The sequence below is a fragment of the Lathyrus oleraceus genome, chromosome 7 (assembly GCF_024323335.1).
Source record: "Lathyrus oleraceus cultivar Zhongwan6 chromosome 7, CAAS_Psat_ZW6_1.0, whole genome shotgun sequence".
Taxonomy (NCBI): domain Eukaryota; kingdom Viridiplantae; phylum Streptophyta; class Magnoliopsida; order Fabales; family Fabaceae; genus Lathyrus; species Lathyrus oleraceus.
In genome coordinates this window covers 267,863,708-267,935,796 of record NC_066585.1, presented here as the reverse complement: position 1 = coordinate 267,935,796, position 72,089 = coordinate 267,863,708, and the positions used below count along the sequence as shown (strand labels likewise).

The 72,089-nt window shown below is 36.5% G+C and overlaps 3 protein-coding genes and 1 long non-coding RNA gene across 7 annotated transcripts; 2 read left to right on the top strand and 2 right to left on the bottom strand.

Annotated features, from left to right (window-relative positions):
* Positions 1-6,868: 6,868 nt before the first annotated feature.
* Positions 6,869-8,214, bottom strand: LOC127105345 (replication factor C subunit 2). Its single transcript, XM_051042515.1, has 4 exons — positions 8,056-8,214; positions 7,837-7,943; positions 7,650-7,751; positions 6,869-7,536 (listed from the first exon to the last, which is right to left on the bottom strand). Exons 1-4 carry the CDS (start codon positions 8,212-8,214, stop codon positions 7,272-7,274), a joined length of 633 nt encoding a protein of 210 aa, XP_050898472.1. The 3' UTR covers positions 6,869-7,271.
* Positions 8,215-43,475: 35,261 nt separating this feature from the next.
* LOC127106926 (uncharacterized) lies at positions 43,476-44,221 on the top strand. Its single transcript, XR_007795548.1, has 4 exons — positions 43,476-43,570; positions 43,652-43,765; positions 43,911-44,035; positions 44,128-44,221. It is a non-coding gene; the product is annotated as an uncharacterized LOC127106926 (long non-coding RNA).
* A 2,188-nt stretch (positions 44,222-46,409) lies between these two features.
* LOC127101567 (thaumatin-like protein 1b) lies at positions 46,410-48,994 on the top strand. Of its 4 annotated transcripts, XM_051039019.1 has the most exons (5): positions 46,410-46,773; positions 46,870-47,566; positions 48,284-48,387; positions 48,498-48,532; positions 48,617-48,994. In XM_051039019.1, exons 1-4 carry the CDS (start codon positions 46,713-46,715, stop codon positions 48,518-48,520), a joined length of 885 nt encoding a protein of 294 aa, XP_050894976.1. In that variant the 5' UTR covers positions 46,410-46,712; the 3' UTR covers positions 48,521-48,532; positions 48,617-48,994. The 4 variants fall into 4 exon arrangements, 3 of the variants coding, with proteins under 3 accessions (XP_050894976.1, XP_050894975.1, XP_050894974.1); XR_007794662.1 differs by having other exon boundaries at positions 48,284-48,532; XM_051039018.1 differs by having other exon boundaries at positions 48,498-48,994.
* Positions 48,995-55,048: 6,054 nt separating this feature from the next.
* Positions 55,049-59,957, bottom strand: LOC127103359 (uncharacterized). The gene is made up of 2 exons (XM_051040629.1): positions 58,869-59,957; positions 55,049-55,288 (listed from the first exon to the last, which is right to left on the bottom strand). Exons 1-2 carry the CDS (start codon positions 59,955-59,957, stop codon positions 55,049-55,051), a joined length of 1,329 nt encoding a protein of 442 aa, XP_050896586.1.
* Positions 59,958-72,089: the final 12,132 nt, after the last annotated feature.

Sequence of the window (72,089 nt, the reverse complement as noted above, 5' to 3'; positions counted from 1 at the left end):
AAGTGAGTCACTGAAATCAAGTCAAGAGAATTCTCAAGTATGTCAATGGGACTTGTGACTATGGTATGCTATACTCTCATGGCTCTGAGCTTGTCTTATCTGGGTATTGTGATGTTGATTAGGCTGGGAGTGCTGATGATAGAAAAAGCACATCAGGAGGATGTTTCGTTTTGGGAAACAATCTCATATCATGGTTCAGCAAGAAACAGAATTGTGTATCACTGTCCACTGCAGAGGCTGAGTACATAGCCGCTGGAAGCAGTTGTTCCCAACTGGTATGGATGAAACAGATGCTAACTGAGTACAATGTCTCTCAGAATGTCATGACATTTTCTGTGACAATCTCAGTGCCATCAATATTTCAAAGAATCCCATCCAACACAGCAGGACCAAACATATTGACATTGGACATCACTTCATCAGAGATCTGGTGGAAGACAAAGTGATTACCTTGGAACATGTAGCTACTAAACTACAACTTGCTGACATATTCACAAAGGCTTTGGATGCTACTCAGTTTGAACATTTAAGGGGCAAATTGGGAATATGCCTTTCTGAGGATTTATAGCAACCAAGGATGTTTGGAATGTATTGTTTAATATTCCTAACTATTAAACAATTGAAAGTTTGCTCTGATTGGTCAACAGATCATAGCTATTTCACTTGCTGCAAGTGTGTTAGCAAGATGTTAATGGGATATCCTAACCTGAGACAGCCTAGGTACCTGCTGAAGGTCAAGAACATGTTCATGCAGGAGTGGTTCAAGATGTCATACTCAAAGTCATGGCATCTGATATGGGTGTACCTGCTGTGAAGCAAGAGTGTGTGTCTACTTGATCAAAGCTGTGAAGCAGGATCAAGTGGGTGGTGTCTTGATCAAAGCTGTAAAGCAAGATCAAGAGGGGGTATTCTTGATTGAAACTGTGAAGTAAAATCAAGATTGTGTTTCTGACAAGTATGTGTCATTTTATTTTGTTGTGGTCTGTAATTTTAAGTGTTGCTTTGGCAACATTTTTGACAAAAAGGGGGAGTAACACTTGCGCCCCAGTGTGCCCCAGGACAACAGATTTGCTATGTGCTTAAACAGATATTGAAGATCCTCTAATCCAGAGGTTGTGCTGCAGCTTGATGTTCACCATCTATGTGTGTTGCATGTGTGCTGCTGTTTGAGGTTTTTATTTAACTTCTATGTGTGCTAAGTGTGTTGTTGTTCTGAGTGTATTAGCTATGGTATAACTCTGCTAGGATGTGCGTTTTCCGCTGCTGTGAACTCTGTTGTGATGCCAAGTTATTTTAGCCAAAAATTTGCCAAAGGGGGGAGTTTGTAGATGTTTGATTGGCTGCATTTTGTGTTAAAACACTAACTGTACTCTGATGTCTTGACTGATGTCATGACATACCTTGTAGATGTTTGATCGGCATTCTGTGTACTCTGATGTCCTGACTGATGTCATGACATACTTGAGTAGTATGCTGCAGGTTTAGCTAATACAGGATTTACTGAATGTCAACCTGGATGGTATGACATTCATCCCTGACAGCAGATACTGAGGTATAGAATAGCTGGTTGGCTGTTATAACTCAGTATGTATTTCAGTCTGTTTATCAAGGGAATAATAGACCTGGCATAAGGCCTATTGTCTGAATGTCAAATTGGATGTTATGATATTCATCATTGATAGCATATACTGAATAATAGGCAGGTTGGTTTTTCTGCTACAGTTCAGTATGTAGTTCAGTCTGTTTATCAAGGGAATAAAAGACCTGGCATATGGCTCATTGTCTAAATGTCAAACTGGATGTTATGACATTTATCTCTGACAGCCGATACTGAAGTATAGACTGGTTGGTCTTTTACAGTTCAGCATTTAGTACAGTCTGTTTTCAGGAAAATAACAGACCTAGCATATGGCCTATGTTCTGGACGTCAAACTGAATGTTGTGACATTCATTCCTGATAGCATATGCTAAATTGTAGGATGGTTAGTTTTTCTGTTTCAGTATTTTTCTCAGGCTATTTTTCAGGAATCCAACAGCTGAGCTAAAATCCAGGAAACTAACAACTGAGCTACATTTAATGAACCTAACAAATAGCCTATTTGTTAGCACCCTAATATGTGGAAATTAGGTTAACTTGCTTAACCTTAATTTTAGGAAATACAAGTACAAGGCCCAAGTGTTGCATTATAAAAGGATGTCAATCCTACTTTCAGCAACTCAGGGGTTTTAGGCGTAAAGAATTTATTGTTCCATCATACTTCACTGTTGTATTTTATGTGTGTCTTGTATCAGGTGTATCTTGTGAGCCAAGCAATTATCACCTAGATGATTGCATTGGACTAGGGTGTTCATTGAGTTGTAAGTGTTGTGTCACTCTAAGCTTTTAAGCGTGAGTGCTGTGTATCTTGATTAAAGCTGTTAAGCACAATCAAGAGTTGTTTGAAGTATAACTTCGTCATTAACTTTAATCCAATTAAAGGTTGTAATCACTGCGGTGATTGAAGGGAAGTGAGTAGGAACTCTGGTCTTAGTTTAAGATTGAAATTGCATTGGGTAGGTATTAAGTGATAGGATTAAACAGTTGGGTTAAGGTCTGAATTAATACTACTAATAGTGGATTTCCTCCCTGGCTTGGTAGCCCCCAGACGTAGGTGTGTGTGACACCGAACTGGGTAAACAATTCCTTGTGTTATTTACTGCACTTTACTTTTAAGTTCTGCATAATTCTTGTCTGCGCAGAATTGGACGTCGTAACATCCTGTGTGACATCGAAAGTCTGTTAACTAGAATTTCACAAGAGAGAAGGAAAATGAACATCCTATGGAACCCTAGAAGCAATCGTCCAAAGCTCTCGAGACCGGAAGATAAGCTGCACGAAGCCTCTTCACCTCTCTCTCATAGGCTGCCTCCATATCTACCTTCTCTTTGGCGAGTCGATCATACTTCCCCTTCCAAAACCTGGAAGACTGAGGAAGAAGAGAAGTCACCACATCATCAGGCTCGTCGATAACCTGATGCTCAAGAAACTCTATCAATGCATCCTTATCTCTAAGCTGCTGAAGTAGCTCCTCTCGCTCATGGACCCAAGCACGCGAACGGTCTTCATCTCTCAACTCCTCTACTCCTTGGTCAGGGAGGGTTGAAGGCCTAGCCATAACCATAGGTGTAGGTCTCGGGTAGTCATAAGGCATAAGGTACTCAGAAGCTCTCCTCCTAACCCACGAGGTATAGGGTTCCAAAGCAATACAATTCTTCAGACCAAGCTCTTTCCTTCCCTTCCTATGAATCTTGCGCCAAGCGCAGACCATCCTGTCCTTCAAGTTTTGGGGATCTTTACCCTCTTGAAAGAACACACCTTCTAATAGAATGTTATTAGGTTTATCCTTTAAGGGGAACCCAAGCTGACGACGTGCCAAAATAGGGTTGTAGTTAATCCCACCACATGTACCAAGAAGAGGCACATTGGAGAATTCACCACAAGAGTCAATAATCTGCACACCATCATATACACGGTTGTACCAAAAGATATCATCATTAGGGAGAGACATAAGTCTCGTGGACCACCGTAGACATACTTTGTTCTTCTTGAAGGCGACCGTCTGTGACAAGTGTGAAATAAACCACTTGTACAACAGAGGCAAACAACACACAATGGTACCACCACCCTTTGCATTCCTCATATGCAAAGAGAAATAAGTGTCACCCAACAGAGTCGGAACGGGATTAAGAGTAGAGAAAATCCTAATAGCGTTCACATCCACAAACTTGTCGATGTTGGGGAATAACACTAGCCCATAGATGAGAAGTACAAATATGGCCTCAAATGCGTCCTCACTCATGGCCTTCCCATACCGCTACAACAAACAAGACCTTAGACAACGCTTTTTTTAGCCTTAGACAGCGCTTTAAAGCGCTGTCTAAACCTCCGCTGCTAAAGGTTTAGACAGCGCTTTTTTAAATCTTAAAAGCGCTGTCTAAGCCCCCCCCCCCCCCCCTTAGACAGCGCTTTGGCCAAAAGCGCTTTATAAGACCCTCTTATTTTAAATTTTTTAGATATACCTTAGACAGCGCTTTTGAAAAGCGCTGTCTAAGCCCCACCCCCTTAGACAGCGCTTTGGCCAAAAGCGCTTTCTAAGACCCTCCTATTTTAATTTTTTTAGGTATACCTTAGACAGCGCTTTTCAAAAAGCGCTGTCTAAGCCCCCCCCTTAGACAGCGCTTTTGCCTAAAGCGCTTTCTAATCCCCCCTTAGACAGCGCTTTTTACAAAAGCGCTGTCTAAGGTATACGAAATTTTTTGAAGCTTTTGTTTTAATATTACACAAGTTTTTATTATTATTCAAATATAGAAAATTATATAAAAATAATTTTAAATTGCGGTCCACAACGATAAATATAACTCCCGTGTAAAAGATGTTAAGGTCACCGCATAACCGACGCTGTTTCAACCGCAATCTTTATAAATATAAAAGTTGAGAGTATGTTTATTTACCACAAACATGGCAATTTGAGTGGAAGAGCCCAATGCAACACCTAAGGAAATGTCCTGCAATCATGAAATCAGTTTAGCTTCACTAGAATAATTTTTTTTTCTTTCAATTCAACAACTTTATAGCTTGGAAAATATGAATTTAATCATATCTTAGATGAAAGGATTAAGCATAGAATTGATTATAAGTCTGTAAATTCTCACCAGCTTGTTCTTGAAAGCAAAAATGATTGCTCCTGCATGTTCAGCCGCATTGCCAACTATCGGAAGCAAGATTATGCTGAGAAAGCTCACAGATAAACCCCATGAATCTGATGCATCCTGTTAAGAATCGTTTATAAGCTATTTTCATATAACCTATAAGCTGTTATTATAAGCTATTCTGAAGAGTTTATGAAAATAAGTTGAAACATTACTATAAGCTCTATCAAACTGTCTTACAAGTACTTATATCAGTAGATATAATCAATTCAAACAAATCCATAGTACATAAATGCACCACTAACACCCTTCAAAAGCACCAACCTATCCTCCATTACTCCTTGAATCTTCATTTCCTGCCAAATAGAATCTCAAGAGTCAAGGTTCAGAAAGAACCAAATCTTAAATTTTTTAACAAACTTTGAAATTTTCTTACCTGTGGCATGTCGACAGAATACACAACTTCGTCGAAGGTTATCGAATGTGGTTCGAAAGGAAGAACCATTCCTCTTTTCTGTCTGCGGCTAGAGGATTCCCTCGACTGTACCCCCAGTTTAAATCATGCATATTCACACAGCCATTCAAACTCACACGTGTAAGGTGAGTGCAGCAAGAAAGAAGCTCTTCTATGGCCTTCTGACACAAAGTTCCATAAGACAAGTCCAACTCCTGAAGAGCTAGTAAAGCACCCCCCTTGTAAAGAGGTTCAAGTGATGAGTCAGTGAGAAATTTGCATGCCTACAACTTTAATACCTTCAAGAAACAATAATGACAGTCAGAAAAATACAGAATAATTATGAGTCTCATACATCACTCCATAACCTGTGGATCAAGGAATGTGTAAGTAAGTGTCTAACAACATTGCATTTTATTAAACAAAATAATCTTAGAAGTTTTGCAGACTATTCCCCCCACTCTTTTCTGTCCCCTTCTATCTCTCTTTTTCCAATCAGTGTCTGCATCTTCATTGCTTCAGGGGCAGGAAGCAATGGAAAACCAAATATATGGTTCTTTTCAAGTCCAAAAACATAAAATAAAAAATTAAAATTATCAAAAAGTTTAACAGATGGAAAACCATCTATTCCAAGATATGCCATCACCTCCAAATTATAACCAGTACAGTCATGAGTGAACCAATTAACATCATAACCACATTATGCGTTGATAAAACCAAACTACATTTAACAATGGGGAAAATGAACCAAATTCAGGTTCGCAAAGATTAGAAGGGGGAATTTTCATCAGTACAGTTGTGTGTGAACCAATTAACATCATAACCACATTATGTGTTAATAAAATCAAAATTACATTTAACAATGGGGAGGATGAACCAAATTCACGTTCACAAAGATTGGAGGAAAAGTAAAGGACTGAGTTTCCTTGGATAGACATTTTATTTAAGCTCTCATTCAATAAGCTATTTTAGAGTTTTATTGTGTTAAAAACAACTAATGGACATGTCACATTATTTCCAGCTGTATCCAATTCCAAACACTAATACAAGTATTTAAATCCTAAGATAGGCACAAATGAGCTCTTCTAAACAAGTTGTGTGTATGTGGTAATATAATAACTTCCCTATGTTTATTAAACTAAACAACCACTTTCTATATTTTTTTTTGGGTGGTGGGTGGTGGGGGGGAGGAGGTTCTCAATGTACAATTTGTAATATGCTAGACACTCAAATTAAAATATATGATATTTTTACCTTTAGCTGTGAACAAGAGTCAAAAACAGGCTGCAGATTCACCAAGAAAGTGTATGATAAGTCAAGAAGAGCTAAATTTGGGAGCCACTGCAGGGAACAGATTCCATCTAACCCGATCGACGGGCATGACATCAATATTAATGACTCAATTAGTGGACATGCACGGGTGGTAGCAGACAAGCAATCATCAGTGAGTTGACTGTAATTCAAAATAACAAACATCAGTTCATACTCCATACACAAGCAGGATAACCAAGAAATAACAAAGTATCACCTGCAAAAGGAAGCATCAAGAGATGTCAAGAGAGGCCAAAATGGTAAATATCGGCTGCTATTGCAGGTTTTTCCGCAATAACGGCACCGCAAAGTGACCGGTATGGCAGGATTTTGCCTCTCCGTCATGGACCGCCATCAACAACACTGTCTGCCACACGGACAATCCCACTCTCTCCTTTCCTATTCTTCAAGCTTCAACCCACTGCATATTAGGTTTAGGGTTGTTGTGTAACGGTCCATTTGGCCCAGAATTCTCATTTGGGGTTCTAACATATGCACCTTACAAAATTTAGTTACTATTTACACGTGCAAAAATAGATAATAAACTAGACATCACATAATCTAGCTCAAAAGGATGAAAAAGAAGCTGGTCAAATACTACTAAACATTTTGAACTTTTGTATTTACTTTAAAAAGGCAATTCTGAAATGCCTCTTTACAGTAGGTAAACTGTTATAGCTAGCCAGATAAATCTTTGCAAGTAAACAAACCTTTAAAGTATAGTACAGGAGGTCAGACATCCTAAATCCCTCATAAGCCATAAAATCGTCAGAATTCAGGCCATGGAAAAACTTTAGACTGGTATAACATTGGCGATTCATATGCATATATTCCTCAAACAAACAAGAATATTCCGTAATTCAACACAAATAAAAAGTTGAGGTACCTTCTCAGCTTGAACCACAACCATGAGACAACCAAGTATCTCTTGATCAGATAGTCGCGAAAATCTCACAATTGCACACCTACTCTGAATCGGCTCAATAATCTTAGACGATGTATTGCAAGCAAGCGCGAAACGAGTAGAATTAGAATATATCTCCATCGTCCTTCTTAAAGCTTGCTGTGCTCCAGATGTCATACTGATTCGAGTCCAAAAAAAAATGTTACAACAAAACTAAAATCCAATGAAAACAATAATGAATAAAGTAAGAACATTAATTGAATTAAATCACCGCCAAAATATAAAATAGACCTGTCAGCTTCATCGAGTATAACAACTTTGTGTCGGCCTGGAGGAAGTGTTACTTTCTTTTGAGCAAACATCTTGATCTTGTTCCTCACAACATCTATTCCTCTACAGCAGCAAAAAAAAATGTGAATATCTTGGTTAAACACTGTAACATCATTATTTCATGTGCAATAAGGGGAAAATTCGATACCTATCATCTGAAGCATTTAGTTCAAGAACAGCTTCTCTGTAATTGGGACCGAGAAGCTCGTGCGCAAGTGCGAGGATGCTAGTGGTTTTTCCAGTTCCAGGAGGACCCTAAAAAATGACAATAACAAAATTGGGAATTAGGGCACAGTGAAAAACTAAAGAGTGAGAGAAAACGAATGAGTGAGTGTGATGAATTGAAGAGTGGGGATGAGTGGTTTACTGATAAAATGAGGTTGGGCATGTTGCCGTCACGAGCGATGACTTGGAGCCGGGAGACGGCGTCTTCATTGCCGACGATGTCGACGACCTTGCTGGGTTGGTACTTCTCAACCCACGGTACGTCGTAGTTTGCGCTGTTGCTTGAGGATGACGATGCCATGCTGTGATGCTGAATACGAATAGCAAAACCCCGGACAAACCCTATATGACAAACTTGGAGGGAATTTCTAATTTCTAAGGTGGGAAAGTTTTTAGGGATACTCTTCCTAATTTATTTTATTTTTTAATTGAAAGACTTTAAACAGCGCTTTCTCAAAAGAGCTGACTAAGGTCTATATTTAAAAGCGCTTTCCAAAAGCGCTGTCTAAGGGGGGGTCTTAGACAGCGCTTTCTAAAAGCGTTGTCTAAGACCCCCCCTTAGACAGCGCTTTCATTATTTTTTTAGAACATTTTCCGTATTTTATTTTTATTTTAACCTTAGACAGCGCTTTCTTTTAAAAGCGCTGTCTAAGATGCGCTGTTAAAAAACCTTTTTGGCGTAGTGTACAAAGTAGCTTGAGCAATGAGGAAATTAGAAGGGAGACCTTGAATTCCACCTTTGGTAGTCATATGAGCACCCACAATAGATTCATCTATATGCAATAGATCAGCAATCTCTTGAGAAGTAGGGACTCTCTCCAAGCCACTGAATGGCAACTGATCTAGGATAGGTATACCCACAAGATAGGCATACTCCTTAAGCGTAGGCAAAAGCTGGAAATCCGGAAATGTGAAGCAACGGTACAAGGGATCATAGAACTGCACCAATACACTCATCATACCTTCATCCACCTGAGTAGCAAGAATAGACAGAAGCTTCCCATGATGAGCCTTGAACTCCAAGGGATCTAATACATAGGATGTCAAACTCCTTAACTCTTTCAAACCGGGTTGTCTGAAATTGTACTTCTTCGTATTCCTTCTTTGCTTATCCATGTCTGAAAATTTGCAAATAGACCTCTTAAGTTCCTTGAAAATTTTCTCATTGTTGATGATATGGATGTGTATGAATGCATGAACGCATGGATGCAACAATCACACTCAAGGATCAAGCAAATAACACCACACAAAGGTCATGGGATGGATCAAGTCATCCTTAATATCAATCATCCATTTTGGTGGATTATGGTTTACACCTTATCAACACCCAAGTTCCATTATATTAAGGATATACAAGAACGGATCAACCATGAATCAAGGGTTTGTTGCAAGTCACGAGCATGGAGTCTCGGTTAAGAACCACCCAAAGGGAGTGTACTACGGTTAAACCTGACAATCATGTTCTACAAGAGGTTCCCATAGTCATCATCCCATCTTTCGGATATTATCGGATAAACGACTACTCGTATTCCAAAAATATTCTCAAGAGAGACTCTTATGAATGTAGTATCGCGTAACAATCGTATCAAATCTTACACTTGAATGGCCTTCGCACTACGTCCTAAAAATAGGCCAAGATGGGCTTGGTAAACTAAGGTTCTTGGCTTCTAAGGCATATATTGGAAAGAGTAATGCCTAACCACGACTACTCATGTGACATTATTGATCCCAACATAACCTCCACCAAGTGAATGGGCTTTCAAGTCAACTTACTAAGGAATAACTCCACACAAGTCAACAAGACTATGCCATTCTCATATCATAAGTGCACTCGAGTTCGGGTATAGAACTCATCTCACAAGAGACCACCAAGCACACAAGCAATTAATATATTAAGCAATTCATACATTACAAACAATACAGTAATCCCAAATTTGCACAAAAATATGTCACAAATAATATATACAATACAACAAAACTGAAAAGTAGGCAAAAGCCACTAGGAAAATACACTCCCCAGCAGAGTCGCCACTTTTCTTTAGCGGGGTATTTGTTACCTTTAGATTTATTGACTATATCAAGAGTAAATCATACAATTCGAGTCACCACCGCACTTCTATTTATCCAAAGGAAAGATTAGAAAGCGAATAAAAACCGAGAAGTTTTATCAAATCAAAAACTAACAAAAATGTCAGAGATCTGGGTAAGGTGGTTGGTTATGCAATGGGAAGGTTTTAAGCACCTAAAACATTCTTAGTACTCTAAGGGATCCCTTTTCACTATGGTTGTAAGGTAGGTTGGTATTTGTGAAAAATATTTGTGCAAACATGATTGGGGAGATGAGAGAAGAATATACAAATTATTTACAATTTTGTGGTTGAATGGATAAACCCATTGCCTACGTACCATCTTAAAAAAGATTAGGATCAAAACCTCGTAGTTCGGGGTAAAAATCTCAAAGAAGTTGGTGAATTGATTGGACCAAAAGCCTTAAGGTCTTTTGTTATAAAAGGGAGAAAACTCAACCTAAAACCACAAATCCACCATGTGAGGAGAGCTTCAACATGCTAGTGAGGGGTTAACCCTATAATATGCATGGAAGACTTATAGTCCATCACTAAGGATATAGGTGAGTATTATATCAACCTCTAGGATAACTCAAACCTAATAGCTAATGTTTATGAAAAGCTTTGGCAAAAGTGGCCATTGAAACCACAAAAACAGTTGAGTGAGTTATATTTACCAATGAAAAGTATTCACAAAGTATGGTCAAAGTTGACTTAAGGATTCAATTCAAAATAAGTGTTATGAAAAGAAGTTGGAGAATCAAAACATTAATGCTTAGGTTTCTAGTTTTGAAAACAAGGTTAATGTTTGCACAAAAGTTTGGCTTGGGTTAGAGTGGAGGGAAGAAGAAGAATGGCTAAATCCTAAACATACAAATATGAAGGAAGAGAAATAAAACCACAATGGAGTTCCCTTCTTGAGATCATAGTAATGATCCAAGTAGCTCCATCCTTTGGAATTAGCATGCAATAAGCAAATAACTCAAGCAATCAAGCACACAAATCAATCAAGCTCCTAGGAATCTTCCAATGGCTTTTGTATCTCTCACTTTGGATGCTCATGACAATGGTTCTTTTACTTGACTCAAATTTGGGATCCCTAGCACAAGAACACACACATCAAAAAGTTCCACATAACAAATAAAGAATGGACAAGGGGGAGTTTAGAATTTGGTCCTTTCAATGTTCATCTTCAAGCTTTAAGCATTCTAAAGGCATAAGGTCTAGTTGCTCTTTGACATTTTAAGCACTCTAAAGGCATGAGGCCTAGTTGCTCTTCAAACTCCATTAGCTTAGGTAAGGTCCTAAAATCTAAGTCCTTTGTCCATTTGCATTTGGTTTACACAATCAAAACAAAACAAGCACAATAGTATATCCACAATAATGTGCTCAAATGAGCAAAAGGCAAATTGCATTAACATAAACATGAGCTCAAGTGAGCAAAGGACAAAAGCAAATGAAATAATGTACAAGAATATTAAATTGCATTAAAGTAAATTGCAAGAATTAAATGACTTGAATTAAAAGTTAATAGTCAATAGTTAGTGTTAGTGTGCCATAAGGCAATTTAGCGCTATGTTAAGCAATCGTAAGTGGACTAATGTAGTAGTCACACCTATCTGAGGCCGGTCAATAAAACTATAGGCAACAAACACAAGTTATAGACCATGACTAGTAAGCCAAGCTCCTACAACTTGCCATGCCAAAAGTAAAGAAGGATGATCTTGTATTGATTTAAGTTTTTTGCTTAACCAAGAAGCAACATATCCTCAATGCAAAGCCATTCACTTGATCTATGATCAAGATGAATTAGATTTAAATCAAGGAAGGTTAAGCCTCCCATATGTCAAGGCTAACAACCAATCTCTAACTCATTGATCAAAAAGAAAAAAAAGAAAAAGAAGATGAATAAGAATGTACATGAATTGAAATTTAAATGAAATAAGCAAAGTACATTGACCAAAGATAAATGGAATCAAGGTCAAAACAATAGTAAACAGAAGCAAAATGAAACTTAAAAGTCAAGAAACAAATAAAATATTTTTGGTATTTTTGAAAATTAAAATAATACTTGAATTAAAATAAACAATTAAAGGTCAAACTTCAAATCCATTTCAAATCAACTTGGAAAATTCCAAATGGATCATCCTAAGTTCAAGAAGGTCAAACAAAGTTTGACAAAACATTTCAGCATTTTTAGAAACCAGAAACTATTTTTAAACAATTAAAAAAGAATAAAAAATTACCTAATTGAACTAAAATCTCAAATAAATCTCAAATCAATTAATAAATTGATGAGAATATTTTTCATAGATCCATCATCATTCAAAGAGGTTAAGAAAATATTTTTGTATTTTTTTGAATATTGGAAACTATTTAAAATGAATTAAAAATAACCAGAAAAGAGAAAATTCACAAAAAATATCAAATGACAAAATAAAAAATATTTAAAATTATTTTTAGAAACTAGAATTAAAAAGGGAAATAATACAATTGGTCCCATATTTTTTGGATTTAAAATGAGAGAGATATGAATTTTTGAAATAAAATGGAATTAAGAAAATAAAATGAATAAATCAGAAATGCAAAAAAAACAGGCGCGTTAGATCTAATCTCATTAAATGACATGGCATATCCAAGGGTGGAGAGATGCGCGCGCATGAAAGACTCTAGTCAACTGAGCAACACAATGAATTATTAAAAGTCATAAGATCTGAAGGCCACGACTTAAACTAGAAACTCAATCAGACGGCCTGGATTCAATCTGGCAAAGGGACGATGGTGTACACCACCGTCTTCTCCGGCGAACATGCCAGCGCCGGTGGAAGTTGCAGGTCCAAAAATCTTAATGAAAATGAGTGATCCTCATATCATTGGAAAGCTGGGGTGATGTACATCACCCATGTGCCATTGGTTTTCACTCTAGATCCTCATAGGAAGAGAAATCAGATATGGAAAATAATGGTGTTCAATCTGAACTTGATGGATTTACAAAATTAAATGCACAATTCAATTGCCTCTTATGAGAGAACTTCAGAGGAGCCAATAACCACAAGAAATGAGCTATAATCAGTGAGTTTCGAATTGAAAAAGTTTGGATAGCAACCTTTGAAATGTAGGTCTATGAAGCACGATCTCTCCTAATTCTTGATAGCAGCTTGTTCTTGAGATGGAAATAGGGCTAGGCTAAGAAATTAGAGTCCAATAATCAACCAAGGAAGTTGAAAATTGGATCTGAAAAATTGAAATGAAATTTCAAAATTCCTTTTGAGTGAGGTTTGGATTGAGTTCTGCAGCATATAAGGCGCCTTGAGGTTAAGAAATGGTGAAGCTAAACATGTTTATTTATAGTGGAAGCTGATGCAAGGCATGGGAATTTCATGTGCATGTGTGATGAGGGCCTCCATGCATGGGCCTGTGCAGGCGCATGGAGGGCCCAAATCCAATTGATTTGGCATGCTGGAATGTAATTGAGCAGGTTTGGACGTGTACATGTAATTGAATTGGAGTGTGCATGAAGTTTTAACAATGTTTCCAAAAATGCACATGAATCTTCTCCTCTTCGAAAATGCATCTTCCCAAAATGAAACATGGCCTTGTGGGTAATGGTTGGAAAGGTCTTGACATGAGGAACAATTGTTATGTTGAACAAAAATCCATTTGGAGTTGGGAAATCAATGAAAACTGATCATAAAGTTCAAGGTGCAAAACATGTGCATGTGAAATTTGTCAAAATGGACCAACTTCAAGCCCTTTTGTTTCTATGATGAAAACTTCAAATGACAAAACCTTCAACATAAAAGTTATATATATTTTCAAGACAATTAATTTGGACTCAAATTTTGCATCATTTGGATTTTTGATGAGAAAGTTATGGGCACTTGAAGTTGGACTTTTTCACATTTCAATGCCTTTGGTCCAAAGTGACCTATAATGTTTTGCATTATCACATGTGTTTATTTTAGGATTATGAAATTTTTTTCAACCTAACAAATTAAGTAGACATCTTAAACTTTCCAATTCATTTGATCCCACCTCAAAATCATGAAAATGAGTGAGTTAGGTCCTTGGGAAGTTGACCCACAATTAGGGTTTCAGTCAAAATGACCTATAATGTTTTGAAATGGATGATGACCTTAAAAGCTTCAAATCAATTTTTTATGAACATGAACGTTGTTCATATGATTCTTAAGAACATTGTTTCTCTTGGGGTAATCTTCATTTGACAAACACATAAAAAGTTAGGTCTCAGTGGATTTCAAAATAGTTAGATGAATTGATTGATCAACTTCTCAAGTCCAAACTTCACATCTTGATGAATTGATGATTGAGGACACTCAAATAAGCTCAAATATGCATGAAATGATGAATGAAAGAACTTCCCTTAATTGTATTCGATCATGGGTTGAGGTTGCTTCATGAGCAAGGCACAGTTGATACATAGATGAATTAGGGTTTCCTTGGGAAACAATCCTCAAGCCCTTTGGTTTATCTTGGTCAAATTGATAAATTGAGATACTTGGGAGGCATATATGATGAATTGGAGCTTTGTGAACCATTTGCATGCTTGCTTTCAACTTCATCTGGCCATTCTTTGAGCATAGGGGCCTCCTAGGAGCCTTGGATCTAATGATTGCTCAAGCTACAAAACAAAAGATGTTAGTGACATATTTTTGTGCTTTTGGTTAGTAAAAAAAATGAGAAAAGCAATAATATACAATTCAAGCATGCTTGGTGGTCTCAAGCCAACTCACATAAATCCCAACCCTAGGGTTAAGGAACCAAGATGCTATGATCCTTGAGGCAAATGCAATGTGCAATGATATGATGCCATGAGGGATCTTAGGGTCAAAATTAGGGTCTTACAGTTTTTACCCCCGAATTGACTCTAACTTACCTTCGTGAAAACAATTATTTAAAATTCATTTTAGGGTCAATTAAACTCTAAGAAGTTAGAAGATTTTATGAGATTTTTTAAGAGATTTTTTCTTTCATGAAATTGCGAGTTGCATGAAATTGTAAGTTTATGGGGTGTTATATTATGAAAAAATTTATTACCCACTCTTACATTTGGCAAAATATTCCAACTTTATCCTTGTATGACTTTAATTAATTTACTATTTTATTTTTTATTATTCATTCAAGTTTTTCAAAAATTTGAAGGAGTTTACATCCCGCAAATATTTATCGGATAACTATCAAAAATGTCATCCAATAATTTTTTTTTACCAAATAATTTGATTTATGTTATTCAGTTTGTATTTTGTTTTTAGCGGAGAACCAATTGTGTAGTTATCTGGTATGGAATTTTTTTAACTATATTGAATAACTTTGTAGAATGTTATCTGATGTATTACATTTGTGTACCAGAATACGTATTGTTAAGTTATCTGGTGAATCACATTTTGTTAATTGAAAATCTTAAAGGTAAATTATTCGATAGTCATTTTTGTAAATCTTTTAAACTTTTTTTATGTTGCGGCTATGAAAATTTCTTTATAGATGTGCGATAAAAACAAATATGTGTAGATACCTTTGATGCATTTTCAACAACACAAATATTCAATACACGATAAAAGGTGATAAGGTGGATTAAATAGGTTGGAATTAGAAATAAGATAATTATTGTAATCACTCGTTGAGATACCTAAACAGACAAGAGATGGAGAAACAACAAAGTAATATTTGGTCGTGATAAAGCTGGGAAATACAAGGATGTAGATAGTGGAACAAAAAGTGTCACTAAAAAATGTGGTTGTCCATTCAAAATCAGGTCAACACCGTTGAAATATGGGTCTGGATGGAAGTTTGATTTAAAATGTGGACTCCATAACCATGATTTACCTAATAGTTTAGAAGGTCATTCGTTTACTGGTAGGCTAAGCGTAGATAAGCGACAACATTTTGTTTATTTGACAAAACGTCATGTTTCACTCTGAGACATATTATTTTCCTTCCAAGAATGAGATCCAGAGAATGTCACTCAAATCATGCAAATATATAAACATAAAAGCAAGTTACAAAAAGAGATAAGAGGTCATAGAAGTGAGATATAACATTCATTTAAACAGATAGAATACACATGTTATGTTTACTAGAGCAGAAAAAAAGGTGACTCAAAAATTGCGAGAGATATTTTTTGGACCCACCCAAATTCAATGAAGTTGTTGAATATTTTTCCTATTGTGTTAGTTATGGACAACAATTACAAGACAAACAAATATAGACAACCTCTGCTTGAAATAGTTGGCAGGACGTCATATGAGTTAACATTTGATATTGCGTTTGCCTATATGGAATTTGAGCAGAAAGATAAATTTTGTTGGGTGTTGGATAAGCTGAAACAATTGTTTGTCAAGAAATATTTGTGTCTATAATTGATTTTGATTGATAGAGATCTTACTTTGATAAAAGCAATTGAAGTTGTGTTTCCTATGACACTTAATTTGCTTTGTCGATTTCACATTAACAAAAATGTTGGTTCAAAATGCGAGAAATATGTGGTGAATGACATGAAAAAGGAGATAGACACATTATGGAATTGTGGGCTAGTGATGAGGTTAAGTATCAACAACGATTGCAACAACGGTCGCAACAACTTGAGCGTGTATGTGTAGATTGTAGTGAATTTATCTATTATGTAAAAGACACATGGTTGACTCCTCATAAGCTTGGTTTTTTTGGAGTATGGGTTAATCAAGTGATACATTTGGGTAACACCACGACTAATAGGTATGTACCATTAGTATATGTATGTTATATTTTTTTATGTGTTTGTTTGATTTTATTTTATTTTTTTCATTTTAGGGTTGAGTCTGCTCATTGAAAGTTAAAATAGATGTTAGGGAATAATATAGGTGAAATTGTTAATTGTTGGAAGGCTAGGAATAACAACTTGAAGTTACAATTGGAAAACATTAGAGCTTATTTCATAAAAAGTTTTTATGAAGTTGAGCACATGCACACTAGTCCATTTTATAATAGTCTGTGTGGATCAGTATCCAAGGTTGTTTTGAGACGCATTGTTGAAGAGCTATTGAGGGTTGATTATGTGGGAACCAACAATAAAATATGTGGATGTACTCTTATAACATCTTATGGGTTTCCTTGTGTGTATAAGTTAGGAAGATACACACTTTGTGTTATACCAATACCAATAGATAGTGTTCATGTTCATTTAAGAAAACTAAGCATGGAAGTTGAGTTTGAGGTAGATGTAGATGATGGATCAGAGATGGATATGAGTAGTTCAATATATTAATTTTTAAAAAGGTTTAGGTCACTAGATGTTGTTGGTAAAGGAGTGTTAAAAAGTAGGATTTGTGAAATTGCTTACCCTATATCAACTTCAATTTGCCTACCACTTGAGAAATTAAAAACCAAAGGAGGAGTGAAGAAGAAAGGGAAGAAACTAATGGGATGTGATGTTTATAAAGACCCTTAATATCATGGGTATATTGATCAAGCATCTCAATCTTCAAAGAGGCCATGTACACAACTATCTCAATCATCTCAGACTTCTAAGAAGCAGTCACAATGAAAGAAGAAACCAACTTCAAAGAACCAATTCATTCATCAATTTACTAATCATATTAGGCAATATATTAAAGATGTAGTTAATGTTGTATCAGATGGGAATTGTGTATTTAGAGTCATTGCATCATTGCTTGGATATAGTGAAAATGGTTGGCCAACTGTTTGCCAAGACTTGGAAAATGAAATAAGAGACTCAGAAATATCAAGTTTATATGAGAAGTTATTTGGAGACCAGTTATCAGAAGTGAGAGAATCTTTAATGATATCAACTTTAGGTTCTCATCCACAAGAGAAATGGATGACACTACCAGATATGGATTATTTTATAGTGAATCGCTATAATGTCGTTCCTATCTTTTTAGGAAATCTGTGCATGACTTTTTTTTCCTATGACAAGTTCATATTCACAGACGTCTTCATTTATTGCATTGATTTTGTAAACCAAAATCATTGGGTTCAGGTACTTACTTTATTTATGTTTTTTAAATTTATGACTTACTTTATTTATGTTTATTAATGTTTGCATTATTTTCTAATCAGGTTAATATGAAAGAAGGGTTTTTGTTGCCAAAAGTCACATTAGATTAGAAGAAGTTTTGTTCCCCGATAACAACATCTTGGATGTTAGGATTTGCATGACTTCTACAACATCGACAACTACTTACGTCTGTAGTACCATATAATGTTAGCTTAACATAATAGTATGTGATTAAAACATGAATAAAATTTTAAACCATGTCAATGAGTTTTAATCCATATGTCTCAAGTAAACATATAAAAGACAAAATAAAATATAAGTCTCAAACTAATACATATGCAAGGTAGAAACATAGGTTGACTTTCCCTCGCACCTCTCACCAAAATGGCATAGTGGAAAGAAAGCATAGTTACATTGTGGAAATGAGGCTTACTTTGTTATGTCATTCTTCCACTCCCATCAGGTTTTAGGATCATAGATTTGTTAAATCAATTCACATTATTAATAGGCTCCAAATTTATGGCTTAACCAAATTCTACCCCCCATTTTCGTGCCTTGTATCACAAGTTACTAGGCTAATAATCTATCAAAGTATTTTGCCTATTTTCCTTTTACAAGAACTGACCATCCTATATTAAAAATGGCCAAAACAGGTCATTCCAAACCTAAATATTTTGTAACATATGGGGAATCATAGTATATCAATAAAGCTCTATCTCAACTTTGTTGGTTGAGGAATATGGAGTAGAGAAACGGTCTAGAGGGGGTAAATACACCCTTATTAAAAATTCAATCGATTTTCCAAAAATAGAATATTTGAGGTTTTTCAAAATTGTGCGTGGAAGTCTTAAAGTGAATATAGAGATCTTATACTTGTATTGAAGTTCAACCACGTTGACAAATACATAACTCACAAAATTCACAGATTATTCAAAGACAATGATTAATTGAGTAATTGTAGATTATAAGAGATATGTCTTATACAATTTATTCAATTAATATTGGATTCTAACAACACTAGTTTTTTAGAGTTTAAATAATACTAAAGCTCAATTAGGAACTAATTCTGACAAAAACCTAAACTTACGTAATAAATCGCTAATAACTGAATAAACGATAAACTACACTAAGCATTCAAAACCTAAGCATGCAATTTTCCTACAAAAATTAAAATGTGTGTGTGTGTGTGTGTGTGTGTGTGTGTGAGAGAGAGAGAGAGAGAGAGAGAGAGAGAGAGAGAGAGAAAGAGAGAGAGAGTACACCAGGATGTATATTAGTTTAGAATTCATCCTCGCTTTACCTACTTCACTCTTTAATGGATTCCTATTGGAACCTATTTTGTTCCTTTTTATTATGACAAATATTGCAAGAGTTCACACAATAAATAATCCACAATAATGTTGAGAAAAATAAATCTCCTATCTGGATCTTGATTTCTATACATCCTAATGCTAAACTTTTATGCGTAATATTTACTCGATTCACGCTTCTCAAACTCCCAACCTCACCAATTTGTCCACTGTCTTCGTGTGTGGCAATCACCCTTTGATCCCACCAATTTCTTGAGAGATGAGCTATCTTAAGATTTGAGAATAACTCCACGTTATATGTATATCCTTCCACACATTCACTACCAAGATCACCTGGAGAGAAGAACCTCATTATTTTCACTGGAACTTGTCAGCACCAATGACAATAACCTCAATCTTGCAAGCTTCCTGAAAACCTTACCAAACTTTCAAGAACGATTAGTTTCAAGATATCATATCCCTCAATCAATTACAAATCTCTCATTATTAAGATCTGAAATCAAAACTAGAGGTTGAAGATGAAAGAATTTATGTTGCAAGAGTTTTTGAGTTTTCAAAAATGAGAGGGTGTTGATTTCACAAAAAATAACAATGTAGATTATGAAATTCTGTAGAGTTTTTAAGTTTAGTTTGAAATGAGATGATAAAATGAATTTATATGTGTTTGAGATTAAACAAATAAATGGATGGAAAGATTTAGTTATATTCGAGTTAAGAACATTTCATGATTTGAGTTAAATGAGCAAATGAAGTGGAATAAGAAAACATGAAGAATTTGACCCATTTCTCATGTGATTCGAATCACCTTATAACTTTGATTCAAGTCAGAGAGGCTAGTGATTTGAATCAAGTACAAAGTATGATTTGAGTCAATTTGGACAAAGTCAAACAGAGAAATGTGAAAAACTGTCTGATTTGAGTCAAGTGTAAAGTTTGATTCGAAACAAATGAAGCAGAGGTGACCCAGATCTGTCTGATTCGAATCAAGTGCATCTTGTGATTTCAGTCACATAACTGCTTGATTAGAATTATGTTAAAAGTCTTATTCTAGTAAGTGTGTTTTAAAAACTTTGGTTTGCCTCTGTTCAATTTGATTTGAGTCAAGATATGTACATGATTCGAATCATGCACACAAAATCTCAATTTTTCATGACTTTCAAAATACTTTGAGATTTTTCTTTCCATCTAACTTAAACCAATAACATACATGGTTCTTGTTCCACTAACTCAAGCAATTGAGTAAACACATCATGATCAAACTCAAATATAAAAATTACTTTATGCATGCTAAAAATGAATCGTTTCAAAACTTGTTCAGAGATGTGTAATCATGAAGGAGATTGAATAAACAAAACGAAACAAAAGCGATATGACAAGCAAAAAAACCATATTGGGGTTCTTCCCCTGAATGTATTAGGGGACATACAACTTCAAACTTGAGTGGCGTCAAGATATGCAACTTGAATATGATGCTCTCTTGGCCAATCAGACTTGGACTCTAACACCTCTCCGACCTCTTAGAAAACATGTTGGATGTAAGTTGGTTTTCAAAGTCAGGGAAAATGTTGATGGAAAAATGAACAAGTGAAAAGCAATGCTTATAGCCAAAGGCTGCCATCAACAATTTGGCATTTATTTTAATAAAACTTTTCTCTAGTTGTGAAGCCTACCACAATCATAGTGATTCCAAATCTTTCTCTGACCAACAAATGGGAACTTCAACAAATTGATATCAACAAGGCCTTTTTGAATGGTCTCTTATATAAGAGGTTCATATGTCTCAACCACTTGGCTTTGAAAAGCAGGATTCTACCTTGGTTTATAAGTTGAACAAAGTCATATATGTGCTTAAGCAATCTTAAGGGCCTGGTATGGAAAATTAGTTCAAGCACTGATTCAATTTGGCTTTCTTCACAATAGATGTGATCACTCTTTATTTATCTACTCTCTTCACACTACGTTTTCTCTTAAAAAGTTTGGGAAACTTGAGTATTTTTTAGGCATCAAAGTCAAACATCTTCCTAATAGTATTATGCTTATTACTCAGACCAAATACATTCGAGACTTACTCATTCGAGCCAAAATGTGCAATGCAAATGATGTTATTACTCTTATGCCGAGTGCATGTAAAACTTAGCAAGCATGGTTCATCTAGACTCTCAGATTCTTATCAATATATATCAATGGTTATGGCTCTTCAATATGTCATCTTACAAGACCTAATATTTCTTTTAGTGTGAATAAAGTTTGCCAATTCATGTCCCTTCTAATTCTCATTGGTCTACTGTGAAACGATCTTTCGTTATCTAAGTGCCACCATCACACATGGGTTACTTCTCACTCCAGCTTCATCATCATAAAAGTTCTCTCTAAGGGCCTATAGTGACTCAAACTATACAAGTAATCCAAATGATCTTCGATCTACCTCGGGCTTCTGCATCTTTTTTTGCCCAAACATTGTGTCATGGAACTCCAAGAAGTAACCACTTGTTGTTAGATCAAGTATTAAATTTGAATAGTGTTCTTTGAATCACGCTACTTCATAACTGCTTTGGATTGAATCTCTGCTCAATGAACTTTTCGTGTCATTTCATTCTCCCACTTTTCTTTGTGATGATCTTAGTGCAGTGCTCTTGTCACACAGACTAATCCTTCATGTGAGGACAAACCATATTGATCTAAACATTCACTTTATTTATGAGACAATTACAGCAAAAAAAATGAAGATATAACATGTTTCTAGTAGTGTGCAAGTGAAAAATATCCTCATTAAATCTCTTGGCATTTGGAGTTTTTCAAGATATTCTGACTAAACTTAGGCTCAGAACTTACATTCCTCCTTGATCTTGTGGAAGAGTATTAGAAAAATAGTTTAAGATTATATCATATTATCTAAAAAAAATTATAGATTATATAAAGATCTTGTATGATTAAACATTTCTAAACTTAGATCACAATGCATATATGTAGAAAGATGTTTGCAAGGTGACATATACTCTCCATACATGAGACCCATGCACAAACTCCTATAATAATGAGAGTGCCCTAGGTTGTAAACTCAAGTCATTAATGCACAATACTAATGAAGTTTACACAATTTTATCACTAAAATATCATCTATCTAATTGTTTATAATTATCATCTTATTATGTTTAAAAAAATGACGGACGCATGAAAAAAATTGAATGACAATATAGATTTTCCCAAATTCCGTTACTTATTGTCGGAGTGTGAACTGCAACAATGGTGTCACAAGGTAAATAACTTAAATTATTAATGCTTGTATTTTTTAATTATTAACTTAATTGAATGAAATTATTGTTAAGTTATGCTCAGGGCCTGAACCACATATTTCAATTATTTTTTAATATTATAAAGTATTAACTGTGATTCAATACAACATAATTTTTACTGTAAAAAAAACCTTTATCTAATTGTTTAAAATTATAATCTTAGTATATAAAAAAAGATCAATGAGAGTCTCCCAAGAAAAAATGGATTAAAAACTCAAAAGAAAAATCTTTTATGGCCAATTAGAAAGGAGAAGAGTGTGTTACTTTTCAAAATGTTTTTCTTTATGCCAATATAGGAAATAATGCGAATGATGTCTGACGATGAAGTATTTATGAAAGTATACCTATTTTGAAGAAGGGGTGCAACAAACCATTATAGGAAGTACTAAAATAAAGGTTTTTAAGATGGATGATTATGTGATAAGTTGTTGGCCCAACCCAATAGTGATTGTGGAATTAACAATTTACCTCTCACCCCACATTTATGAGAAATCTTCCTGTCACCCCTAAATTCTACTTCGCACTCCACACTCCTATGTTTTTATTATAATATCCATTGTGATTTTTCATGTTTTTGAAAAATTTGCGTGTTTTGGATTTTTGAAATTTCGAGTTTTTAATGGATTTTTGAGGGACTATGAGTTTTTGTCGGATTTAAAAAAAATTATCGGATTTGAACTATCCGATTTTTCAAATACACTGTCGAAATTTTCAAAATCCAATGAGTTTTTACAGGATTTTTTAAATACACATCCGAATTTTTCAAAAAGTATGAGTTTTACCAAAATTTTCAAAAAGTCTATAAATGTTTAACGATTTTTAAAAAATCTATGAATTTTTATCAGAAAATATACAAGTTATGATTATATATATATATATATATATATATATATTCCCTAAAGTTGTCTCGGTATGTAAGTAAAAACTGCTTATGAGGAAAAGGTTGTATTAATGTCGTGTCATTGTGTTACTTTCAAGAGATATTCTTGAGAAATCAAGTTTTTTTTTGTTGAGATTAATCAGTCTTAAAATCTTTATTTAGTTTTAGAACTTAATCTGAAAAAGTTATATTTATTTATTGAGACCAGTCTGAAAAATCTCTAATCGGTTCGGTAGCTTAGCTCAGCCTGTGGAAAATCATTTTCTTTTAGTTGGGGATAAGACATAGTAAAATCTCTAGATCTGCTTGTATCAAAGACTCGTGTGCATAATGTGTAGAAAGTCAAGTTTATAGTTAAATATCAAAAAGATCTCTTGAGGATGGGAGTAGGTCAACGTTCGAACGAACTTGGATAATTCTCTGGTGTCATCTCTCTAATCCTTACCTCTTTTTTTCTGCTATTTACTTTACTGCTTTTTTTTCCGCTGCTTTTCACTATGATCTTAAAATACTAACAATATTTATTTTCTAAGTGTCATACTCCTATTTTGTACCCCCAATTTCTTTATTCATTTTCTCAATTCATTTATATTATTTAATATTGTATATATTGCATTTTTTAAACATGGTTCATCAAAGTCAAAACCAGAGGCAAGAAGAATGATTTGTGCAAAGTCTCCAACTTATTCATTTCCAATTTCATCTCTTCATTTCATTGCATTTTTAATTTTGTCATCATTTGAAATTTATAAGTCATTTTTAAAATAAATAGAAAAAGTTCATCTTTTATTCATTTTTTATATGTCATTATTCATTGCATTTTTGCATTATGAAAGATCAAAATGAAGTGAGTTATAAATCACACCAACCATTTTATCATTATGGCGTCTCATATTTTACCTCATCTTCATCACATAAAAACACATCAAAATGTAAGTTTACATAACCATGTCCATTTAAATTTCCATCACCATTATAATAAAATTCAACCTTAATGTCCATTTCACATTATAATTTCCCCATACACTACATTCATACACCTACATCATCATCATCATCTAGCAACACCAAAGCTAAAATTCAATATCACCTTTATCATTCAAATTCAAGCATGTCCATAAACTCATTTTCTAAGCATTATTATCACTATCATTCAAAATGCAACAAAACTAGAATTTAATGTCACATTCATATAACGTCATCCTTAGCTAATGAAATCAAACTCGAGTTTCCATTCATTCATACACTTACATCATTATCATCTAACATGAACAATGTTTCATTTTCATCCATCCATTACAATATCATGTTCAAACTTCATTATCATCATCATTCAATTCAACAATAACCATGTCGAATTTTCTTATTATCCACCATTATCTAAAAAACAAAAGCCAAAAAAAAGTGAAATGAAAATGGCAAAAAAAAAAACAAAGGAGCAACATACATTACTACATCTATATCATCATTCATCACCATCATACATTCATCACAAGTAGTGAAACTGAATTCGAATTAAAATAAAATAAACCAAATTCAAAGTGAAATAAACCCTACTTTATTACATGATAAGCGTGATACATAATTTCCAGAAGTTGAAGAAGGAGAGGAAGCAGACACAAAGAAAAGAAGGAGAATAGTGAAACTAAGAACATACATGAAGGTGACGCCTCACTAGAGCTCTCACCGAAAACCTGGAAATTCCAAGTTCTGACGACGTATTTTCTTTAGTTTCCTTTGATTTTTTGTAGTTATAAACGCTTCTCCTTGCATATTTACTACTTTTTCTCTTTCAATTGATGTAAATTTGTTTGTAATTGTGAAGAATATTGGAATTGAGATTTTAGGGTTTTTGTTGGGGGAAGGTTTGATCTGCTTGATTCATGTTTGATTTGGTTGTTTTGAGTTCGGATTCGTGATGAGGAGAGAAAATGAGTTATGTTGATGAGTTTTGGTTTCAACACATTTTTTGTAAATCTAGAAAAATTGTGGATGAACATTCATGTTGTTCATCACTTTGTTCATCTTATGTGCCGTGTTTGATCCAAAACTGTGTGAAATGTGAGTGGTTTTGGTGTTTGTTGATGAGAGAAAGAGAGAGAAGGGTCGTTGATGAGAGAGAAGGGTCGTTGATGAGAGAGAAGGGAAAAAGAAAATGAGGAGCACATGCTCCAATTCCTCTTTTGATTCGGTCTCCATATCCTTCCACATGGCGCTCAAGCCTCCCTTGAATCTGTATACTTGACCCTTGGCCATGGGAACCCCACCTTTCATACCATGCTCCCTCTTTTCCAACCCTTGGATCATGTTAGTGCTCCCCTGGCATGCTGATCCAACATACTAGGATTGAGTCATTACTTTGACTCTATTGGACTCTTGGGAATGGGTTGAGCGCGCTTTTGGGCCTTTTTGGCCCTGGGCCATACTTTTCTCACCCCCTCTTTATTTTTGATACTACGTTTTTTTATTATTGTGTATTTTTTTGTTGTTGACTTTTTGGTGGGCCTTTAGCCCATTCTCTCTTTTTGCTTCATTCATCACTCCCATTGATTTCATGCACCCCTTCCCATTTATTGTTTTATTTATTTATTTTATCACATTAATTTATTTCCATTATTTGATTAATAATTAAATCATTTAATAAATAAAATCAATCATTTTCAAAATTAAAACCCTTGATCAACATCAAGCTTTTTCAAAATCAAATTCAAAACCTTTTTCACTACCAAAATCAAACCATTTTTCAAAATAACGCAAATCAAAACACATGATCGATATCAAGTCCTTTTCAAACTTAAGCGTTTCGAAATCTTATTCGCAATAAACAATCGAGTGAAAAAGGATTAGTTGGACGTAATTATCCTTCCTAGTCCACAAGTATTTGGATGATTGTCGTACTTAGCCTACAATTCGAGTATCTGTCTTCCATTCAAAAACACATTTAAAATAACTAAATCTAGTTCATTATTTAGTGGAAGAAAAATATTAGTTGGACGTAATTATCCATCCTGATCCCAATTATTTGGATGATGGATGAACTTAGCCTCCCATTCGAATACTTGTCTTTTCTGTTAAGGAAACATGACTTAATTCGCCATACAAATTTCATAAATACCTTGGACAAAAAAGATTATTTAGATGTGATTATCCATCTTAGTCCCTAGTAATTGGACGATAGTCGTACTTAGTCTACCGTTCGAGTACTCATCATCCACTCAAAAACATACTTAACCAATCCAACTATCTATTCCCTCCCCGCGCGATCGAAAACCTTTTCACAATGAACAATGTTTGATCCATTCTAGGGCGATACAAATAATGCTTAATCCTCCCCCTCATAGGAGCGAGATTCAACATATCATCAAGCATTATAATAAAAATATATAAAACACCTACGTCTTGCCCAGAACTACGTAGCTTTGAATTCCTCATCGCACCTGAGGATACGTAGGAGCAAGACTCTCAATCTTGTCAAGCACCCTAATAAAAAACTTATTTTAGTCCTTTCTTTTTTCCTCTCAAGTTTTCAATATATAGAAGAAAACAAATAAACATAAGTTAACATTATTATTCACAAAAACAACTAAATGGTTCTTGTTGAGTACAACAGATATCAGGGGTGCTAGTACCTTCCCCTTGCATAACCGACTCCCAAACTCGAATTTGGTTGTGAAGACCATTTTCTTTTTCTTTCAAGGTTTTATCGATATTTACCCTTTCCCTTTTGGGATGAATAAACTTAGGTGGCGACTTTATTACTGTTTCGAGCGTGGGAACACACGTGGTATTTTCTGTGTCACGACAATTGGCCACTATAATGGGCATGTCTAGAGAGTCGAACCTAGTTTAGTTTGATTTGCGATGAATGTTAGCTTTGCTTACTTGCTTCTTTCTATCTTCTTTTATTTTAAATCTTTGTACTATTATTATGGTCTATCTGCTATTGGTTCTCATATACTGTGGTGGATATTCTGGTTTCTTTAACACTTTATGAGGAAGGCTCTGCACCCGAGTCTCGAGAAGAAACATAAGATATGACAAGGTTGCGTACTTCCAACCTACTGGACATACTTGTCTTGTTGGGTTTACATGAAAACCTCACTTATAGTAGATCCTCTTGAGGATTTTTTCATACAACAAGTAATTTGTTATAGGTGGCAATATTTTCATATTGGTATGTGACTCTAAGAACCTTTATAGAACTCTAAACTCGTGACTATTAGAATTGATGGTTGTGTAATGTTGGCCTACTGGACCTACTTTTCTCATTGGGTTGGCACGAAAACCTCACTCATAATAGATCCTCTTGGGGATATCATTGTCCAACAAGTAATTTTGCTAGTGGAGGTAATTATTCCAAGAAAGACCCATCACTCTGGGAACCCCGCCTAGAACATAAACGTTTACGGTTGCATAGTGTTGGCCTACTGGATGTACTTACCTTATTGGGTAAATGCGCAAACCTCACCTAGAGTGGATCCTCATGAGGGTATTATCATCTAGCAAGTGATTTTACTAATGGGGACAACGGTCTCGTGTAGGATCCATGACTCTAGGAGCCATCTCAAACCCTAGAGCCGCCTTGATCACTGTGTGTAAAGCAATAAGAATCATTCTGGAAATCTATACATGGACTTGTTTGGAACCACCTGGCTCTACAAACCCAAAACACGCATAGCATTGCACTGCATATATAAAAAAATTAGCATATGTTTTTAGTTTCTAGGGAATCTAAGGACTTAGATTGTGAGCATCTGAAGCAAAATGAGTTCAGAAAGAAGAAGTATACTCCCACTAAAGTTCATAGTTCCCAAAGTAGAAAGCTTGATAACCTTGAGTGCTAAGTTGACCACTATCAACCAGGAAGCTTTCAGAAAAGACTATGGGGAAATACTTGGCCTACTGACAATGAATGTGAATGTAAGAGCTCATGTCTCCCTTGCCAAATACTATGACGCCCCCCTCTGATGCTTCACCTTTCAAGACTTCCAATTGGCTCCAACCATAAAAGAATTTGAAAGAATCTTGGGTCGCTATCTAAAATATCATAGTCTGTTCACAAGTTAATAAGAGACTTCTTCACCAAAGGTGATAACCTCGGCTCTGAATCTTACTGTGAGAGATGTGGCAGAGAACCTAGAGATTAAAAGGGATGGTCAAGGGTTTTCAAGGAAATTCTTGGAAACCAAAGCCCTAACACTATAAAATGACAAAAATTGGAAGGCATTCAACGTCGTTCTAGCCCTTCTCATCTATGGGATTGTCCTATTTCCAAACATTAATGATTTTCTGGACTTCTCGGCTATCAACAATTCCTGGCTAAGAATCATGTTCCAGATCTTCTCGCAAATGTATACTACTACCTCCATGTGAGACAGTAGAATAAGAAAGGGATGATCATGTGTTGTGATCTATTACTATACACTTGGCTCTAATCTCACATGCCTTAAGAAGGTCCATTCATCATAGAAAATCTCAAATGGCCTCAAAAGCTAGCATCTCTTACTTCCAGTTTTTTCATGTGGTACAAACGAGATTGGGAAGTAGAAGACATTATTCTTATTTATGGAGACTTTCCTAATGTGTGTCTCATAGGATCTTGAGGGTTCATTAACTATAACCATGTCTTATCCATGAGACAACTCGGGTATCTGATAGAGAGCCCACCTCTAATAGCTTCAAATGCTCTCTAAATATGCCTTATGATGCTATAAACCCTTCCTTCACGTGTAAAATTTCAGAACCCTTGAAAAATTACAAAATTTCCCCTTTAAAGCCTTCGGAATGGATCAGAACACGTCAGAAAAATCCCAGAAAAGGACCACCACGCGTGTTATAACCTGCATCGTGTGATGTTGACTTTACTTTTAAATCACGTGCACGATGTTGCACGGTGGGTTGTGTGATCATTCTAGTAGTTGCACGCTTTTTGCCCCTTTTTTCACCTAATTTTCACTAAGTCATTACTTTTCCATACTTAGTAATTATTGCATCTTTCTTTGGCATTTATTCTCCATACTTAGTCATTTTGACTAAGTCCTCAAGTAACTTTCCTGCACTGCCAATTCCAAACAGAAAACAAGTTGCACAATAACAATTGAACATCACCATATAATTTTTTTTTACTTGACCATCGTTCTAGATTTCAACTTCCATTCGGAAAATTCGGAAAACATCCTCAATCGTTGACATGTAATCAAATTGTCTCTCATCTCACTTTGACTCACTCAATTGATAAGGTAGTCTCTCAATTAACATGCAAAATAGTTTATACTGAGTTTGATCATGTTCTAATATAATTCGTCAAAGAAATAAAAACACACACATTTGAGGGTTTTTTTTGGATGTATCTTGGCTTATGTTCGGGTAGAATATCTTGGCTTATGTTCGTCAAAGAAATCATGTTCTAATATAAGTCATGTCAAGTTAAACATAAGTCATATCATGTTGAGCAGGAGTCATATCAGGTTAAGCAGGAGTCATATCAGGTTTATCATGTTGTGCATGAGCACGAGTCTTTGTCTTTTTACTTGGGCCTCCCTTTTTGGACTTCCCTTTTGGCCTATCCTACAACCAATGCAATTTGAGACAAGTCATTTCCAAGAATAAATGATAGTAAAAAATCAATTGTATAAAGAATAAGGGGTCTTATGATAATACTTGTTTACATACTTGATGGGATCGTCAACTTTCCTATGTATTGCAGTAACACCATGTCTACATGGGATCCCAACCAAATCCCAAAAGTTACATGAACAAGTATGTTTTGCCAAGTCTACAACAAAACTATATGTGAACATGACATGTGTTACTTGAAATGTTAATCTCCCTGCATATGTTGGCAACCAATTTGCACTTTTTCTATCTCTCTATCTAACCTCCTAAGTGGTTTAGACATTATCTTCCCCTTGTAATTTTCTACCTTTTCCCTAAGTGTGGCAAACCTACCCATAAGGTAATTCCTAATCCACTCAAACATGATTATAATAGGTTTATCCCTTTTCATCAATATAGTTTCATTGAATGATTCACTAATATTGTTCATCAGAACATCACACTTAGAGTAAAAGGGATTACATGCTTACACCATTTATGTTTGAGTATAACATTTAACCACTCAAAAGCATCTAAACTCACCTTCTTAATTTGAATCATCTTAGCTCCATGTGCTTCATAAAAGATTGCCTTTGTTGTAGTCATAATGAGATCTTTGAACAATGTACCACCTCAAAACTTCTTCTTGAAGTTAACATATAAATGTCTTAGACAAAACATGTATACAAACTCATTATATTCTTCCTCAAATACCTCCACGAGTCCATGTACACATAATAACACAAAACATTACACATATTATCACCACCAATGTCATCAAGAAGTAACATTACACGTAATAAGCACCAATGAACCATTACACATACCTTTTACTGATCAGATATGAAGCACCACCTACTATCACCATCAATGTCATCAAGAAGTAACTTAGCAAACTAGCTCCAAGAGTCCCTAGTTTCATTCTCTACAACCCCAAAAGCAATAGGAAGATATTGATCATTGGCATATCTACCAACAACAATCAGCAAAATTCCACCATATTTGTTCTTTAGGTGACATCCATCTAATCCTATGAATGGCCTACATGCAACTTTCAATGCTTTCTTTATCCCATCAAAACACATGTAACACCTTTCAAACCTTGGTTGCATGCCAGGTGTTGATCTTTCAATGTTTAATTTAAATGTGTTTCCTTTCGATGTCCTCCTTAATTCAACATCATATGACCGTAGCATAGTATATTGCTTAGTTGAGTCCCTTTCAACAATGTGTCTAGCTAGATGCCTAGCTTTGAAAGCCCTACATCCAGTGATTTCTATAGCAAACCTCAGTCTTACATCTACTACAACTTCACTTAATTTCATATTTGAATTGTTCCTCAACTGTCTACAATCACTCTAGCAAACCAATTAACATTGACATTCTTGTTGAAGAACTTTCTTCCACATTTGTGTTTCTAAAATAGAGTCTTGATCTTAAATGATGTATTTATTAAAACTTTGTTGCATAGCACAGTGTAGTCACAATGTTGTTTGTCCTTACAAACAACCATACAACTATTCATATCATTTTTGGAAAATTTTACCTCCCTACCATTCAACACATTGTGTTTCCTCTTTATTAAACCTAATCACTGCAGGCCTGTCATCACGACTATTTTCATATGCCCCTCTATCAAGCTTACCAGTCATGTAATCATCTTCCATGACATGTTCCCTATCCATCTCTAATGTAGTAAACACTCGTGTTTTTACTTGACTTGTACCAGCACCATCAGCAGACTCCCTTCTAGGCTCACCTTTATCCATCCTAATGTTTAACCTTTCATCAAGGTCTTCATCAAAATCATGCATTCTCTCTTCTTCACTGTCTTCAAAGTGTATATTATCCAAAGAGTCTTTACTTGATTAATTGGCCTCAACATTTTCCTCAACCTTTTCATGTCCTTTTTGTTTCTCTATTAACCTCTCCATATAAATCTTCTCACCTATTGCTAATTTTGGCTATGTATATATTTCAACATCACAATTATTATTCTTTGAAAATAAAGCTAACATTGTTGCATCCTTATCATTTCTAAAGAGTTTTATATCATTTTCAAGACAACCTTCTTCATTTTTCCACCATAATTTCACATCATCAAGGTTAAAGGATGAGTTCATCCCCTTATTAAGTCACAAGCTTCAAAGAAGAACCACAAATCAGAGTCTTGCCCATTGAAAGCATAAACATCCCCACCCTCATACCTTAACCTTGCATCCTTTACAGATGAATCCTTGGTGTAAAATACCACCTTAAATAACCCCATATCATGTACATTACAAATATGAAAGAGGATAAATTAGACATTACATTCACAGTAAAAATGACAAAATCCTAGATGTTTACAGTCAACAAAACAAGACAAACACGCAGTGATTTCAAAGAAAGTGAGGCATAGTAAAGACATCCAATATTCGAGAACATAAACAAATCATAATACAACCAAGCATAACACACAAAAGCACATGTGGGACTAACCTTAATGTTAGGACCGCAGCAAACACAATTTTAATTCAAAGCAAGCTTCGTCAATGTTGGGACCACAACTGTTGAAATGCGAAGAGCGTCAGAGTCATTGGGATCATGTGCTTCAATGCGTCTTGAATGGAGTTTTGTTTTGGAACCACAACAATATAAGGTGTGAGTGAAGAAAACCCGAATGAAAGTGAAGAAAAAAGAATTATGGATTTGCTTGAGTTTTAGGGTTTCTATTAAAATAGAAAACACATAAGTATCCACTTGTTATTCATGAAAATATAAAAATAAATCAATTAAAATATATATATATATATATATATATATATATATATATATATATATATATATATATATATATATATATATATATTTTAATCCATCTGTCTTGTCAGGTAAATATCTGTTTGTTAGTGAGTTAATGATGAATTCTATGAATGAAAGTAGGGGTGGACAAGAACCGTTCACCCGGCCAAATCCGCCGGTAACCGAAAAAGAAAACCGAAATGGGCGGGTTCAAACGGTCTACGGGGTCAGTGATTAAAATATAGCAGTTTCAATTGGGTTTATATGGGCGGGTCGGGTTCAAAATTCTGAACCGCGGATACCCTAACCCGCCCAATTGAGATACCCTCCTAGGGTTTTCCAGCAGCCAAAGTTCATTCTGTTCTCTCACTCACACCCAATACCAATAAGCATTTTTTGTTCTCTCACTCACAGCCGCACCTCTCAACATCGTTCCACCACCATCATTCACCACCCACCACCTTCAACTCTCACCACTCACCGCCGGATTTTCAATCCACGCGCCGCTTTCGGTTTCCGCTGCTTCCACACCTCAGCTCATCTTCCAACGCTTCGTGGCTCGCCGCTCTTTTCCGCCAACACACTCACCGCTAATTCTGTTCCGGTATGTATTCAATCACCGTTCACCAGCCTAGGTTTTTATATATGGTGGAGTATGAGGTTTTTCGGATGATGCTCGGAAACGCACCGTAACGTACCTATGAATTTCATGTGGTTGATGATTTTTGGAGTTTTATACACTCCAATTAGGGTTATAATTAGGATCTATTTCCATGTGGTGAATTTATCAGCACCACACGATTACTGTTTATACACCCCCGCCGTTTCTTTCCTCAGGTTTTTCTTATCTTTTCAATCAGTTCAGACATTGACTGCATTTATACAAACATGAGTGACATTGACTGCATTTGTAGTATTCTTCATTGATATAAACAAATTTGATGCGATTAATTAACCACAATTTTGCAGGATTGTCATCAAAATTATTTCTGAATTATTCTTTATTCTCTGCAGGTTGGTGTTGTTTCTGATTATGACTTGTCTAAAGCAGAAAACAAGTAAGAGCTTGCACCATTTATTGCTTTTTTTCATACTTTAAGTGCTTTTCTTAGGACCTTTCAAATTGTTTTTACAAATTATCTTGTTGAACTTATAATTAAAAGTAAATTATGTTGGTTAATAAGCTGAAGTAAGTTATCCAAACATTCTTAAGTCATTGTAGAAATTTAGTGCATTTCATTTTCAACTCAAATAGCTATCATCTATTTTCATGTTATTTTATCTGTTAATGACTTTTTTCAAATAGCCAATTTTTACTTGATTTCTATTTTAAATTTTGTAACCTGCTTTTCCTTCAATTATGTTGATTATGGCTCCGTCATTTTTCAGTGATGGGTCAGCCTAATCAAACTATACCTACTCAATATTCCATGAATGAAGTTGGTTCAACAGCAACAACTGAAGTTGTTGGAGCAGAATTAGTTAATACCCAACCTACAAAGAAGAGGAAAGCTAGTGCAAGTGGTTCTAGGCAATCATCTGCTTGTTGGGAGCACTTTATTAGATTACCAGATGACTTAGTTGATACACCAACTGTAGCTTGTAAACACTGCCACAAAAAATACCTATGTGACCCTAGGACTCATGGCACCACCAACATGAACCATCACATTCTAAAATGTGCAAAGAAGCCTAGAACCATTGATCCCACCCAAACTATTCTGACATACCCCTCTGCAGAAGGATCTAGTTTGGGTCATGTTAGCTCCAAATTTGACAAGCAAGCTTGTAGAAAAGCTTTGTCAATTTTTGTGGTTCTAGATGAACAACCATTTAGTGCAGTTGAGGGGGAAGGTTTTAAGTACTATTCTAAAGTAATGCAGCCCCAGTTTACTCTCCCATCTAGGCGTACAGTAACTAGAGACTGTTTTCAGCTACACTTGGATGAGAAACAAAAACTAAAAGCCTTCTTTAAGTCTGACTGCAATAGAGTAGCACTTACTACTGATTGTTGGACTTCTATCCAAAATCAAAACTACTTAACCCTTACGGCACACTTTGTGGATAACGAATGGAACTATCAAAAGAGAATTATAAGCTTCACAGTTATTCCAAACCACAAGGGTGATACGGTAGGTAGGAAGATTGAAGAGGTGTTAAGGGATTGGGGAATTAGGAACGTGTCTACCATAACTGTTGATAATGCAACTTCAAATGATGTAGCTGTAGCATATTTGCATAGAAAAATATCAACTATGAATGGGATGATGGGGGATGGAAAATGTTTTCATATGAGGTGCGCTGCTCACATATTGAATTTGGTGGTAAATGAGGGTTTGAAAGATAAGCATTTGTCTATTAATAGTGTTAGGGATGCTGTTAGATTTGTCAAGTCCTCACCTCATAGGGCAACCAAGTTTAAAGAGTGCATTGAATTTGCTGGAATAACTTGTAAAAAACTAGTATGTCTCGATGTTTCAACTCGTTGGAACGCGACATATTTGATGCTTGAGGCTTCAGAGAAGTTTCAAGCTGCTTTTGATAAGCTTGAGTATGAAGAGTCGAGCTATAGGGAGTTCTTTGGAAAAGGTAGTCCTCCTAGTAGTGATGATTGGGACATTGTTATAGCTTTCATCTCTTTTTTAAAGTTATTCTATGAAGCAACTAATGTTTTTTCCACCTCTCAAAGTGTGAGTTTGCATAGTGCTTTTCACCAAGTGTCTGTGATCTATTGTGAGCCGAAGCAAGTGATCGGAAAAATAGCAAGTGTACTATTTTCACCGATGTAGTAATAGGGAGTTTATTTCCCAGTATCGATCTCGAGGATTGCGTAGGAATTACTTATTTCAATTCGATTCTATTCAAACAAAAAGATAATGGTTGGTTTGTTTTGGAATTGCGAATAGTGACACGAAGATAGTAAAAATAACTGATTAAGATAAAAGATGCTAGGGTAAGTGGTTGAGTTAGCCCGTTATGAATTTATCCCGATTTCCTTAATGCCTATGATACATTCAATCACCTAACCTCAGAATGTTCTTACTTAAGTCCTTAAGTGAGAAACTATTAAACTACCAATTCTTACTCAAATGTCCATTCAATTAATCATTGGTTTTAATCATACAATATATCAAGGTTTACGGTAATTTATGAAAGTTACTAGTCCTAGATGATGCATTCATAAACCCAATTGTGTGAAAACCCTACCAATCACAGTCCTGTAGTTGGAAGTCATAGATTAATTTGTATTTGTCCGATACAAAAGCATAATAACATCACACAATTAAATTGAAAGACATAACATAGTAATCAAGGAATCATTGGTTCACATTCATAACATACGATAACATCAGGACCACCCCCTAGCATCAGGGGGTTTAGCCTCTCATAGTACTTAAAGAATTCATAAAGTAAAGATTAGACATTACAAAGAATTAGGAGAATTTGATCTTCAATGGTGGCTACCGTTGAATCTCGCCGTCTTCGAATCCGTTGTATTCGCTATCTTCTCCACTGTAATGCTTTCGTTCGTCTGTCCAAAGGTCCCTTTCTTCTTCTCTTCCAAGCCTTCTTATAGTTTCATATGCCTCCTCTCTAAGCAAAAGGTCCATACTGCCCTTAATGATCAGAATCGGTTCACAAGGAAAAATTAGGTTTTCCAAGCTGCGTGCAATCAACACGGCCGTGTGTGTACACACGGGCGCCCGTGTTTTTTCTCCTGCATTAATTAATTTCAGCATTTGTTACAGTAGCAACAACACGGGCCGTGTCCCTACACACGGGTGCCCGTGTAGATGCACTGTTTTAATCAACACGGCCGTGTGTGTACACACGGGTGCCCGTGTTGATCCCTGTTTTCTGCTTCATCTTTTTCTCTGCTTGACCAACAACACGGCCGTGTGGTGGCACACGGGTGGCCGTGTTGACCTGCTGTTCTGTCATATTTTCGTCCTTCAGAGTGTCCCGAACTTCACCATTCTTGCTTTTTAAACCTGGAACAATGACACTACCCAAACGAAGCATAAACAAGGTCTTTTTGACTTAAACTCGTAATCGAATGTAATGTAATACCAAACCAACAAAACTTGATACTTGACTCAAATGCAACTAAAAACAAACATAAATCTTACCAGAGTGATGAAAATACGTCGGATTAACGGCGGGAATTCAATGGAAATGGTGACCGATCACAACCCCAAACTTGTCTCATTGCTTGTCCCCAAGTGATGTATTGAGTCCAAACAAAGGTCACCTCCGAATTCGTTTTCCACAATGCAACCTAGTCTTTCACCATTTGTGTTCTTCCTTTCCAATCGAGTTTCAGGTCTCTCCAATTCAGGCAGTTTACCATATTTCCACATCAGAAACCTCTTCACCTGCAAGCTTTTCACTCACTCACAATATCTCTCGGGGTTAGGTGTGTACACTCACAGCACAGTATACAGTATCAGACTCTTAACTTTGAACACATTCTAATGTCATTACCACAACAGATTTCACACACTTTTTGAGGTCTTTTTAGGTTGTAACGGGGCTTGGGTACGGTGGGATAAACAAAAAAAATGGGTAACAAAGGGTTTTGAACTCGGTAATCATATTGTGTACTTTTTCTTCTTTTCCTGTGCATCACATATATTTTTGGGGTAAAAACTCTTTTGACTCTTTTTCTACTCAACTTTCCGAGCATTTCATATCTGTTGGACTCAAAGGTCTCGGTAAGTGCATTTTTTCTTTTCTTATTTTCTTTTTTTCTTTCCGTGCCTTTCATATCTCTAAGGTCTCGGCAAGTGCATTTTTTTTTCTTTTCTTATTTTCTTTTTTTTCTTATAGAGGACATACATACTGTTTTTCTTTTTGTATGATCTCATCTTATGCACTTGCCTTCCCTTTCAAAATTTTCACCCCAAACTTATTTTCATTGCACATCTTGCAATTCACACAATCATACCGAGTTATGACACAAAAGGGAATGGATAATTAAAAGTTAACAGGGGGTTTACGATGAATAATGGTTAAACGTTAACATGGGGTTTACAACGAATCAAATGGCTAAGGCTCAACGGGGTTTACGAAGGGAAACATACATATAGGGATGGCTAGAAAGGCCCTGGCTAAACAAACAACTTGCCTCAGTGTGTGTTGTCATGCTGTGACGTGTCAACAGAACATACGCAAAATCAGAGTGATAAAGTCATACCTGGCTGAACTCTCATGTTGATATTTCGTGTTTGGCTTTTTGTGATCTCACCATGTTGGTTAGCTTGCAAGCTCTGAAGTCTCTTCGTATTATGTGGTTCTTTCCTGACTTGGTCTTTCCATACCGCTCTCTTGGTCTAGTGTCACCAAATTGTGTCCGACTTTACCTTCTCATGGTTGCATCAACTTCCGGGGTGCCATATCAGAATAAGTATGAGGGGTGTCATTCATCCACTACCATTGATCCCGGATTCGTCCAACCATTTCTCATCACTCTGTACACACAAGTAAACAACGAAAACAAACAAAAACAAAAGCGATGGAAATAAAACATGAAAGGAAAACCCCCCCACACCTGAACTAAACATTGACCTCAATGTTTAAATCCAGATACTAAGGGGACTCACAGCGACTACTGTTGGTTTAATGCACTTGTGTAAGTTCCTTCCACTTGGAGGTGTTTGTGACTTTGCCCTTTTAATTCTCCTCCTCCCCTACACAAAATTTTAGCACACCAAAAATAAAAACGAAATAAATTAGAAATCAAACGCGTGGGTTGCCTCCCACGAAGCGCTTCGTTTAACGTCGCATGGCTCGACGGTTCATTTCCCTTATCATGGGGGGTATTTCAGGTTCAAAACCTTGTTGCACCTCTTGTCCACAACACGGAAATTGTCTCTTTTATCAGTGTGGACTCCTTTGTACCACGATTCCTTTTTAACTATCCTTCCAGTGTTAGGAATCTTTCCATTTCGGGTGGCTACTGGCAGTGGTGAGCCTTTGATAGTATTCAATGTCTTGATTAAGCCTACTTGATACTGAGATTTTGTATTTTCTTCCATCTCCTGATTTTCAATAGCATTCAATGTTATTTCCTTGTTGTGAACTTTCAAGGTTAGCGTGCACTCATCCATGTCGAGCTTGCATCGACTCGTCTTCATGAAAGGTCGACCCAGAATAATGGTTGCCTCATTGTCTTCAGGTATGTCTAGGATTACAAAATCAACTGGGAAAGTCAAGTCCGCTATTGTTACCAGCACATCTGCAGCTATACCATATGCATCTTTCCTTGAGTGATCCGCAAACTTCAGATTGGTCTTTATATCACTAATATTTTTAATACCCAACCTGTGATAGACCGATAATGGCATCAGATTCACACTGGCTCCCGAATCTATTAGTACCTTTTTGAAGGTTCTTTCTTTGATTGTGCACGGTACTGTGACGGTTCCTGGATCCTTTTGTTTGTTAGGAATGTTCTGCTCCAGGGAGTTTGCATTATATTGTTCCTTACCAGATACCTGTTCTTCAGTGGTTGGTTTCTTTTCAGCCATTACCTCTTCCACGAATTTCTTGTACATGGGCATCCTTTCAAGTGCTTCAAACAAAGTCATATGACCCTCAATCCTTTTAAACATTTTTATGAATTTCTCGAAGTCTGACTCACTAGGTTCCTTCTTTGTCACTCTCTGAGGGTAGGGCAACTTAATCACCGGTTTAGTTCCTTTTGTAGTTTCTTCTTTAGTCGGCTCGCTCGGTGATATAATTTTTTTCTTCTTAGCAACCTCTTTCTCTGTCGTCGTGACAATGTTAACATTCTCCTGACCTCTTGGATTTTGAACTGTTTCACTAGGTAGGGAACCTGGTGTTCTAGAACTTGACAGTTGTTGTGCTATCTGCCCCAGCTGAACTTCGAGATTCCTTAGGGAGGCGGTGGTGTTTTTCTGATTGTTTCTAGTCTCTTCTTCAAATTGCATATTTTGAGCTGCCATCTTTTCAATTGCAATCTCCCAATCTGCCTTCTGAGGTACCTGTTGTTGCTGCTGCTGATATTGATTTTGATATTGACCTTGTGCCTGCTGTTGCACGTTCCCTCTTTGATCTTTCCATGCAAAGTTGGGATGATTTTTCCACCCCGGATTGTATGTGTTGGAGTAGGGATTGTTCTGCTTTAAAAATTTTATTTCTTCAATCTGTTGCGGTGTTGCAAAACAATGAACAGTATTGTGTGGTCCACTACAAATTTCACAAATCATGGTCGGAACCGGCTGAACTTGAGCAACAATCTGGGTACCTAAATTCATAGCTTTCAATCTCCTTTCAACCTCAGCAGCAATCTGGTCTTCCATTTTCACTACCTGATTTGCTAATTTCAAGTCAATTTTTCCCTCCGGCTGATTTACAGTACGGTCATACAATTCCAAATGCTCATTTGCTGCAATAGCTTCGATGATTTTTTTGATACCGGTTGCTGTAGAAAAATTAGACGAGCCACCAGCAGCTGTATCAATGAGTTGTTTAGTTTTCATCTTCAGCCCATTTACAAAATTCTGCATTTGTTCAGTTTCATCCAGATTATGTGTAGGACATGCAACTAAACATCTTTTGAATCTTTTGTAGGCATCTCCAAGTGTCTCTCCTTCTTTCTGTTTAAAATTCACAATGTCATACCTCTTACGGATATACACAGAAGCAGGAAAATACTCATTCAAGAATGCTGTTTCCATTTGTTGCCATGTAGTAATGCTTCCTGCAGGTAGGGCATAGAACCATTCCTCGGCGTCCTCAGATAACGTGAAGGGAAACATGACCAATCTCTTTGCCTCTTCAGAATGCCCATCAATTTTCAGTGATGTAGTCATAGTCAGAAACCTCTGCAGATGCTTGTTTGCATCCTCATTGATCTTTCCTGCAAAAGGTTTGCTTTCTAACTGGCGGATAGTAGACGGGTGCAACTGGAAGTGAGCAACATTAACAGGTTGATTCACAATGGTCAACCGCACTGCTGGATTATTCTGTCTGCCATAGTCACCTAAAAGTCTCTCCGGTGGAGGTGGGTCTGCAGCCATGTTTACAGTGTCTGGATGGGAATCTGTGTTTGACTCAGATTTTTCGGAGTGAACGGAAGCTGGTGTTCTCGGTGTGGCCGGTTCTTCGCTGTCAGAGTTTGCCAGTTTCTTTCTTCTAGCTTCTCTGAGCTTTGCCCGCAATGTTCTCTCTGGTTCTGCGTCAAAATGAAAATCAGCTGAGGACTTACCTCGCATAAACAAGTTAGACAAAGATTAAAATTGAATAACAAAATTGTCACAGATAAAATTTTGGTTGGCGAGCAACAAAATTTCGATAGAATAAAAATTAAAATATGTAGTTTGGCAATTCCCGGCAACGGCGCCAAAAACTTGATCGGAAAAATAGCAAGTGTACTATTTTCACCGATGTAGTAATAGGGAGTTTATTTCCCAGTATCGATCTCGAGGATTGCGTAGGAATTACTTATTTCAATTCGATTCTATTCAAACAAAAAGATAATGGTTGGTTTGTTTTGGAATTGCGAATAGTGACACGAAGATAGTAAAAATAACTGATTAAGATAAAAGATGCTAGGGTAAGTGGTTGAGTTAGCCCGTTATGAATTTATCCCGATTTCCTTAATGCCTATGATACATTCAATCACCTAACCTCAGAATGTTCTTACTTAAGTCCTTAAGTGAGAAACTATTAAACTACCAATTCTTACTCAAATGTCCATTCAATTAATCATTGGTTTTAATCATACAATATATCAAGGTTTACGGTAATTTATGAAAGTTACTAGTCCTAGATGATGCATTCATAAACCCAATTGTGTGAAAACCCTACCAATCACAGTCCTGTAGTTGGAAGTCATAGATTAATTTGTATTTGTCCGATACAAAAGCATAATAACATCACACAATTAAATTGAAAGACATAACATAGTAATCAAGGAATCATTGGTTCACATTCATAACATACGATAACATCAGGACCACCCCCTAGCATCAGGGGGTTTAGCCTCTCATAGTACTTAAAGAATTCATAAAGTAAAGATTAGACATTACAAAGAATTAGGAGAATTTGATCTTCAATGGTGGCTACCGTTGAATCTCGCCGTCTTCGAATCCGTTGTATTCGCTATCTTCTCCACTGTAATGCTTTCGTTCGTCTGTCCAAAGGTCCCTTTCTTCTTCTCTTCCAAGCCTTCTTATAGTTTCATATGCCTCCTCTCTAAGCAAAAGGTCCATACTGCCCTTAATGATCAGAATCGGTTCACAAGGAAAAATTAGGTTTTCCAAGCTGCGTGCAATCAACACGGCCGTGTGTGTACACACGGGCGCCCGTGTTTTTTCTCCTGCATTAATTAATTTCAGCATTTGTTACAGTAGCAACAACACGGGCCGTGTCCCTACACACGGGTGCCCGTGTAGATGCACTGTTTTAATCAACACGGCCGTGTGTGTACACACGGGTGCCCGTGTTGATCCCTGTTTTCTGCTTCATCTTTTTCTCTGCTTGACCAACAACACGGCCGTGTGGTGGCACACGGGTGGCCGTGTTGACCTGCTGTTCTGTCATATTTTCGTCCTTCAGAGTGTCCCGAACTTCACCATTCTTGCTTTTTAAACCTGGAACAATGACACTACCCAAACGAAGCATAAACAAGGTCTTTTTGACTTAAACTCGTAATCGAATGTAATGTAATACCAAACCAACAAAACTTGATACTTGACTTAAATGCAACTAAAAACAAACATAAATCTTACCAGAGTGATGAAAATACGTCGGATTAACGGCGGGAATTCAATGGAAATGGTGACCGATCAGCAAGCTACTATGAACTTGAATGGTGTTTTTGCAAGTGTGGGTGGGGACATGATGGAAAAGTATAATAGATATTGGGGGTGTGCTACTAAGATGAACAAGTTGATTTATTTTGGAATCATTTTGGATCCAAGATACAAGTTGAGTTATATTGAGTGGACTTTTAAGGATATGTATGGAGTCGGATCTGTGTTTGCTACCGGGTTGATCAAATCTATAAAAGAGAGCTTACAAAAATTGTATGATTGGTATAAGCAAGCTTATGACCAAAATCATAATAGATAACCTCTTGGTAATGGTGAAAACAATGTTTCCAATGATGAAACAACAGCTGGCCGTCCTTCACTAATGGCTAGAGCCGATGCTTTTAAGCAACATTTAGAGGAACAAGACTCGATTGATCAACAAAATGAGCTTGAGGGTTTTTACTCTAGTAAGTGTGTCAAAAGGGATCCTAAATTTGACCTTCTTGTGTGGTGGAAACACAATTCAACACAATATCCTATTTTATCTACAATAGCTAAAGATATTTTTGCCACACCAATGTCTACGGTTGCATCAGAAAGTGCCTTTAGTACGGGAGGGAGAGTCTTAGAAACTTATAGGAGCTCCCTAAAACCTGAAATGGCAGAGGCATTAATTTGCACCCAGAATTGGTTAAAGCCGCCTTTTACCTATTTCAAAGACTTGAACCTCATGGAAGATTTTGAGCTTTCTGAAGATATTATAGCAAGTAAAATTATTTTTAAAAATGTTATATCTTTATTTCATAATTGTTATATATTTCTAAAAAAATGTTTATTTCATTATTTTAGAATTTGAAGAAATTTCTTCTATAGCAAGAAGAGGATCTTTACCGTCTCAGCCACAACCTTCTGGTTGTGCTTGAAAAATATGGAGGTATATTTACTTTATTAATTTGATTTATTTATTACTTTATTCCTTTTTAAAGCTTAATATTTTTCTTGTTTAATTTTTCAGTTCAACTATGTTTTTTGAAGTCATATGTGACTTATATTTTGTGACTACTCAATGGTCAAATAATATATATTTTGTCCTGTGGATTTTGAAGATATTCAAGCTAGCCAAATTTTGGTATGCATCAAACAATATATTATTGTATTAATTATCTATGTGGTTTTTTAGTTGGATTTACTACTAATTAATTATGAATTGATGTTGGTAATGTCATGGTCGGTTGTCCATTAGTTATATGAAGTATTGCTAATTGTGTCAATAGAACATTTTGAGGCCATGCAGGAACAATTTGGAGCTAAGACATTTTTGATATATGTAGAACCTGTGTTTAGCAAAACAGGAGAAACAATTGGAGTAAACTATATGGGAATGGAAATAACAGATCAGGTAAAAAATTGTTGTTTTGGTTTTTGAAAGTACTTAATTAAGATCTTGTTCTTCTTGTGAAGAGAATATTCATAATATTGAAAAAAACGCAGGTGAGAAAAAGAGAAAGAATGGCTAAGCCAAGGGAAGAAATTGCAGTTCAGAAAGCTAAGGAAACAGAACTTAATAAAACCATTCACATTACAGGTTCGCTTAGTCATTCACGCCAAATCTTTTTTTTTGGTTCTTAATGCTGTTGAAGGGTGCTTAATTCTCTTTTGGTTGCTGCACATTTGTTTACTCATTCTGGAATATGTCGTAGAAATAATATTATGGAATTGCTTTTGTTTGTTCTGTCATATCTATGAGCCTCTTTTGCTTTCACTCAAGTCGTATCTCACTAGATGGGTTGAGCTACATGGATCTAATGCCACCATTAGGCTGTATAAAAACCAATAAATTCATGTGTTGGTTTCTCGTATAGTTTTCTTTGGTATAAACATGCACCAAAGATTAACACATTCAGACCAGTCTATTGTGTTGGCATAAAAAAAACTGGCATATTGAACGTAAACTTTACGGATACTGCTGTCATTCTGGAATCTTAGATGATTACAGCATGTTTTGTTTTTCATCATGTGCATGAGTACTCTGAACATTCTATGAGTTACATGTTCTGGCTTATCTTTTTGGGGTATTTCTCCATTACAGGTTTGGCTCGAATTGGATCAAGACTGTCCGAGACTGAAGTGAAGCAACTTATGGAAGTTGTAAGTCGTTACAAATCCGTTACAAAAGCATAACTAGTTGAACGCATGACTATTATCTTAAACTCAACAAGAATTGTCTTACTTGTGAGTGAAATATGTTGCTTTCTAATGGAGAAGACCAGACTCAGCTGCTGCCTTCAGAAACTGAAACTCAGGTTTGAAACTCTGATTCAGTTGAAGGGTTATTACCGGTTTCAAAAGTTTACACTGATGTGGCTGTTGTTCCTGAGCAACAAAACAACGAGATTCAACACTTGATATCCAATTTACAAAGTATAGATAAATTAGAAATCTTTTTATTTCCTTTTTTGGTTTTTGTTGAATTAAATATGTGAAAGTGAAATAAATGTTGCTGATTTTGTTTTGTTTTATGCAGGAGAGGTTGAGGAACTGAGGCTGAAGCAGAGAGTAGTGGATGGAAAGAGGAGACAAGCATTGAGTAAGATATTGGATATCAAAGGTAGAGTCTTAATTAGGGTTTCTATTATATGTTAATATGTTATTTTTATTAGAGGGTTGAAAATTTTCATTTTGTTATTCAGGGAGCATTAAGTGTTTTGTAGGATTCGACCGAATCTTTCGAAAGAGAAGAGAAGAAATTATGAACCTGTATCAGCTGAATCAGAGAGAGTTCGAGTTAAGTTTGGTGGGACAAGGAAAGAGTTTGCGTTTGATAAGGTTTTTCATCAAGATACAACTCAAGGTTAGTACTCTATCAAATTCCATTTTGTTGTGTTACCTAATTTTAATTATTTGATATTTGTACCAAATTTTACTGTGTTTACCATTGTATGAACATCTGTAGAAAGTGTTTTTGTTGAAGTGGAGCCAATTCTAAGATCTGCAATGGACGGGCACAATGTGTGCGTTTTCGCTTATGGTTAAACCGCCACAGGCAAGACATTCACCATGGTCAGTGATGTCAAAATTGTGTTCATCTGCTAATTAATGTTATCCAATGTATGTTGTGGTTTCTGATTGTATATGATTAATTTTAGGATGGTACAAATGAGCAGTTAGGGATTATTCCTCGAGCTATTGAAGAACTCTTTCGTCAAGCGTCAATGGATGCTTCGTCCTCTTTTACTTTTTCAATGAGACATCTGAATGAACCAACCATGTGCAGATGTAATATGGACAGTCAACTGTTTGATATACTTTCAAAAGTTCTCTTGTTTCTCATGTATTTTGAGTTTTTGTATATTATTAATTTCTTTTTAAGGTCTGTGTGGAAGTAGCATAACAGTTGTTATTTTGGATTGAAGTTTTTGATACTTTGAATTTATTTTGAATCTAAATTGTAGTAATTTGTAGCTCAAAATATTATCAAAATGTATTATTGGGCTCAAAATAATATCAACCCAATAAAACCGATTAAACCGATTGCATAACCCGCAACCCGTCCAAACCGATTACAAAAATGGGCGAAAATGGGCTTATATGGCTTAACCGTGGGTTGGGATGGGTGAGGCTTTTGGGTCCGAAACCGCCCAATCCGACCCGTTATCCAGCCCTAAATGAAAGTTATTCAAATAGCCATTACTTAAAATAAATTTTCAGAGGAAGTAAGGACAAAAATCATATTTATTATATTTACGATGATAAGAAAACATTTAACCCAAAATTAAAATATTAATTCGATAAAAGTAAAAAAATAATAAGAAAAGGAAAGTAAATGATTTATTGGAGCAGCCAGCAACAGCAACCGTGAAGAGAGTCAGCAATAATCTACGAACAGAAAAAGAAACTAACAAACAAGGAAGCAAAAGAAAGGAAAAGAAAAGAAGCTGCCAGAAAAAAGAAAAGCAAATCAAAAGAAGAAGCTAACACCACTCGTCCATCTTCCATAGAAAGTGAAATTATTTGGTGTTTTGTGAATCAATCTTTCATCAAAGTTTTGTTCTTTAGTTATCCTCCTCCTCCTCCACATGGGTCGCCTTATTTTCTTTCTCATCATTCTAACCTTCTTTACATTATCTTTCCTCTCAGGTAAACTTCACAAACTCTCTATTTTTATTTTCAAAATTTGCACTTTAGTCTCTAAATTTTAACTATTTTCCATTTTGGTCCTTCAACTCTTTTCAGAGGTACAGTCAACATCGTTCAAGATTGTAAACAAGTGCCGTCACACAATATGGCCAGGATTACTCTCAGGCGCCACCTCGCCGCCGCTACCCACTACCGGATTCACCCTCAAGAGCGGAGAGTCAAGGACTGTCAACATCCCGAAATCTTGGTCGGGTCGGTTATGGGCACGGACTCTCTGCGGCCGTGGCTCCGACGGGAAATTCTCGTGTGTCACCGCTGACTGTGGCTCTGGTAAAGTAGAGTGCGCTGGCGGTGGGGCTAAGCCGCCGGCATCTTTGGCGGAGTTCACCTTGAACGGAGCCGACGGGTTGGATTTCTACGACGTAAGTTTGGTCGACGGTTATAATCTTCCGATGCTGGTTGTGGCTAAAGGCGGGACTAAGGGAGGATGCAGCCCCACCGGATGTCTTGTTGATCTTAACGGAGGTTGCCCGGCGGATCTTAAGGTGGCGCGTGGTGATGGAAGTGGCGATAACGTTGCGTGTAGAAGCGCGTGTGAAGCTTTTGCGGATCCTCGTTATTGTTGTAGTGAGGCGTACTCTACGCCTGACACGTGTGCTCCTTCTGTATACTCGCAGTTTTTTAAGCATGCATGCCCACGCTCATATAGCTACGCGTATGATGATAAGACTAGCACATTCACGTGTGCCTCCGCTAACTATATGATCATATTTTGCCCCTTACCTTATACTAGGTACAATTACTCTTTGCTCCTTCATCATATATATATATATATATATATATATATATATGCTTTGAAACTCTTTATTTTTAGCATTGATTTATGTAAGTTTTTGTTGGCAGATTTTGTAGGCCCCGTGTAGAATAATGGTAGTTTAACCCTGTCACAATAAATAAAAATCTTATTTAATTACAGCTTAATTATGACAAATTCTATGAGATTCTATTTAACCAAGTTCAAATTTTGGACCACACACGTAGCCAGTTTTGTATACCTGAATTGTTGTTAAAGTAAGGGTAACTATGTCTTTTAATTAGAGTGCATGATTGCTTTGGAAGCTCAAGCCAGCTATGGATGGTGGGGGCAAATTCCCTATCCTTTTAGAGTGGACTAGAATTAACTGGATTTGATTTGTGGACTAGAATTAGGGATGTATATCCATTGATTTGGATGTAGGCATGACAACAAATTTCGAAACTACTCGAAATTGGAAATTATCCCGACTTTGATGTGATACTCTCCTTTATTAAGAGGTTAGAATCGTCTTTGAGAGCATGCAAGACAGTCTGCCGTACAAAATTCAAATTTTTTCACATTTAACTCATAACTATATAGGGTAATCCTTGACTAATATTCAGAGGGCCTTGAAAAAATTAAGATTGGCCCTAGATAGGGTGCAAATATTTGTTCGGACTAATATTAACATATATCTTGTTTGGCCTTGAGCAGCCAAAAAGTGTTGGGAGCACGGCAAGACGGGGCGCAGCTTCCTCTTGTAAACAAAACTATGATGTACTTAAAAACACGACATTCTAGTGGCTCTTCATCAACAGGTCTAATCCGAACGCAGATTATAGCTTATGTTGCATCTATCACTCTGGCATTTTTCCTGTCCTGCTCATAATTAACACTGTTTATGGCTCACTTTGTATGGACACTTCAGGCTGGAAGTATCACAGAGACTAGCCGGTTCTTAATGTAAGCTTTTCACGTTGTGTTCGTCCTTGCTATTTGACAATGTGTTCAATGTATGGCTACTTGCTGATTCTACTCATTGTGCAGGACTTGAAGGATATCATCATATAGGACACACACTGTAAATTTTGTTTGTATGTTATATCGTTTTAGTATGCTTCAACTATCACTAGTTGAACTCTGGTGATCCTTCTGTTCTGCTTTTAAATTTTAACAATGGAGGGATTATAATTTTGTAACTGTTTTTTGTAGTCTAGATTTTGCTAGTTATGATGAGAACCTCAATATTTGGTACATAATGATGGTTGCAACAGTGCATACGTGAGTTATATGGAGTGATGCTTGGCGCCCAGTTTTTGGATTAAACATGCTCAAAATTCAAATGTGTATTTGGCCCTGTAAATTTATAGGAAAAACCTTTGAACATGTAACTTACATTAATTTTGTAGTATTTTTATTTGTTTTTGTTTGGTGCTCTTATATAACAAATATTGCAATACCCTATATAGAAGTAAAATTTATTACCATTTACATACAAGAGAAGCATAAGGAAACACTAGTAACATGAACAAATGTTAAGATTAATTATTTACTTAATCAAGTTTGAATTGAAATAAATTAATTATTAATAAGTTATATTATAGTCGATTGTAAACACTAATTATTAATAAATTATTTAATTGTGTTTTGTATCGGAATGACTTGTGATAGATTGAATTACCCAGGAAAGTTAGACGGCACAATTTTATAATTTTAATTTTAAATCCTTCAAATGGTATGCTTAGATACATTTTTATATCTATTGTGGATTATATGTTAATCTTAATTCATGGTTTTGGTTTGGTGATAGGAGTTAAGGTATTTGGAATTATGATTAACCAAACCGATTTGAAATTCATGGTTGTGATTATTTATCCTTTTATCTGTTTTCAAAAGGATATGATACATTGTTCATAATCTAAAAGGATGTATTACACTATATTATATCTATATAGAAGAATATGGCTTTTCTTTGTTCCAACAATATACTTAAATGGATAAATAGATTTGTATTTTACTTTCTGTGTACTGTTTAATTCTCAACTTTCTAAATATCTGCCTTTATCTTAATGGGATTATTCAGAAAAAATTATCCTATATTATAGGCTCATTCTTTTTTGTGTGTGCGTATATTATAGGCTTATTCTGTTGCATCAAATTTTGAATTGGATAATTTGTTTTCAAATTTGATATTAATGTATATAAACTTTTATAATTATTAAAGATATAATAATTTATTCTAATTTTGTTAAAAGATATTAGTGTTAAATATGTACTTCTTTGTGTTGAAGTAGAATTGTGTTTGTGTCGAATATGGTATGTATTCGCTATATTCGATAGAAAGTCAAATATAGCATGTCGAAATATGCAGTCAAAATATGTAGTTGTCGACATAGTCGAATTAGTTAACTTAGTTTAGTTTAATTGAGTTAATTATTTTATAATTATTTGGAATGTAAGTAATCTCATATATAGAGGGGAACTCTATTTCATTTATAATAACTAAGTGTAAGCAAACATTTTGTAGATTCTGAAATGACAATTGTGATTATCACACATAATTAAACACTTAGAGTGCAGTTTGCACAACAACATCTTATTCATCTTCTTCCTTCAAAAAATTTGTTTTCTCTCACTCTCAGTTGCATTGTTATTTTCTTCTTCATTCTCTGCATAATGTAGAATCATTGCAATCAAGGTATAGTTGGTTCACCTGAGTAAAGTGTGAAGAACAAGAGGTGTGATCAATCAGAAAGATTGATTCGGCTAACTTCAAGATTTGAGTTTTCTCAACATCTGGTATCTAGAGCACTGGTTGTGTGATATTTGTGGCACAATGAATCACGATGAATCATCCGAACGAGCATTTCCCGGTGAATCTTCTCATCTTGAATGATAAGAATTCTGAAAATTAGTGCAAACAAATGAAGGTTGTTTTATATTATCAAGATCTATGGGATCTTGTGAAGAATTGAGCAACACCAATTGGAGAGAATGCTACGGATGAACAAAAGGTTACACACAAAGATTTGAAGAAGAAAATTACAATGCTCTCTTTTTAATCCATCAATGTGTTTATTCAAACAACTTTGAGAAAGTTGGTGATGTAGATTCAATAAAGGAAGTACATGACATCCTAGAAATATCATTTGGAGGCGTTGAGAAAGTGAAGGAGGTGAAGTTACAAACTCACAAAAGAATGTATGAATTGCTTCAGATGAAAGACATTGAAAGTGTGATTGATTTCTTCACCGGAGTGACGAAACTAGTAAATCAAATCAAGACATATGGAGAAGTGCTGACATAAAATTTTGTAGTGTCAAAGATTTTGAGGTCATTGGCTTCAAAGTTTAATCATGCGGTAGTAGCCATATAAGAATCGAAGGATTTGTCAAGTATGACAAAAGAAGAGCTTCAAGGGATTCTTGAATCTCATGAACAAATAATGGTTGAAAGAACAACAAGCAAGTCGAAGATTGACGTGACTTTACAAGTTCAGTCCACTAAGAAAGATAAAGGAATATGGAATGGTAACAAGGGCAGAGGAAGTTATAACAATTCGACTGGTAGAGGAAACCATCAAGAAGGTAGTTCATCAAATCAAAGACAATCTTCTAACCAAGGCAATCATAGAGGTGGTGGTGCAAGTAGAGGAAGAGGTGATGGAAGAAAACCTGATAAAACTCATATTGAGTGCTACGATTGTAAAAAGTATGACCATTATGTAAGTTAATGTCAAGGAGGTAAGAAATTTCAAGAAAGTCATGCAAAGCTTGTAGAAGGCGAAGTGATGCTAATGGTCACAATAAAAGAAGAAGAAATATCCAAAGATCAATGGTATCTCAACTCAGCTTGTTCGTCACACATGATAGGAAGAAAAAATGGGTTTATCAACATCAGTCCCTTGTTGAAGAACAAGGTAAAATTTGAAAACGACAATACCTTATCTGCCGAAGGCATTGGTGATGTTCTGATTAGGAGAAAGAATGGTAAGCGATCAGTATTTTCCAATGTGTTTTACATACCTGGCATGAAGATTAATTTGCTAAGTATATGTAAGTTGATTGAGAGGAGTTACAAAGTATTAATCGAAAGCAGAATGATGAGAGTGATCAACTCAAGAAACAATTTAATCTAGAAGGCTCATATGTCTCATAATAGAACCTTCAAGATTGAACTTGATATGTTGGAGCGCAAGTGTCTGGAGACTACATATAGTAGAGATTAATGGAGATGGCATTACAAACTTGGTCACTTGAATTTTAATGACATTAGTAATCTCAAGAGGAAGAACATGGTTTCAGGCCTACCAAAAATCCATATTCTAGAAGAAGTATGTGAAGAATGTGTTCAAGCAAAGCAACACAAGAATAGCTTCAAAAAGGATGAAAGAAGCAAGTCAAAATCCACTATCGACATAATCTACTCAGACGTGTGTGGTTTTCCCCAGGAAGATTCACTTGGAGGTAACAAGTACTTTGTTACATTTATTGATGACTACATCAGAAAGCAGTGAACCTATTTAATCAAGAAGAAAAGTGATGTGATTGATGTTTTCACCAAGTTCAAAGCCATGGTGGAAAGACATAGTGGTCACAAGATTAAGGTTCTGAGGACAAATGGGTGTGAAGAGTATGTGTCAAAAGATTTCGACGCGCTATATACAAAAGAAGGAATTGTGCATGAGGTGGTGCCATCATACACTCCTCAACAAAATAGTATTGCTGAAAGAAAGAACATAACCATTATGAATATGGTGAGAAGTATGTTAAAAGGAAAGCATCTCGTAAATGAGTTATGGGGTGAGGTTGTGTTGACTACAACATACATATTGAACAAATGCTCGACAAAGAGGCTTGAAGGTATCACACCAGAAGAATATTGGTTTGGTGTAAAACCAAGCTTAAGCCACTTGAAGGTGTTTGGATCCATAGCACATAGACATGTGCCAGATCAGCTGAGAAGAAAGTTGGATTATAATTTGAGTCAGATGAGTCTAGTGGGATATCATTTGACACGTGGATACAAACTTGATCCAGTGAACAAGCAAGTTATGATCAATAGGGATATGATCGTATATGAGCTTAAGGAGTGGGATTAGACTAAGAATATCAAAAAGGATTCAGTGAGAATCTTGTGTGATGAACCCGCTAGTGAAGCTGGTAGAGAAGTTAGACAAGTTGGAAGAGAATTTTGACAAGTTTTTAGAGAGGTTCGACAAGAAACTGTCGAAGGTCAAACTAGTACAAGCAGACCCCATAGAACTAGAAACATGCCTACAAGGCTGCATGAATGTGTAATCACATCAAATGATATGGTTGATGACGAAGGTGGGTTAGTACATTATGACTTCTATGAAGATAATGATTCAGTCAATGCAGCTGAAGCATTCAAAGACTTAAGGTAGATGAAAGCAATGGTGGATGAGATGAAATCCACAAAAAACAATGATACCTGGTCACTAATCAAATTGTCAAAATGGAAGATGGAAATTGATGTGAATTAGGTATATAAGGTCAAGCTGAATCCAAAAGGTAAAGTAACTCCACACAAGGCAAGACTTGTAGCAAAGGGGTTTCTTTAGAAAGAAGGAATTGACTATGACAAAGTCTTTGCACCAGTAGCTAGAATCGAAACAATCAGGTTGGTTGTTGTTCTAGACAATATGCATAATTAGTCGATAAGTCAGATGGACGTGAAATGTGCATTCCTAAATGTCACTCTAGACGAAGAGGTGTATGTGACACAACCAATTGGATTTATGAAACAGGACAAAGAAAGGAAAGTATACATGTTGCATAAAGCTTTGTATGGACTTAAATAAGCTCCAAGAGCTTGGAACAAGAAGATAGACGACTTTCTAAGAGAGAAAGAGTTTGAGAAGTGTTCGATAAAGCATGATGTGTATGTCAGGAGAAGTATGAGTGAGTTTCTTATACTATGTCTCTATGTCGACGACCTGTTGATAACAGGAAGTTACAAGAATTAGATCGAAGACTTCAAACATGACTTAAGTAAGGAGTTTGAAATGTCATACCTGGGAAATATCTCATGCTTCCTTGGTGTTTAATTATAAAAGAGTAATAGAGGCTTGATGATGCACCAAATATGGTATGCATGCGAAATACTCAAGAGATTTGAGATGCAAGATTGCAACCCAACTTCGACTTCAGTTGAGCCCAAATTGCAATTGTCGAAAGACTTAGATGAAGATGATGTTGATCCAACACAGTACAAAAGACACATTGTATCACTTTGATACCTCTATCACACAAGGCCAAATTTAGCTTATTATGTAGCCATGATCAGTAGATTCATGCAGAAGTCAAAGGTACCTCGTCTTGCAGCCACGAAGAGGATACTAAGGTATCTCAAAGGAATACTCGATTATGGTATTTTGTTTCCTACAGTCGATAAAGGAAAACAATTCAAGGTTATGTGCTACACTTACTCTAATTGGTGTGGTGATGCTCAAGATAGAAAATCAACAGCAAGATATTTGTTCATGTTAGGTAGTGTGCCAATCGCATGGAGTTCAAGAAAGGAACCAGTGGTAGCTTTATCATCAAGTGAGGCAGAATACATAGAGACTTTTCTATGTGCATGCCAAGCAACATGGATAATGAATCTAGTCGAAGAAATTACAAGGAAGAATCATGGAGCAATGACCATGAAGATCGACAACATGTCGACTATCAAACTAGCGAAGAATTTTACAGCACACGGAAGAATAAAACACGTCGAAATGAGATTCCATTACTTGAGAGAGCATGTAGCAAATGGAAAGTTAAGCCTGGAGAATTCCAGATCAGATAATCATATTGCATATATATTGACGAAGGTTGTGCATGTTGAATTGTTTAAGAGATTAAGAATAATGATGAATGTAGATAGCTTAGACACAATGAATTTTGTGGTGTGTTAAATATGCAATTCTTTGTGTCGAAGTCGAATTGCATTTATGTCGAACAGAGTCTGTATTTTTTATATTTGATAGAAAGTAAAATATAGTATGTCAAAGCATGCATTTGAAGCATGTGTCAAAGGAGTCGACAAAGTCGAATTAGTTTTTTTTATAAGCAAACATTCATTCGTTGGGAGTACTAGGGGTACTCTAACCCAATAAATAACACCACCACCGCCTAAAGTTAATTAATCACCTACAAGAAATCAAATGGACATTTATCCCATTCATAATAATTAAAAACTATTTTCTGTTTGAATCCTAATGTCAACCACCACCATGAGAATAGAATGATTCTATCAACTATTACATCGGGATTTCCTACTTCATTGTTGAATATTATTTGATTCTCCATCCACCAAATACACCAGCACGTAGCAAACCATATAAGACACACAAATGATTTTTAGCAATTCCCTATGAGACTTACAAACCAGGCCATGAGGTGATCACAACAATTTTCTTCAATCATCCAAGGTAACCCAACCTACTTCACAATCTTCTTCCAAACCAGTTTAATACGGGGGGAAAGAAATGAACACATGATTGTTGACTTCATCACTGTTAAAGTAAAAAACACAGACCTTCTCATGGATATTGGTTAAGACACCTCTAACGACAAGGTTAGAGCGTGTAGGGACTCTATCGAGCAACATTCTCCAACCAAATATCTTAACTTTTAATGGGATCTTCGTCAGCCACATTAATTCCATTTCCGTCTTAAGAGCACTCTCCAACTCCACCAACCCAGCATTCTGTAATAACTTATCATAACATGAATTTACAGAGAAAGAATTAGAAGATCCAAATAATATTAGAGCACCCAATTCTAGGACAGGCTTCAGACAAAAGTTCCATAAGTTCAACATATTCCGATCCCAATACACTACTCTCCTCCAGATTGTTAAAGCCTAACTCCCAACACCACACTGTCCCTACCCACCCCCCCATATCCCTCACCACTCCATGTTTTCGGTCAGAAGCTTCATATAGGCAAGGAAAAAGACACTTTAAAGAGGTATTTCCAATCCATCTAGAAGACTAGAATGACATAATATTTCCATCACCATTTCTGCATGAAAGCAACTCTGTGAAGCGAACAGTCTCCAAAAAATCACCATATTCCATCAAAGTGATTCTTAACACAAAACTCTTGGCACATATTTAGACATAATTATTCTAGTAATATTTCCATATCTAACTTCTAGGATTCCACACCAAATCACCTCTCTCTCCTTGATACATCTCCATAGCCATTTAGATAACAGAACCCTATTGAAAACACTAACATCTTTGATCCCAATCCCACCAAAATCCTTAAGTTTACACACAAGTTTCCAACTTACCCAAGCCATACTGCTTTTATCCAACGAGCCTGACCACAAGAACCTTCTCTGGATTGAAACTATTTCTTGTATTACTTTGACAAGTGCTTTAAAAAAGGATAGATGGTAAACAGGAAAGTTCGTGAGTATATAGTTAATGAGTGTAACCCTTACCCCAATAGAAACAAACCTTCCCTTCCAAGTTGACAGTTGTGTCTTTAAGCATGTAATGACAGGTTTCCAGAAAGAAATTCATTTGTGATTTCCTCCTACTGTAAGGCCAAGAAATTTAAAAGGTAAAACTTCCTTCTTACAGGCCAAAAACTGAGCAGCTAGCATCATAAAAGATTCCTCAACTTCAACCCCGTATAAAAAACTCTTCCAAGAATTAATTTTGAAATTCTGGTATCAGATATAAGATGTCGAAGGTAATGTCACGACACTGATATCTGGTTATAAACAATGGATAAACAAAAACAGAATGGTAAAACAAATAACACGAGCAATCGTTAACCCAGTTCGGTGCAACTCACCTACGTCTGGGGGCTACCAAGCCAGGAAGGAAATCCACTAAAATAGAATTAGTTCAAAGACTATCCGTACACTTCACCAAGTTACAGTCTTTCTCACCTAATCTCTACCCGTGCAATTTCTACCTAAGCACTCTTAGATATGAGAACCCACTCACTTCCCTTACAATCACACACCCGTGATTGAAAACAGTAATCCCTTGTGAAAAGAAAATACTTTTCAATTACAATATTCTTGATTTTACTTCACAGTTTCAATCAAGAAGACACACTCTTGATCTTGCTTCAAAGCTTTGATCAAGAAGACAAATCAGTCCAATTCAATCATCAATGGATGACTTGAATGACCTACAGACACAAACCCTAGCTCTCTCTCTAAATTTCGCTCAGTCTTGGTTGTGTGTACAATCGGTTTTCTAAGTCCCTTTTTATAGAAGTAATGGACACCTTGAAAACCCTAGATATATTTTCCAATTAAATCTTTTCATATCAGCTGTAAAGATCTCTTTGGAAAATAAATAAATCTGGATGATATCCCTGACAGAATGCGCCAGCTAGCCATATCTTCAATCAACCAATGATTGCCACCAATTGTGCAATCACAAAACACCAGACATTCATACTGAATGTTCTGTGTACGAGATGTCAAGACATCGGGTCTGACATCTGGAAAAATCCTGCATAATCCAGTTTCCTTTTATAGCAGGTACAACCATATCAGTTACCATGACAATGAGTATGTCAACTGAAACAATCCTGCAGCATATGTCTTCCATTTAAGCTCCAGCAGGTACAACCAATATCAGAAGCCTTGTCAATGTATATGGCATTCTGAAACAATCCTGCTTGCATATGTTCTTCAACTCCAGCAGGTACATAGGATATCTCATGTTAAGACATCACACATGACATCTTGTGAACACTCTTTGTTTTACCAAAATTGCTGCCAACTCTTAGAATCAACAAACTCCCCCTTTGGCAAATTTTGGCTAAAACATATATCTGTCCTTTTTGTTCACAAGTTAAACTATCAGCAGTTAAACCACATAACAGTAGTTTAATCAACAGCAGAAGCAAAACAATTACTAGCTATGGCTACTAGTAATACACATATGCACAAGGGTACTTCTCCTCCCCCTTAACCTATGCAACATCAACAGAATTACTAGTTATGGATGCAACTAGTAAGACACACAAATGCACAATGCACAAGGGTACTTCTTCTCCCCCTAAATCTGTGCATATAACAGCTCTTCTTCTCCCCTAAATCTGTGCATATAACAGCTACTGAACTCCAGTACCTGTACCAGCCAGAATGTCATACTGACATCTGCTTCAACATCAACACCTGTGCAGCATATCAGACATCCTGTTTGACATCTGTAAACATACAACCATACTGTTGTAGCACCTGTGCACTTCTTCCAATAATAGTTGTCCTCCAGTCCAGCCACATACAACTTCCATATCAAGCACCTTCTCCCCCTTTTTAGTCAAAATTGACCAAAGGTGACCAATCAGACAAAATAAATGTCTATTAGTCTAGCAGAGAGAGTTAAAATAGATGTTATAACATTAAGCATGTTAAAACAGAATATTCAGGAAGTACACAACCATCATTACACACAGCTGAAAGCTGAGATAATGAACAAATTCAAGGAACTCATTAAGAGCCCTAAATATTACATAACATGCATCATGAGGACTGCCACAAAATACAAAAACATTCAAGACAACAGCCTTTCAAACAGCAACAACTTCCACCTTCCAGCACCCCTCTAGGTCTTCAATACAGGCAGGAACCATTAATCAGAAGAATAGGTATCTTCTTCACCTTCATCTTCATCTTCAGCTACACCTTCAGAGTCTTCTGAGCTTTCAGATCAGGATTGGGATCTTGTATTTGATTCTTTTCCAGCCTTTTCTCTGTCTTCCCTTTCCAGGCTACAGATGAGGACTTCTAAAGCTTCCTTTCTGGCCTTGGCCACCCTTATACCATCTTCCAATTCTTTGCAGGTCTCTTTCAGTTGGACAATCAAGCTTCCTTTAGCTGTAGACTCCCTTCTGCCAGATGTCATGACATCCTTGACATGACTTCCTTCAAACAACTTGTAATGGATGGACAGAGGGGTTTTCCTCCTGCTTGGAATGTCACTTGTCCTCAGGATCCCTGGTTGTTGACTCAGGATAATGCCACAAATAAGGGAAGGGAAGGCAATGGGTAACTTTACAGCATTTATAGAAGCATGTCTAATGGTTTGTTCAAATATGAACTTGCCAAAATCATAGTTAACCCTTGTTCCAATGGCATGAATGATTCTTCCAAGATTGATGGAGATAGTAGAGGCATGATTAGTAGGAATCCAGTTAGCTGAGCCAATCTTGTGCAGGATGGCATATTTAACACTGAGCTTTCCAGCTGATAAGTGGTTTCTACTAGGCCATTCCTTAACTTGGCCGGCTGTGATGACCCTACAGACCTCACTGTCTGTGGTTTCTAGGTCTACTCCTCCATCCATTCCTCTACCTAGGAACTTGTTGATGACACTTGGTGAGAATTTCACACATTTGCCTCTCACAAAAACTTTGCAAAACTCCCTGCTATTCTTATCATGAACATCCTCAGGGATATTAACAATACATTCTCTAACTAACCCCTCATAGCATTGGGTTAGAGTAACCACAGTTTTCATGAGTCCAACATTTTTGATCAGCTCAATAACCTCTTTTACCTCTACAGCTTCTTGTCCAAGTTCTCTCTCAATGGCTACTCTTCTCTGAATGACATATTTCCACTTTGCTGCTCCATCTTCCAAGTGAAAAGAGATATTGTCTAGATGAACAGCAGTAGCCTTGCCAGGAGATTTCTGAACAGCCTGCCTTTTCGCAGGGGAGATGTCTGGGACATCGTCTTTAACATCCTCCTCAGAGTCAGAGTTGTCTCTTTCTTTTCTTTTGCTAACCTCAACCTTGCTCCAGGGTTTTGAGGGTCCTATTCCTGCAGCCTTTTTCACTCTAGCAGCTCTCATATTAGCCATACTTTTTCCTTTCTTAGCTCTCAGTTTCTCAGCTATGCTCGGTTTAACCAGATGAACCAAAGACTCATCCTCTCCTTCAGTGTTTTCTTCCTCTAGATCAATAATATCTTCTTGAGGCACATTTTGTTTCTTGCTAGGTAGGGTTTTACCTAGAGAGCAAAGCCCTTCAGCTGCCACCTCTTTTTCTGATCTAGATGAATCATCATCTTTATCAGCATGGGTTTTACCCTCAGGAGAGGGTTCCCTTCTGGACAGAGGGGTAGAGACCCCTTCAACTATATGTCCTTCACTCAGTATTCTAGTAACCAGTCTCCTTATAGCGCAATCAGTGTAATGCATGTCTTTAGGAAGAGAGGAGTTACCAGAGGTATTACCTTGCTTATCTCCAGCATTGGAGGCGGTACCTGTGGTGTCGCCCGGTATCATGCACAGAGGAGTGACGTCCATTACATCTTCATCTCCAAACCCCATAGATGGAGTCTTCGCATGTTGGGAGGATTTGAAACCAGATGATGAAGGATGTTGAGACATGGCGTAGGACTTTTGAGGAAGGTTTCTTTGCCCTAGCTGAGCTTGTCTTAGAGGTTGAATGGAAATGGCAATTGCTGAGTTTAGGTAGCGTGTGCTGAGGGGATAGATACTATTTTCAAAGTTTGGAAATGATTTATCATTAATGTGGCTCTTTTTAAAAGGGCAAACATTAATTTTATTTCTTTTATTTTTTTCTTTCAATTTCCAAATCCCTAATTTCCCTTCCTCACATACATTTTTTCCCAAATTTCTTGCACGCTTATCTGCCAATTGTAGTCCATGCTTTAGACTTCGTAATTTGTCTTCCACAAATTTCCTAATGGAGTGATAATAGCTAGACCGGTACTTTGTCCATCTATGTTGAATCTAATTTTTGGACCTGGCTTCAGTATTCAGGAAGTCATAATACAATGTTATGACATCCTGTGTGACATTGTATACAATCAGTAATAGGTTCATCCAACCCAGTCGAGCCCACCTGCTATCATCTTCCATACCTTTCACAGGTGTTGTCCAAATCTTCTCCATATTGTCCTTGGCCTTTTTGCACAGAGTCTTTTGTGGCTTGGTCCCTACAGTACCATTCTCCCTGTGACTGGTCAAGTGTCCACCTGTTTGGTCTAACCTCTTAGTTATTTGAGCCATCATGACCTTTTCTCCCCTGGGCTTCTGGTGTGATATCTTTGTGTGACCTTTTCCCCGACCTTGTTTTTCATCACTCTTGGGGGCATCTGTACTCACCCAATACTTTTAGGGACAATCCAATTGAGAGCTCCATATGTAGCAATTGTCTTTGGTCCTGATTCCTCTCATAATTACTTCACTCTTTATGTCCAGGATTAGACATTCAGTTTTGGTGAAGTTAACATTCAGACCTTGATCACATAGTTGGCTAATGCTTATGAGGTTTGTAGTTAAGCCTTTGACTAGTAGAACCTTGTCTAGTCTAGGTACTCCAAGGCAATCAAGCTTACCTGTTCCCTTGATTTCACCTTTTGCTCCATCTTCAAAGGTTACATGTCTTATAGTATGTTGATGCAGATCAGTTAGCAGGTCTTGGTTTCCAGTCATGTGTCTAGAGCATCCATTATCAAGGTACCATTCTTCTTTGGCTGAGATTCTGAGAGGGGTGCGAGCTATCAGACCTGTAACATTGTTCTTGGGGACCCATTGCTTTTTGATGATGGGTATGTGATGTTTGGATCTGAACTGATAGTGATCCTGATGTTGAGCAACCTTAGGATAGCCATACAGTTTATAGCAGAAAGGCTTTCGATGACCAAATTTCCCACAGTAATGGCATTTCCATCTTTGGTGTTTTCCTTTCAACTGCTTTCTCCTTTGGTACTGTGACATATTATGTGACATCACAGGTTTTTGAATGCACCTAAATTTGGCTTTAGGCTTGACACCAGAGTTACTGCTCTCAGGTTTTGAGTTATTATACCCAATGCCAGATTTGTCTCCTGTTATTTGTCCAATTTGAAGAATCTTGTCTAAGGAGTCAGACCCATTGCTTAACATTCTTACATACTTGGTCATCTCTTCTAATTTAGAATTTTGAAACATGACTTCAGTCTTCAACTTTGAGATGATTTTTGCATGGTCTGCCTTTTCACTTTCCAGCTGTGCTATCTTCTGATTTTCAGCTTGTGGATTTTTGTCTAGCTTGGCATTCAGAGCCACTGCTTCTGTTTGTAACTTGGAGATGGTTTCCAAGTATTCTATCTTCTCGTTCTCAAGTTGAGTAATTTCCTTCTTCAGGCTATCAACCTGTTTGCACAGCTCTACACTTTTGTGACACAACTGTCTGTAGGTAGATGCCAATTCCTCAAAGGTTACTTCACCATCACTTGACTCTTCATCAGATTCCCATCTTCCTGTCAAGGCAGTCACTAGATTTGCAGCCTCCTCTGTATCACTCTCATCTGACCATGTGGCAGCAAGGCTCATCTTCTGTTTCTTAAGGTAGGTCCCACATTCAGACCTGATGTGTCCATACCCATCACATTCATAGCACTGAACCTCTTTTCCTTCTTTGGGCTTCTCATCTGCTCTTGCTTTTCTTCCAGCATTGTTGGATTTACTGATGTCAGACGAGATGTTCTTGACATTTGCCTTGGATCTGACATCCATTTTCTTTAACAGTCTGTTAAACTGTCTCCCCAGCATTGCAACTTCATTGGCCCATTCTTTATCCACATCTTGACTGTTTTCCTCTTCTGTGTTGGAAACAAAGGCAATGCTCTTGGTTTTCTTTTCAGTTCCCTCAATCAATCCCATCTCAAAGGTTTGGAGGGAGCTAATTAACTTATCTACCCTGATGTTGGAGATGTCTTGAGACTCTTCTATGGCAGTCACCTTCATTGCAAATCTCTTACGGAGTGACCTAAGTATTTTTCTCACCAACTTTTCATCTATCATCTTCTCTCCCAGGGCTCCTGAAGCATTAGCTATCTCAAGGATACTCATGTGAAATTCATGAATGTTTTCATCTTCTTTCATCCTTAAGTTTTCAAACTTGGAGGTGAGCAGCTGGAGTCTAGACATCTTTACCCTAGAGGTGCCTTCATGAGTGGTCTTGAGAATGTCCCAAGCATCTTTGGCCACTTCGCAGTTATTTACCAGCCTGAAAATATTCTTGTCTACACGATTGAATATTGCATTCAAGGCTTTAGAGTTTCCAAGAGCAAGATCATCCTCCTCCTTGGACCATTGTTCTTCAGGCTTCTTTTCAGTCGTGGCTTCTCCTTCTTTAGTGACTACAGGGTGTACCCATCCTGTCAAGACAGCTTTCCAAGCCTTGTTATCAAGGGATTTTAAAAACGCTACCATTCTAGGTTTCCAATAGTCATAGTTAGAACCATCCAGGATTGGTGGCCTATGAACAGATCCTCCATCTCTTTCCATTGTACCAGAAAGTATTGCCCCTAGATCTCACCCAGAACCAGAGCAGGATGCCTGCTCTGATACCAATTGAAATTCTGGTATCAGATATAAGATGTCGAAGGTAATGTCACGACACTGATATCTCGTTATAAACAATGGATAAACAAAAACAGAATGGTAAAACAAATAACACGAGCAATTGTTAACCCAGTTCGGTGCAACTCACCTACGTCTAGGGGCTACCAAGCCAGGAAGGAAATCCACTAAAATAGAATTAGTTCAAAGACTATCCGTACACTTCACCAAGTTACAGTCTTTCTCACCTAATCTCTACCCGTGCAATTTCTACCTAAGCACTCTTAGATATGAGAACCCACTCACTTCCCTTACAATCACACACCCGTGATTGAAAACAGTAATCCCTTGTGAAAAGAAAATACTTTTCAATTACAATATTCTTGATTTTACTTCACAATTTCAATCAAGAAGACACACTCTTGATCTTGCTTCAAAGCTTTGACCAAGAAGACAAATCAGTCCAATTCAATCATCAATGGATGACTTGAATGACCTACAGACACAAACCCTAGCTCTCTCTCTAAATTTCGCTCAGTCTTGGTTGTGTGTACAATCAGGTTTTCTAAGTCCCTTTTTATAGAAGTAATGGACACCTTGAAAACCCTAGATATATTTTCCAATTAAATCTTTTCATATCAGCTGTAAAGATCTCTTTGGAAAATAAATAAATCTGGATGATATCCCTGACAGAATGCGCCAGCTAGCCATATCTTCAATCAACCAATGATTGCCACCAATTGTGCAATCACAAAACACCAGACATTCATACTGAATGTTCTGTGTACGAGATGTCAAGACATCGGGTCTGACATCTGGAAAAATCCTGCATAATCCAGTTTCCTTTTATAGCAGGTACAACCATATCAGTTACCATGACAATGAGTATGTCAACTGAAACAATCCTGCAGCATATGTCTTCCATTTAAGCTCCAGCAGGTACAACCAATATCAGAAGCCTTGTCAATGTATATGGCATTCTGAAACAATCCTGCTTGCATATGTTCTTCAACTCCAGCAGGTACATAAGATATCTCATGTTAAGACATCACACATGACATCTTGTGAACACTCTTTGTTTTACCAAAATTGCTGCCAACTCTTAGAATCAACAAATTTTCAACCCAGACATCATTTCAAAGCCTCTTAGAATAGCTTTCAAACCCCAAAGATTTTACTAGGCTCCATCACACACAAGAATGGTTTCTTCAGCAAAATGCAGTAAAATGTAAGAGACTTCATTATTTAGTTTGAAGCCACTGAGTATACCCAACCTACTTTCCTTTCTTACCACTTAATAAATCCCTTAGACCACCATTGAGAACAAGAAAGGAGATAAGGGATCACCCTATCTCAGACCCCTTGACACCTTAAAATCTTGAGTTGTGCTTCCATTCACTGAAACTGACATGTAACTAGTAAAAACCCCGCCATTCATCTATTGTATCCACTTATCTACAAACCCCATAGCCACCAATACCTTCTCTAGAAAGTACCAATCCACACAATCATATGCCATATCAAAATCTACTTTGAACAATATACAACTCATTTTCTTCCTCTTGCCAAAATCTAATAATGCATTTGCTACCACAACCCCATCAAGTATTGCTCCCTCGAATGAAGGCTATTTGCATCTTAGAAACCAACCTTCCAATGATCTTTCTCAAACAAGTAGCCAAAATTTTAGATAACACTTTATAGACACGTCCTATAAGGTATATCGACCTATATTCATCCAAGCCTTGTGGATTCTCAGACTCAAGAATCAAAGCAATGAAAAAAGAGAGCATGACTTTAGGTAAATTTACAGAATAATGGAACTCTTTAATGCACTTGACTATATCACTATCAACCACCTCCCAGTATCGCTTCAAGAACTCCAAGTTAAAGGCATATGGACTTGGGATTTTTTTCCATCATAATCAAACACAACCTCTTGGATTTCCATTATAGTAAAAGGCTCATCCAACCTCAAGCTTTATTCTATGGCTAATTTAGGAAAACCAGAAAAGTCAATGATTGGTCTTTGTAGCGGGGTTTTTGTTACCTTTAGGTTTATTGACTAAACCAAAAGTCAACATACAATTCGAGTCGCCACCGCACTTTTATTTGTCCAAAGGAAAGGCTAAAAAGCGAACAAAAGCCAAGGTAAGAAGTTTTTCAAATAAAAAACTAATAAAAATGTCAGAGATCTAGGTAAGGGGGTTGGTTATGAAATGGGAAGGTTTTACGCACCTAAAACATCCTTAGTACTCTAAGGGGACCCTTTTTGCAAATATGTGTTATAGGTTAGTATTTGTGAAAAGATTTGTGCAAAAGATTGGAGGGACGAGAAGAGAATAGATTATATTTACAATTTTATTTTTTGAATGGATGAACCCATTGCCTACGTACTATCATAAAGGAGGATCAAAACCTCGTAGTTCGGGGTAAAAATTTCAAATATGGGTAAATTGATTTGATCAAAAGCCTTAAGGTCTTTTGTTATCAAAGGGAGAAAACTCAACCTAAACCAACAATCCACCATGTGAGGAAGGCTTCAACATGCTAGTGAGGGGTTAACCCTATAATAAGCATGGAAGGCTTATAATCCAACCACTAAGGATGAGGTGAGATTTACATCAACCACTATGATAACTCAAATCTATGACAAATGTTTTTGAAAAGTTTTAATAAGGTGGCCATTAGAACCACAAAAATAACTTGAAGTGAGTTATATTTACAAGTTATATTTATTTACAAAATGAAGTCAAAGTTGGATTAAGATTTAATCACAATGAGTATTGATGAAAATGGTTTTGAAAAGTCAAAGGCTTAAGGCCTAGGTTTATAATTTGAAACAAAGTCAAAGTTTTGAAAATAATTTTTGGTTGGGTTAGAGTGGAGAGAAGAAGAGAAGGGTTAGTCCTAAAGCATACAAAGATAAGAGGGGAAAGATAAACCCTTGGAGTTCCTTTTCTTGAAGTCATAGAGATGACTCAAGATGCTCATTTCCTTTGGACTTAGCACACAAGCAAGCAATCAAACAAATTGAACTCAAGCTCCTAGGATCTCCATTTGACTTGTCACTTAACTTGGCTATTCATGACAATGGTCCTCTTTTCACAATCTCAAGATGGGATCCCTATCACACAAAAGCAAACATCAAAAAGTTCACAACACAATAAGGGGAATGGACAAAGAATAAGTTTGATGGAGAAATCCTTTGAAGTCAACTTTGAATTTTAGCATTCTAAAGGGATGAGGCCTAGTTGCTTTTCAACAAGTTTTGCATTCTAAAGGCATGAGGCCTAGTTGCTCTTGAACTCCTTTAAGCATAGGTAAGCCCTAATTCTAAGTCCTTTCTCCTTTTGCATTTGGTTCACACAAAACAAAACACAAAGTAAACACAAGATAGCAATATATTTATATACAATAATGGGCTCAAATGAGCAAAAGAAAAATGACATAAACATAAAATATGTGCTCAAGTGAGCAAAGGAAAAATCAATACGAATAATGAGCAAGAAATAAATGGCATTAAAAGTAAATGGCAAGAAATTAAATGCTCAAATTAAAGTTAGTAATTAGTGAGGTTATGTTAGCTTGTCATAAGACAATGTAGCGCTATGTTAAGCAACCGTAAGTGGACTAATGTAGTAGTCACACCTATCTGAGGCCGGTCAATAAAATATAGGCAAAGAACACAAGTTAGAGATCATGACTAGTAAGCCAAGCTCCATAAACTTGCCATGCCAAAACAAGAGGGGAAGGGCCTTGTATTGACTTTAGGTTATTTGCTTAACCAAGAAGCAACCTATCTTTGACACAAAACAACTCACTTGATCATGGATCAAGTTGAGTTTGGTTTGGATCAAAGAAGGTTAAACTTCTCATTTGTTAAGACCAACCATAAGACTTTAACTCATTGGTCATTGATGGAAAGAAAAGGATGAAGATGAAAGGAAGGGAAAAAGAAGACCATAATCAAATTCAATTGATCAAATGTGAATCAAATCAACATCAACCAACACCAAACAGAAGAGAGATGAAGATAACAAGTCAAAGAGTCAATGGTATTTTTTTGGTATTTTTTGAATTAAAATAAAATGCAAATAAAAAATAGACAAATAAGGTCAAACTTCAAATTCAATTCAAATCAACTTTAAAAAGTCCAATTAAATTGTCATAGGTTTAACATAGTCAAACAAGCTTTGACTAATTTTCTCATCAATTTTTGAAATCAGAAAGCAATTAAAAACAATTAAAAATAGCACAATATGAATTAAAATCTCAAATAAATCTCAAATCAAATGAGAAATTGATGAGACTATTTTTCATTGACTTATCATGATCCATAGATGCTATGAAAATATTTTTGGATTTTTCAAAAGTCAGAAAGTATTTTAAAATGAATTAAAACTATTAAAAATCAAATAATCCATGAAAAATATCAAATGAAGTCACAAAAATAATTAAAAATCAAAATATGAAACTAGATTTTTCAAGAAATTTTTTGGAGTTGGTCTCGTATTTTTATGACTTCAAATGAAATTTCTATGAATTTTTGAAAATAAAAGGAATTAACTGAAAACAAAATGAAAATAGAATAAATGGAAAAAACCAGCGCCACAGGATGTAACTCGTTAATTGACGTTGCATTAATGAAGGATCCAGATCATAGGGAACATGGTATGTCCAAGTCAAACGCGCCATAACATGAATTAAATAAAGTAAACACAATGAATGAACAATATTAAAACGTAGCAAGGTGATCCAATGGCTCAAGTGTGCACACGTGGTGGTGGTGGTGGAAACCACCATCTTCTCCGGCGAGACAACCACTTCCGGCCACCAATTGCAGAGAAAAAAGTTTTAATAAAAATGGAAAACAAGGACATGGAAATGAAGCTCGTGTGATGGAGACCATCACTGTACCATTGGATCTTCCTCACTCTTCCTATATTGAGAGAAACATGAAGAAGAAGATCATGGTGTTCCAACTGTAAGCTCATGAAATGGGGAATCGAAAGCACCAATGGCTTGCCTCAAGTGTGAGGACTTCAGAAAACCATACAAACACAAGAATGCTACATTGAATTGAGAGTTCTAGATCCAAAAAGTTTGAATGTATACCTCTGAATTAAAGCACTTCAGGCCACGAATCCTTCAAGATCCTTGCTCCTCTTTGATCTATGGATGTAGGGGAAGTGAAAGGCTAAGGAATTAAGCTTTGAAGATCAGCTAATGATGCTGAATTTCAAGCTCGAAGTGAGAAATTTTTTTGAACAATTCCTTTGGTATGGCTATGGTTTCAATGCTGCAGCAATTTAGATCTCCAAAAGGTTTTTGAATGAATGAGAGGAAGTGGTTATTTATAGCTGAAGGTAGCTGAATCCCACGCTTCTTTCATGTGCATGGCAATTTGAAATTAGATGCATGGGCCTGTACAGGCGTGTAAAAGGCCCAATGATGAATGCAAAAGCTTGCTGAGATCACATGGAAATGATTTGGACGTGCACAATGGATTGAACAAGCTTGCATACTCAAGTTTCATCATAAAATACCAAAATGCACATAAATGGAAATGAATTAGAAACTCACAAATGGTAAGTCCAAGAGAGTAATGTGAGTAATGGTTGGAAAGCCCTTGAAATAAGGAACAAAAGTCATGTTGGGAAAAAATTCATTTGGCATGTGAAAATTAATGAAAACTGGCCTGGAAATCCAAGTACAAAACATGTTTAAGTCACATTTGAAAACTTTCACCAAAAGCAAGCCTAATCAAACCCCTATATTTACATGATGCAAGCTTTAAATGGAAAAACCTCCAACATCAAAATTGTAGATATTTTCAAAATGATCAATTTAGACTCAAAGTTTGAATCATTTGGAGTTTATATGACAAAGTTATGGGCATTTTAAGTTGGGTACTTTTTCAAATTCAATGAATTAGGTCCAATATGACCTATTATATTTTGTATTATCACATGTATTTATTTTAGGATTATTAAATTTTGTCCAACACAACATTTGAATTAAACATCTCAAGCCTTCCAATTCATTTGGTCTCACCTCAAAAATCATAAAAATTAAGGAAGTTATGCCCTTGGTAAGTTGACCCAAAATTAGGGTTTTTGTCAAAATGATCTATAATGTTTTGAAATAAATGATGGCCTTCCAAGTTTCAAATAGATTTTTGATGAACATGAAAGTTGTTCATATGGTTCGTAAGAACAATTTGTCTCTTGGGGTCATCTTCATTTGACAACACATTAAAAGTTACATCTCATTGATGCTCAGCTTAGTCAGATGACTTGATTGGTCAACTTTTCAAGGCCAAACTTCCAATCTTGATGAATAAATGATTGAGGGGCCTCACATAGGCTCATACATGTATAAAATGATGAATGAAAGAACTTACCTTGATTAAATTTGATCAGAGGTTGAGATTGCTTCATGGGCAAGGCACAATCAAAGCATAGTGGAATTAGGGTTTCCTTGGGAAACAATCCTCAAGCCCCTTGGGTTATCTTGATCAAATTGGAAAGTTGAGATACTTGGGAGACATATATGATGATTAGGAACTTTGTGGACCATTGTCATGCTTTTTCTCATCTTCATCTAGCCATTTCATTGGGCTTAGGAGCCTCCTAGGAGCATTGGAACACATGATCACTTGAACTTCAAAACAAAAAGAGTTAGTGACATATTTTTGTGCTTTTGGTTAGTAATCAAATAGGAAAAGCAATAATATACAATACAAGCATGCTTGGTGGTCTCAAAACACTCAAACAAGTCCCAACCCTAGGGTTAAGGAGTCAAACATGCTATGATCCTTGAGGCAATACACTTGTGCAATAACATGTTGCCATGAGGGATCTTAGGGTCAAAATTAGGGTCTTACAGATGCCCCTATTTAAGGTCATTCTAGCCGGAGATATAAAGATTAAAATCTTCGTCTCAACGAGATAGAATGGGCTTAAATAATAATAAAGAGACGAATTTTGGTCCCTAAGAGACCTCATGATGCAAATGTATGCATGCAAAAATAAAATCTTCATGGTGAATAGTTGCCGCGAAGGAAAAGAAATCGGGAGGCACTGAAGACCCATAGGAGTAACACACTCACTAGGGAGACAGATACTCTGGGGAAAATAAGGTAAAAGTGCGTGAGCAGGTCACGACTTAAAAACTTGCTGGGAGACACGAAGGGATTCCACAAAAATAAATCGATGGAAAGACTCGAGCTGACGCAAAGATGCATGTACTGGGGAATATGCCAATACAGCGCAACTATCCGCAGAGGATACATCGGATAAAAAATCCGGACTCAGGCGGGGATGTCCACAAAGGACTCAGCTAAGGAAGAAACAACGAGATATTACTAGTTACTGGGTAATAAACTCAAAGTGAGACACGTTATCAAAACACCGGTTACTGGGTGAGAGAACAACATGCTCAGGGAGAAAGAATATCTAAGACCGGTATAAGGGTGAGAAATATCAATCATCCGAAACATCTGAGGAGGACCCAAAAGGCACATCTCAACTCAGGAAGATCTGACTCCACAGGAGACAAAAAGTCATAATAGGGAGCAGATGGAAGGAATACCAGGGATACCGGTTACTGGGCATATAATAGGTGACCAACCAGGCATGAATTGGGAACATATCCAAGACACTCATCATCCAAAAGGAGGGCTGAAAAAAAGTAAACTCGACTTACAGGATGGAGATTCGATTCCATAAGGAAATACGAATCTTACTCGATTGAGGAAGAAAAAGACTTCAACTGAAGAGCGCACGAGATATACTATCTATTACCATCATAACGTAGATAACATGCTTGCATGGAAGATTATCCACAACCGGTTACTGGGTTAATAAAGGATAAATCAACTGCAAAGAAAGAACATCGGGATACCGGTTACTGGGTATATAATGATGACCAATCAGAAGGAGAAACAATCATTACCAAACAAGGGAAATGAAAGATGACTCGCAAGGGATAAATTGCCTGACAAGAGCAATTTATCCAAGAGATATATCACTAGTTACTGGGTGGTATACTCAAAAACGAAAGAATATCAATACCGGTTACTAGGTAAAGATAATTAATCAAAGAGGGGATTACATCTACCGGTTACTGGGTAGAAAACCACAGAAACATGACTTACAACTATCGGTTACTGGGTAGAAGGCCACAGAAATAGGACTTACAACTACCGGTTACTGGGTAGAAGGCCACAAAATTCGCTGGGGAAAAGATGGACAATTACTGGTTACTGAGAAATTGAACAACTAAACCACAGGGAACTGCAGGGGATAACAAAAAGGAAGTCAATTTAGGAACAAACTAGAAAGACGCAATCAAACAAGACTTAACCCGATGAGGATATAACTCAGGGGAGTAATTCCATCCCGATACACAACTAAGGATGAAACTGAAACAAAAATCATCCACGAGGACATAACTCAGTGGGGAAGAAAGAAGAAACGATACACACTTTCTGCCTACGGGGCTGACTCTATATGGAGAGATCAGACACAAATATCTGCTTGGGGAAGAACATTTCACCAATAGCAGTGGATAACAAGTAAAGATATATGGCAAAGAATGCAATCATGAATATCTGAATGCTATGATTATGCATGTATGTGCATGATTTGTGTATGATTAATGCTGACAAATAGATATGTCTAACACAAACAAGTCCAAGAATCATGAACGGACACCTGACACAACATCTCAACAAGAAGGGCAAATCCTACTGGAGAACTTAGTTTGGGAACAACCCAAGCAGGGTGAAAATAGATCATCAAGGATATCAAACCCCATCCCAAAGCTACACTCGCTAAGGATACAAAGAAGATATATTCAGGAGCAGCGAAAGAAGATGATCAAACAAAGAACTCAACTCTGATGGGGATAGGTGGTTGAATAACAATAAGATCTGCCGGATAAGAAACTCTACTGGGGAAGCTTATCAAGGAACGATATGAAACTCCATGGGGAACAACCACCAACCAGATGTACATCCATCAAAACACTCCCTTCGATCTGCCAGAGAGGAAACTCTGCAAAGGGGAATAATAGCATTTTACTCCACTGGAGAAAGAAATAAACATCTTCACCACCAGATCTTAATGCTAGAAGAAATCTTCAGACCCGAAGAAGATACCA

Excerpts from the sequence above, each read along its gene's own strand:
- LOC127105345 (XM_051042515.1), bottom strand. The coding sequence starts at position 8,214 with ATGGCATCGTCATCCTCAAGCAACAGCGCAAACTACGACGTACCGTGG. Across the intron at positions 7,944-8,055 it reads TGCCCAACCTCATTTTATCA|GGTCCTCCTGGAACTGGAAA; the intron begins GTAAACCACTCA and ends GTCATTTTTTAG. Across the intron at positions 7,537-7,649 it reads ATACTCGATGAAGCTGACAG|TATGACATCTGGAGCACAGC; the intron begins GTCTATTTTATA and ends GACTCGAATCAG.
- LOC127101567 (XM_051039017.1), top strand. The coding sequence starts at position 46,713 with ATGGGTCGCCTTATTTTCTTTCTCATCATTCTAACCTTCTTTACATTA. Across the intron at positions 46,774-46,869 it reads TACATTATCTTTCCTCTCAG|AGGTACAGTCAACATCGTTC; the intron begins GTAAACTTCACA and ends AACTCTTTTCAG. Across the intron at positions 47,567-48,283 it reads TGCCCCTTACCTTATACTAG|CCAAAAAGTGTTGGGAGCAC; the intron begins GTACAATTACTC and ends GGCCTTGAGCAG.
- LOC127103359 (XM_051040629.1), bottom strand. The coding sequence starts at position 59,957 with ATGTCTCAACATCCTTCATCATCTGGTTTCAAATCCTCCCAACATGCG. Across the intron at positions 55,289-58,868 it reads TAGAAACCACAGACAGTGAG|AATGCTGGGTTGGTGGAGTT; the intron begins GTCTGTAGGGTC and ends AAGTTATTACAG.